At 32.7% G+C, this 72,089-nt stretch overlaps 3 protein-coding genes across 4 annotated transcripts; all 3 read left to right on the top strand.

Moving 5' to 3' along the window:
• The first annotated feature begins 22,874 nt into the window (after window positions 1-22,874).
• Window positions 22,875-58,800, top strand: LOC127717487 (protein PALS2-like). 2 transcript variants are annotated; one of them, XR_007989203.1, is made up of 16 exons: window positions 22,875-22,963; window positions 25,848-25,908; window positions 27,166-27,287; window positions 29,651-29,803; window positions 30,342-30,497; window positions 31,515-31,593; window positions 31,853-32,001; window positions 38,737-38,868; window positions 46,836-46,953; window positions 47,652-47,711; window positions 48,618-48,779; window positions 49,627-49,829; window positions 51,619-51,744; window positions 53,359-53,391; window positions 54,017-57,038; window positions 57,082-58,800. XR_007989203.1 is itself a non-coding variant. In XM_052223154.1 (15 exons), exons 2-15 carry the CDS (start codon window positions 25,869-25,871, stop codon window positions 54,191-54,193), a joined length of 1,710 nt encoding a protein of 569 aa, XP_052079114.1. In that variant the 5' UTR covers window positions 22,875-22,963; window positions 25,848-25,868; the 3' UTR covers window positions 54,194-58,800. The 2 variants fall into 2 exon arrangements, 1 of the variants encoding a protein (XP_052079114.1); XM_052223154.1 differs by having other exon boundaries at window positions 54,017-58,800.
• LOC127717489 (uncharacterized) lies at window positions 39,678-42,430 on the top strand. The gene is made up of 2 exons (XM_052223156.1): window positions 39,678-39,938; window positions 40,509-42,430. Exons 1-2 carry the CDS (start codon window positions 39,854-39,856, stop codon window positions 40,928-40,930), a joined length of 507 nt encoding a protein of 168 aa, XP_052079116.1. The 5' UTR covers window positions 39,678-39,853; the 3' UTR covers window positions 40,931-42,430.
• A 10,254-nt stretch (window positions 58,801-69,054) lies between the features above and the next one.
• On the top strand, window positions 69,055-69,699 carry LOC127718648 (uncharacterized). The gene has a single exon (XM_052224700.1). It carries the CDS (start codon window positions 69,055-69,057, stop codon window positions 69,697-69,699), a length of 645 nt encoding a protein of 214 aa, XP_052080660.1.
• The last annotated feature ends 2,390 nt before the right edge of the window (window positions 69,700-72,089 follow it).

Genomic DNA, 72,089 nt, shown 5'->3' with positions numbered 1-72,089 from the left:
ATTATACAATTTTACAAGAAATCCTTTACAAATAGCAGTGTCAACTTAACTATTAAAAGATATGTCCGATACTTTGTCTTTTCTTTATCCGGAATTCTTCTCCTAACTGCAACGGATTCCAACGGAATATCTATATTTCCAATACTTCACAAACTAGTACAATATTGATAAAGTAAATAAAAGTGTCAATCCAACAACTCCAGAGATCTTCTACGTATACGTATATCTGTCTGTTACGTTAGTCCAATTCACCGTCTATATATATTGTTACCACAGAAACTTCTGGAACACTGTAGAAGGGAAACTTATCGAAAACTTTAGAAGGGAAACTTCTAGAACATTATAGAAGTTTACATTGCGCATCGTAGATTATGATAACTCTTGAATTATTATGTAAGTCAAGTACAAAGTTCTAATCACTCCATCAGTATCTGCGATTGTTCCAGTGATTTCTAAATTACACAATAACATTATTTTGTAAAAACTATAAACAAGCCATGTAAACATCTTATCAGGCCACACAAAACAAATTAGGCCAAGATAAATAATCATAATAATTACAATCTCATAACAGCATGGACTGACTATTCGTTGTTCTATAATGTTGTATTTAGTCATTTTGTTGTCAAAAAACAAATCATTGCAGTAATTGTATGAAATATAAAACCCCCAAGTGTCCATGGTTGTTCAAATAAAGAATTACTTTTTCTATATCTATGAGGAGTTTAATTAGATACATTTTAAAAAAAACCTTGACTCACTTCTTTCTGAACTATCCATCCATTATATACCTGTTGATATAAAAATAAAAAGGTGTGGTATTATTGCCAATGAGACAACTCTCTATCAGAGAACAAATGACGTAGAAGTTAGCAACTGTAGGTCACCGTACGACTTTCAACCATGAGCAAAACCCATACCGCATATCAAGCTATAAAGGCCCCAAATTGCAAATGTTAATCAATTCAAACGAGAAAACTAACGCATCAAATGTACAAAACAATAAACGAAAATTTTCTAATATCAGCATTTCAATAAAAATGTAAATTTAAGGTTTTTGCCGAAGTTTATTTGATATGACGGCTTGAATTGCAAAGTAAAACAGTACTCTATAAATTCTTTTAACTCTACATAACTAAAAGTGCTTAGTCACAAAACTGTCCTAAATATCGTTATCCGTCTGATTATTAACGCAAACCACAACTTTATATATACATTTCCGCCTATTACAACAAAACTAGCATCACAACTTTATAAAAACACTTCCGTCTGTTAACGTAAAATTAGCACCACAACTTTATATCAAATTTCAGTCTATTAAAAAAAAGTAAAATAACAAAAATACCGAACTCTAAGGGAAATTAAAAACGGAAAGTCCTTTATAAAATGGCAATTTTTTTAAATCAAAAGCTCAAACACATCTAAAGAATGGAAAACAACTGTCATATTCCTGACTTGGTACAGGCATTTCAAACGTATCTTCACAACTTTATATATACATTTCTGTCTATTAACGCAATACTAGCTCCACAACTTTATATATTCATTTCCGCCTATCAACTCAAAACTTGCATCACAACTTTAAATATACATGTCCACGTATCAACTTTATATATACAATGTTCTAAAAGCATAAAAAACAAACCATAGGCTTCAGTGTAATATTCGAAATTTATATTATCAGCATACATTCATGAAGAATGCAACAGTTAAATCGCTTTGGTTATACTCTGCATATTCAGCATAGCTATGGAATTTATTTGTTAACGTAAAGTTCTTATTGGTTGGCTATGTCTACAATAGAATCATCAAACATTGTTATAACCGTGACGTTCTAATTGGTTAGCTATGTCTACAATAGAATCATCAAACATTGTTATATTGAATATTTTTGGTGTATCATCTCCCCAGTTTTGTAACCGAGCTCCCCAGTAATGGTTCATTCTTATTTCATTCACATCAGCGTCCATACTTTCCCCTTCCTTCAGTTTATTATGATGAATGCCAACAGATTTTACACTTTTTGTACGACAAATTGGTTTGTCTAGTTCATTTGCAGGTTTTGGAGAACGACGCAAATATCTCTTTAAAATATGTTTTTCGTTTTTAGGTTTTCCTAAAAAGAGAAAGTTTTTCAAAGACCATTCGTTACCATCCGGGTGTTTTTGGGAGTTTTTTTGGAGATAACGAATAAGAAATCCTTGTTTTTTGTCATTTGGCATAAACGGATACTCATCCATATCAAATTGTATTTGCCATGTTGAACTATTACCATACGTCACTATTGCATGTTGATAAGCGGTTATCTGTGTTTCTATTACTGAATAAGGAAAATGATCATGCCAGTTATGATATCCGACAACATAAGGAAAATTTGCAAAGCACCAATCCCTTAAAGATTCACTTTTAACTTTAAAATGATCATATAGATATATTCGCTCAACCCCCGCGTAAAGCATATAATCGATCCATTGCCTCAATTCTAATTTGGTCCATTTTGCTTTGTCCGTGTCATATATTCTAACAAGAATCACTGCAGCTAAGTAAAAATGAGGTTTACTGCCGTGCAAATCTCGAACACTGTCACTTCCTTTGTGGTTTTGTACTATGTCTGCTAACCTCTCGTGAATACAGTTTTGTTTATTATAAAATAACAATCCAGATAAAGATGAATATGTATACACGAGAATATACATACATCCAATGGAGATTAATAAAAGTTTAAAACACTTACACCGTCGAATCATTTTTTTTTCCCTTTTTTCCAAATTGCAAAGTTACATATACACAGATCGTTAGTGGGAAAGTATCATTTTTTGAATGTATGCATACGTATTCTAATTTTCCAAGACAAATCAAAACTTATTATATAATACGAGATTAAGTTCTCACCACTGGTGACAGATAAAATATACAACACAATACAATCATAATATAGATTATCAAAGACTTTAAAACATTGTTACATGCAGATACAATTCGCTATCATGAGTATAAAACATTTTATGTTAACAATAAAGAACCATGTTCAAGATTTTTTGTTATGGATGTGAAGTTAGCGGCCGGTTCGTTATTCGTTATTCGATATTCAATATCCAACCGGCTGCTAGCAGTCGGTTCGAAATTCAAAATTTTTAATAGTTGAAAATAATAAAAATTTAAATATTCTATAACATTAAAAGCATGATAGTCATAATTAAAAGGAGTAAAATATATGTAGGAAATCGTTTTAAGATCCCTTCAATCTGTCGTTAAGTATCGTTGTTCTCAAATATAAACCCTTGTGTAAATCGCAATATTTGTCTAATGAAATATAGAATTTTATCATTAAAATGCAATAAAAAATGTACTTTTGTACATGATATTTCCAGAAACAAAAACAAACGATCGCCCTAGTAACATATAAAAATATCAATAGAAATAATCATGGAAAACCAAAAAAAAGATATTATCAATCTCTAGCTAAAAATCGTCGAAAATTCAGGTAAAAGGGCAAAGGGCGATGGCTAGACCTCCCTGATCTCTCAATCTTCATAATATTATGCAGTTAGTTAGTTTATATACAGATACAAATGGCACCAAAAGGAATTTGAGTAAACTTCTTGTCTTCTATGTTTACGGGGGCTCAAATTGCCAGTTTGATATTCAAAATATATAGTGAAAATCTACCGGAGACCGCTTAAATGACGGTGAGATCCCCCTGGTCTCTCAATGTCCATAAAATTCAATGAACTTTTAGACTATGTATATATACAGATCGTATCAAAAGTATTTCCCAGAATAATGTTATCTTCGATATCTACGGAGGGCTTAAATTGTCACTTTTCAGCTAAAAATCGTCGACAATTCAGGTAAAAGGGCACAGGGCGATGGCTAGACCTCCTTGATCTCTTAATCTTCATAATAGTATGCAGTTTGTTAGTTATAATAAAGAAACAAATGTCACCAAAAGGAATTTGAGTAAACTTCATGTCTTCTATGTTTACGGAGGGCTCAAAGTGCCAGTTTCATATTCAAAATATATAGTAAAAATCTACCGGAGACTGCTTAAATGACAGTGAGATCCCCCTGGTCTCTTAATGTCCATAAAATTCAACGATCTTTTAGACTATGTATATTAACAGATCGTATCAAAAGTATTTCCGAGAATAATGTCATCTTCGATATCTACGGAGGGCTCAAATTGTCACTTTTCAGCTAAAAATCGTCGAAAATTCAGGTAAAAGGGCACAGGGCGATGGCTAGACCTCTCTCATCTTTCAATCTTCATAATATTATGCAGTAAATTAGTTAATATAAAAATAAAAATGGCACCAAAAGAAATTTGAGTAAAATTCTTGTCTTGTAAGTGCCAGTTTGATATTCAAAATATATAGTGAAAATCTACCGTAGACCGCTTAAATGACAGTGAGATCCCCCTAGTCTCTCAATGTCCATAATATTCAACGATCTTTTAGACTATGTACATATACAGATCGTATCAAAAGTATTTCCCAGAATAATGTCATCTTTGATATGTACGGAGGGCTTAAATTGTCACTTTCAGCTAAAAATCGTCGACAATTCAGTTAAAAGGCCACATGGCAATGGCTAGACCTCCCTGATCTCTCAATCTTCATATTATTATCCAGTTAGTTAGTTTATATAAAGATACAAATGGCACCAAAATGAATTTGAGTAAACTTTTTGTCTTCCATGTTTACGGAGGGCTCAAAGTGCCAGTTTCATATTTAAAATATATAGTGAAAATCTACCGAGGACCGCTTAAATGACGCTGAGATCCCCCTGGTCTCTCAATGTCCATAAAATTCAATGATCTTTCAGACTATGTTTATATACAGATCGTATCAAAAGTATTTCCCAGAATAATGTCATCTTCGGTATCTACGGAGGGCTTAAACTGTCACTTTTCAGCTAAAAATCGTCGACAATTCAGGTAAAAGGGCACAGGGCGATGGCTAGACCTCCCTGATCTCTTAATCTTCATAATATTATGCGGTTAGTTAGTTATAATAAAGAAACAAATGTCACCAAAAGGAATTTGAGTAAACTTCATGTCTTCTATGTTTACGGAGGGTTCAAAGTGCCAGTTTCATATTCAAAATATATAGTGAAAATCTACCGGGGACCGCTTAAATGACGCTGAGATCCCCCTGGTCTCTCAATGTCCATAAAATTCTATGATCTTTTAGACTATATATATATATATACAGATCGTATCAAAAGTATTTCCCAGAATAATGTCATCTTTGATATCTACGGAGGGCTTAAACTGTCACTTTTCAGCTAAAATTGTCGAAAATTCAGGTAAAAGGGCACAGGGCGATGGCTAGACCTCTCTCATCTCTCAATCTTCATAATAGTATGCAGTTAGTTAGTAAATATAAAGTTAAAAATGGCACCAAAAGGAATTTGAGTAAAATTCTTGTCTTGTAAGTACCAGTTTGATATTCAAAATATATAGAGAAAATCTTCTGGAGACCGCTAAAATGACAGTGAGATCCCCCTGGTCTCTCAATGTCTATAAAATTCTATGATCTTTTAGACTATATATATATATATACAGATCGTATCAAAAGTATTTCCGAGAATAATGTCATCTTTGATATCTACGGAGGGCTTAAACTGTCACTTTTCAGCTAAAATTGTAGAAAATTCAGGTAAAAGGGCACAGGGCGATGGCTAGACCTCTCTCATCTCTCAATCTTCATAATAGTATGCATTTAGTTAGTAAATATAAAGTTAAAAATGGCACAAAAAGGAATTTGAGTTAACGTCTTGTCTTTTATGTTTACGGAGGGCTCAAAGTGCCAGTTTCATATTCGAAATATATAGTGAAAATCTACCGGGGACCGCTTAAATGACGGTGAGATCCCCCTGGTCTCTCAATGTCCATAAAATTCAATGAACTTTTAGAATATGTATATAAACAGATCGTATCAAAAGTATTTTCCAGAATAATGTCATCTTCGATATCTACGGAGGGCTTAAATTGTCACTTTTCAGCTAAATATCGTCGAAAATTCAGGTAAAAGGGCACAGGGCGATGGCTAGACCTCCCTGATCTCTCAATCTGCATGGTATTATGCAGTTAGTTAGTTAATATAAAGATACAAATGGCACCATAAGGAATTTGAGTAAACTTTTTGTCTTTTGTGTTTACGGAGGGCTCAAAGTGCCAGTTTGATTTTCAAAATGCATAGTGAAAATCTACCGGAGACTGCTTAAATGACAGTGATGAGATCCCCCTGGTCTCTCAATGTCCATTAAATTCAACGATCTTTTAGACTATGTATATATACAGATCGTTTCAAAAGTATTTCCCAGAATAATGTCATCTTCGATATCTACGGAGGGCTTAAATTGTCACTTTTCAGCTTAATATCGTCGAAAATTCAGGTAAAAGGGCACAGGGCGATGGCTAGACCTCTCTCATCTCTCAATCTTCATAATATTATGCAGTAAGTTAGTTAATTAAATGATAAAAATGGCATCAAAAGGAATTTGAGTAAAATTCTTGCCTTGTAAGTGCCAGTTTGATATTCAAAATATATAGAAGGGATGTCAACTCGGTGAAGATTTACTAATCGATTACTCCTTGGATTTACCGAGCGAATTGAGTACTCGCTCGGTAAAATATTTACAAAATGAAAACACAAAATTATACCCATTGTATGTCTTGTGGGTCGTTGTCTTGGGATCGTAAAACCCTCAACATTATTACCTAGGACTAGATAATAGTACAAGGAATTTTATACCATAATTAATAGCTCATTTGTATTTACTACATACCTGTACTAATTATGTAAACTGGTAATAATCTAATCAAGTATAATGAATTAATATCTATACAAAAATTATTACTGAAACAACAATATTTGGGAACCGTAAAAAAACACATTTAGTGATCAACAAAGGAGTGATGATTAGAACTTACTGATGCAATTAATCATTTTCTGAGGGTCCACACAGGGTGTAACGAATTTGTTCTTATCTAAAAATATTATCCTGTCAACTTTTTTTGGGACGTAGCGATTTCTCAAATTTGTTACGTAATTTACAGTCCTGCTGGTGAAAATATATGCTATGACGGTACAGAGGTGGGGGAGTGACTAAGATTAGCCTAAAGTGAATTAAAGCTTTGGAAAAATGCTCTTCCTCATATATCCTACATGTACCTCTGTTTGAAGGAATTCTAAATGACAGTCAAAAGCAAACATTCGAATTTTATTTTAATTTTTATTAATTTTTATTTATATATGATTTCCCTGGCGGTGCTCTCAATAAAAATATTGTTTGTTTAAATATAAGAAAGTAACTACATTCTAACAGGAAACCGATTAGTCGAGTATCATTTTGGTAATCGATACTCGGACCTACCGAGCGATACTCAGAGTACTCGAGTACTGGTTGACACCCCTAATATATAGTGAAAATCTACCGTAGACCGCTTAAATGACAGTGAGATCACCCTGGTCTCTCAATGTCCATAATATTCCATTATCTTTTAGACAATGTACATATACAGATCGTATCAAAAGTATTTCCCAAAATAATGACATCATCGATATCTACGGAGGGCTTAAATTGTCACTTTTCAGCTCAAAATCGTTGACAATTCAGTTAAAAGGGCACAGGACAATGCTAGACCTCCCTGATCTCTCAATCTTCATAATATTATGCAGTTAGTTAGTTTATATAAAGATACAAATGGCACCAAAATGAATTTGAGTAAACTTTTTGTCTTCCATGTTTACGGAGGGCTCTAAGTGCCAGTTTCATATTCAAAATGTATAGTGAAAATCTACCGAGGACCGCTTAAATAACGCTGAGATCCCCCTGGTCTGTCAATGTCCATAAAATTCAATGATCTTTTAGACTATGTATATATACAGATCGTATCAAAAGTATTTCCCAGAATAATGTTATCTTCGATATCTACGGAGGGCTTAAATTGTCACTTTTCAGCTAAAAATCGTCGACAATTCTGGTCAAAGGGCACAAGGCGATGGCTAGACCTCCCTGATCTCTCAATCTTCTTAATATTATCCAGTTTAGCTAATAATATGATACAAATTGCACCAAAATGAATTTGAGTAAACTTCTTATCCTCTATGTTTACGGAGGGCTCAAAGTGACAGTTTGATATTCAAAATATGTAGTAAATCTACCGTAGACCGCTTAAATGACTGTGAGATCCCCCTGGTCTCTCAATGTCCATAAAATTCAATGATCTTTTAGACTATGTATATATACAGATGCTATCAAAAGTATTTTCCAAAATTATGTCATCTTCGATATCTACGGAGGGCTTAAATTGTCACTTTTCAGCTAAAAATCGTCGAAAATTCAGGTAAAATGGCACATAGCGATGGCTAGACCTCCCTGATCTCTCAATCTTCATACTATTGTGCAGTTAGTTAGATAATATAGCGGTTTAAGCACTCCATAACTTAGAAGGCGAAACGTTTACCCAAATTCTTTTTAGAGTCATTTATATTTATATATTATCTAACTATATGCATAATATTATGAAGATTGAGAGATCAGGAAGATCTAGCCAACGCCCTGTGACCTTTCATCTGAATTTTTGACGATTTTTATTTATATCCGTACATATCGAAGATGACATTTTTCTGGGAAATCCTTTTATTATCATCTGTATATATACAAATTCTACAAAAGTGTTCAATTTTGTAGATATTGAAAGACCAGGGGGTCTCACTGTTTTTTCAGCGGTCTCTGGTAGGTTTTCACTATAAATTTTGAATATCAAACTGGAAATTTGAGCCCTCCATAAACTTAGAAGAAGAAAGGTTTACCCAAATTCCTTTTGACGTCATTTTTATCTTTATATAAACTAACTATATGCATAATATTATGAAGATTGAGATCAGGAAGATCTAGCCAACGCCCTGTGCCCTTTCACCTGATTTTTTTACGATTTTTATTTGAAAAGTGACACTTTAAGCCCTCCGTACATATCGAAGATGACATGTTTCTTGGAAATCCTTTTAATAGCATCTGTATATATACAAATTCTACAATAGTATACAATAAAGGTCATAAAGAGAAATATTCGATTTACCTACGGGTTTATATTTGAGGACAACGAGAATTTACGATAACTTGAATTAATTGGTCAATTGAAAAATATGACCCGTGTTTACACCACAGAATCTACAATGAGTACAGACAAACTGATGCACATAGGAAAGTTTTAAGGCATGGCATGACCTAGATATATAAAAGTTATATGTATATATATAGTCTATGTTTCAGAAAACTAAAAACCTACCTGGATTTTGATGTGCATTTTTTTCCAGTCTGTAGAAGATAGCAAAATAAACAAACACATGAGTTTTATTTGATACGGTCCACTCAGGTACACAGTATAAATCACCTATTGTTTGCAGGTGTCTATTGTCCATCTATTGTCCATTTAAATCAATACTACTCACAACATTTATTATATGAGGGATCGCCCTCCCGGCACGCAACGTCATTTCAACGTTGAAATGTGGTTGATATTTTGTCATGACGTTGCTTCAACGTTGTTTCAAAGTTGTAACAGCAACGTCGAAGTTATGTTGCAGAAAGTAAGTTGTTTCAACGTTGAGTGATAATCAAAGTCGCCTTTTAATTTTTATGTACAATATCTAGTAAAATGAGGAATATTCCAAAGAAATATAAGCTCAAATCGACGTCTAACCGGGACGTTTATCAAAAGCATAAAAGTATACAAAAATATAAATTATTATTCATCTAAATATGCTACTAACTAATCTGTTATTATCCGGAAATATTTTAGCATGTGAAAGTTCGGCATCTACACAGCTGATACACGAGGATTAGCACTCCCAATAATCTATTGAAAGAATTATCACGTGACATGATGCTGATTAATGTATGACCGCACGCGTGTGACCGCCTTTTTCAAACGTGTTAGCGATCATCAAGTGTGTGACATACAAACACAGGAGATTGTACAATTTTCCTGGACAATATTAAGAACCGTTTTCAGCAAAGAAAAATTCATAGAAATGTAAGTGTTTCTTTAAATTATTATCCGTTGCTGTATTAATTGTCTTTTAATACTTGTGTGATGTTAACATTGGGAGATTCGTGTAATATTTTGAAAATCTCGCCATATTGCATGTTGTAGAGATATCATTACTGACTGCAGTGTGTCCATCGTCTTTTTTGTTGTACTTTCCAATATGACCGCACCTCTAAATACATATGTACTATAATCTGGAAACAGCATACTCAGCTTACATAAAGTTTATTTTAGCTCTTACTGCTGATTTGTTAAAGAAAAGGAACTTTTGTGAAGTAAGATTATCACCTCCCCCTTTTTAATCTAAAATTATAACCCGTCATCCATAATCACATTATTATAATTATTCTCAACTATGCTCTGAAATTTTTAATGATTTCTTTTTATTCTTAAATCGAATTTTACAAATATAGAATAATGCATGGGGATGATGATCGTAGTCTCGATCATCCATCCGCTTTATTTTTCAAAGTATAGCGTCTGGATGACAAATGATATAAAAATGGTAATTTATGACAATCGGAATAGTATCAGCATTTTTAGCTAGTTTTTAAGGATAATGTCCAAGACGAATAACCAAGAAGTTGGTTATTGACTTCGGAAGAAATGACATTACGATAATATTATTGAAAAGCCCGAGTGTATCGATTGTTGTTTAAAGCTATTTATATTTTTTGTGACGAAATACAAGTCATGGAAAACACCAGACAGCATGGCTTCAATGGCCGCGAAGGAAAATAACAGCACATCCAACCTTGGTAAGATGACATAACAACACAAACTGTAACATAAATTTCCATGCAACCTGATACACCGAGTGGTAATATTCTTTCATGCATGTCCGCGCTATGCAAACGAGTTAATAATTATACAATAAATAGCATTTTTTGTATTGACTGGGACCACTCGAACAGTCGTATACGATATAAATACATTTTGGGGTTGATATGTAGTATCTTTAACTTTATAAATACTTGATGGATAATGCTATGACGCCGAAATATGACCTCCAACCAAGATTAGTTTGTTGTATCTATCTGTATAAAGGAGTTTGCATCTTAATATGTCACTTTATGTGTAAAAAAGGGGGGTGGAGAGATACACAATGATGTACACATGCAAAGGAGAGAACGCAATACAAAACCATAAATATAAGAAAAAAACCAAAGTGTATCTAGAATATGCCATTTTGTACATACACCAAACGGTCAAAATGTTTTATACTCGTTTAAAAAAAAAATGCATTTATCTTATACTATACAGATAAGAAGTGGGACACGTTGTTTTTGAAAAGTAATTTAGTTTAACTCATATTTCACTATCTAAAAATTTACATATATTGTTAGTAAACAAAGTCTGGACCGGTCAACTTAAACTAGAAAAATACATTTTTTGTGCACTTTTATTGCACTAAAAGGCATTTTTTCCACACACAAAAACCTTCATAAATAAATAAAAAATGTTGTCAGGGAAGATACCAAGTGGCTATCTAAACCTGTATTTTTTTTTAATGTTGAACAAAACCATGGCATGAGAAAAACACTGAACATTCGATTTTCTGCAAAACAATAGATTCAGCATCAATGAAAGGAGGTGTCAATGAGGCAGCAACCAGTGACCTCAATGCCATGAATAACCAAAAGTAGACATCAACATGATTAAGAGGTCATCATGTAGACTAAAACAAAAAGTAGAGATAAAAGTACCAAAATGTCAACATTATACAAATAAGGAGATGCGGTATGAATTCCAATGAGACAACTATCCACCCAAGTTCAAATGATGTGGAAGTGAGCAATTATAGGCAACTGTATGTCTTTCAACAATGAGAAAAACCCATGCATGGTTTGGATAGAGAATATAGAAACAGGGAATGTGTCAAAGAGACACCAACCCGACCAAAGAGCAGAAAACAGTCCAATGCCATCAAGGGTCGGGTCGAGAAATTCTCGCACCTGAGGCGGTCTTCAGCTTGGCTCAGGACAATATTAAATGTATACCATATATTTCTATGATGTTGTTTTTTTCGAACAATTTTTTCTTCATATATGCTATGCTGGTGACCAAAAATTAATATGATTTTAATATTTACTTTCTTTTGTAGACAAACAAATGGTGATTTCTGGACACAGATTTTATGCGAAAAATATGAAGAATTAAAAAGATATATATTAAATGTTCAGGATTTTTATTGTATCTTGCTTACTTACACAGCTTCAATTATATAAGAACAAGATTCAAAGAACTTTTTTAAAATTAGTGAAGCATCAATCAGTATAAATAAATCACAGTACCAAAAATGTTGGGTAAACATTATTTTGACAGCAACCACAAAGCGAAAAAAGGTACACAGACGTATATTAAGTAAATAAAACAAAAATCAAGAAACACATTGTTGTCAGATATGTCAGAGAATTAAGATTTGTATTAACAAATTAAAAATCATATAAACAATTAAACATTTAGTTTTCACGTTTGAATTGTATCTCATTTTCATGTCGGGCCCTTTTATAGTTGTATGGAGTTTTTTAATATTGAAGGCCGTGGAATATTAAAAAAAACTCCATACAATATAGTCAGTTGTCAATTGAAGTGACTATATTTGAGTATATCCTCGTCATTTGAACTCTGCTGGGTTGTTGCCTCGTTAGCAATCATACCAATCCCTTTAATTGTATATAAAGGTTCACTGGAGAAGTTATTGTTCTTGTGAAGCTGTCCTTTATTGCATGCCAATTCATGATGGATATTATAATAGTTTGAGAAGTAGAATACATTTTTGAGTTATTGGTTTTCTTTTACAAGTTACCATGCAGTATGGGATAAATCCCATTCTATCTTTTCCATGAGCATGATTCAAACATGCATTCAAATAGTATTGGGTTTCATGAATGACTGGTTAAGTTCTGTATTTCCTCCATAGACAGGTGAAGGTTGGTACCTAAATATTTTCTTCCCAAAAGGATTAGGCGATATAGATTAATGGTGTAACAGCTAAGAAACATTCAGACTATTCTGTCGTTAGCAGTTAAGATCGGTTAATTTTGTAAATGAAAATTGAGTTGGCTCATTGTGTGATCTCACTGATCTGCCAGTAATAGTTGTTAAGGAAGTTTTTCTACATTGCATTCTTAGCATTTGTTTTTCTTTACATAGACGTTACTTGATGTGTGCTTTTTTGTAAGGTAAGTGCATCAGATATCTGAAAGAATATATAAAAAGGACAGCATAAATTATAACAGGAATTTACAGACATGACAATAATGAGAAAAAACTAAGAAAAATAGATAAAAAAATAAAGACTAGAGAATTTCGGGGCCTTTTATAATAGCTGACTATGCGGTATGGGCTTTGCTCATTGCTGAAGGCCATACGGTGACCTATAGTTGTTAAGTTCTGTGTCATTTGGTCTTGTGTAGAGCGTTGTCTCATTGGCAATCATACCACATCTTCTTTTTTTATATATAATATGAAAAATAGAGAGAAATGGGTTTTTTTTATAGTATGAAGATAAGAGAATAACGTGGTGTGCTGTAATGATATACTAGATTGATTGTGGGTTGCTTGTTTATCATCTTGTGGTGAATTATGGTAATGTTCAGGACGGAAAGAAATAAACAATAAATATATAAAGGAGGTCCTGAATTATAGACCGTTCCGGATACAGGTCGGATAAATTATGACTCGCTAGAAAATTATGGTATATTATATTAGGGCATAAATTTAGCTTTAAGTACAACGGTCCACCTACGGACCCTCTCTTAGTGCGCAGAGAGCGTGGTATCCTCTATACACGAGCAGTGGCGGATTCAGGACTGGTTATAAAGGGGGCGCTATAGTCATGCTTATTGTTTCCCTATATGATCAACCAAATTTTTCCTACGAAAAGGGGGGGGGGTATCTGGATCCGCCTATGAAGAGTGCTTTAACATTTAGACAGAGCCGTAACTAGGCCTCCGAATCAAACGAGGCAGGTGTTTGGGTGCCGCCGACTGAGGCACCCAGGTAATGGGGGAACCAGGGGGCAACTCCCCGGCCGAAAGTTTAATATTAGAGGTCGAAATATACATTGTTACATCCGTTTTTTTGTATCCTTTCTTTACCAATTCATTCTTTTTTTTTTTAAATGTACAAAATTAAGGCAAAGGAAATCAACGTTTATAACAGTTTTTAATCCTTTTTTTTAGAAATTTAAGCTAGAAAAGTAGTTAATGATAAAGTCTTAGATAAAAATCATGACAAAGAAAAAAGATAAAAACTTATAAAAAGTACTCTTAATCAACGAAAAAATTGTCCAAAATATTAATAAGTACGACCAAAAGCTTTATTTCGACTATAGATACTTATTAAATGTTTATAAATCACTGATACAAGAACTCTGAGGACAAGAATCATGTGAAATGGTTTTTAAAGCAGTCTTATTTATTTCACATCACGTCTCTATTTAAATTGCCCATCATCAAGTTGGGCAACATAGGGTGAGCTACAGGAATGTCAGTTTTAATAATCACATTTACATATACTAGTACACTGCTTCAAGGATTTTATAGTACTATACAAATCCTTTACTGCTTACTGTTGTTAATTTTATTATTTTGGGGATAACGGAAGTGCTATTTCTAGATATGTTCTATATTTAATTATTTGTTACGCCCCCTATAAATATCTGACCAGACCGGTTAATCACCCCAGACGCTATATTTATATATGCGTCTGGGTAATCGAGACTATGATGATCGATGTTATTCTTATTTTTTGTACAGGTATAAGGGACAGAACAGTATAGAGTAAGTAAGAGTTTTAGGAAAATTTTATTATGAGAAAAAAGAAAAGGAAAGATTTAAGGATAGAGGTAATAGCTGTCAAGGTATGTATTTTTAAATTTTTTTTAACATTTTTAATTGTCAATAATCAGTATGTATGTTAGATTGCATGTTGTGATGTGTGTTGATTTATATGCTCTATATGGGCCCTTTAATTAGGAATAAAGACATTTGATTTGATTTGTATTAATAAGACGGGTGGCATTGTTACAATATATCCTGGTGCTCGAGATGGGTGGTATTTTAACAATAGATCCTGGTGCTCGAGATGGGTGGCATTGTTACAATAGATCCTGGTGCTCGAGATGGGTGGCATTGTTACAATAGATCCTGGTGCTCGAGATGGGTGGCATTGTTACAATAGATCCTGGTGCTCGAGATGGGTGGCATTGTTACAATAGATCCTGGTGCTCGAGATGGGTGGCATTGTTACAATAAATCCTGGTGCTCAAAATAGGTGGCATTTGTACAATAGGTCCTGGTGCTCGAGATAGGTGGTATTGCTACATGTACAGGAGCGAAAATTGGTAACAACGGATCCGCGTTTATGTAAACCAGTAAATTAATTTAAAAAAATGGCCTTATATAACATTTTATTGTTAACTTATGTTTACAAAATATTATTTGTGGTTGGTTTTTTTCAGGAAGAGTAATGGATGCCTACACAAAAATAACAGAAGCTGAATGAAAGAAGGAATGTGCACCAGAAATGGTTGGAGGAGTTTGGAGACCTTAATTCATTTTCACGAAAATATTAAAAATGAATTGAAAGAGATTATTTGTATTCATTTATCAGATCACCTTTTGGCTATATGAGCTTTTGTCATAACTTGATATCTGTTGTACTGGGTTTTTTTTAAAGATCAAATCTTGCTGATGTCCTCTTTAGAGTCATGTGGCTTCAATATCTTTTGTGGTTACTAAGTATTATAGATATATGGAGATGTGGTATGATTGCCAATGAGACAGATATCCACCAGAGTCCAATTGACGTGGACGTCACCAAACGGCCTTCAACAATAAGCAAACACAACACCGTATAGTCCCCAATATAAGACCCGGACACAATTTGTTTTAAACAATTCAAACGAGAAAAACCTTCCGGTTGGAAGGGGGGGGGGCACTTCCCATATACAAGGTGATAGGACAAGCCGCTGAAATAGGTCACCTTTTCAAGCTTGAAAATATGTGAAATATGTGAAAAGGTCGGGAAAACTATCAGAAATATATGATAAGGTCAATAAAGTTCCCATAACTTCTTCATCTGTCATCTTTCTTGGTGTTCCCAGCTGTGTTTTTATCAACCAGACACTTTGGTATTCCACTCTTACATTACACACCACATGACACCCAAACAATATGGGACAGGGTTACATTTTTACCTACGCAATATATGAAAAGGGTGGGGTAACAGAACAGAACCCCAGCGGCACCACCTATCAATTAAGTAGTGAAGTGGACCCCCCGAGGAAAAACCAAACGCCAAAATTTATAACGACAAACAAATATGATAGATAAACCAACAACAAGCAATGCTTATTTCAACATGAAACAATGTTGTTGTAATATTAGGGTGACGTTGTTCAATGTTAAGTTTCAACCTATATTCAATCAAAAATCAATGTCGATACAATGTTGAAAATATAACGTTGTTTTAACGTTAGATATTCAACGTTGTTCTAACCTTTCAAAACCAACAGTTAATTCAACGTCTTTTCAAACGTCTTTCCCATCTTAGTTTATTTTAGCACCTTCTGCAGGAATGAAAAAAAATGAATAGCAAAATCCAGAAAAGTTTATGATTTTCTGAAACATGAAATGGATTTAAAATTTAATTATCTAGTTCCTGCCATGCCTTAAAACTTTTCCAGGTGCACAGGTGTGTCTGTACTCAGAGTAAAATTTGTGGTGTAAATACGGCCATATTAGCCAAAAGGTTATGATGAACCTTAATTTTACAACTATTAACTAATAACTATCATGCTTTGAATGTTATCTAATGTTTAATTTTTTATTATATTCAACTTACAAAATATGAATATCGAACCGGTTAGTAGCCGGTTGGATATTGAATATCGAATAACGAATAACGAACCGGCTGCTAACTTCACATACATTTTTTTGTTGATATGACCACATCTGTGCTTCAATATTACGATTCATTAAATATATGACATATAAAATCAAATAATATTACGACTACTATTTTTTGCAAATATACTACAGTATCATGTAAATACCCCAAACATATAGCCCCGCTGTAGACCTTGCATCGTAAACAATGAACAACTCGGAGAGTTGTTGGCCAAAGACCCGAAATATCGAATTCCTCAGCCCATCAACTTGAAGTAGAAATTCAGGCTACTAATGAATGAAGTTTATATTTTTCGTCATTTATATTTAGTTGTTAAAAATATTAAGATGACCGTTGTTAAAAGTTGAAATGACGATTTCGTGCGAAATTTAGTAAACGCCCTTATGGAAAGTGAAAGAAAAAGTAACATTATTATAGTTCATTTAAGCTTTTTATGGCCAAAGATGTACCAAAATACTTTTGTTGTCTTCTAATGTTTCATTGGAAATTTAATACTTGTTTATTATCATTTGTCAAAAAGTATGAAATTTTACAATTTGTCTTCTTACACTTTTCTAACCAATCTAATCAGTGCAGTATGGAGTGGGCTTACTGTTGCGTCCTAGTTCTTTAGTTTCGTATTTGGTTATACAGGAAAGGGTGCTTTACACGTTAAGTATTTTAAAATCATGTTTAACACATAGTCTGGAGTTATTGGTCATTGTTGCATCATGTCTTAAACCATGGATATACTTTCTTGTTGGGGCCATTGGTGTGGGTTTCATCACTTCACAAGTTCTATGGCCGTCATCATAAGTTGATTGACCGCTATGGGGTGTCTGTGTCCCAAATGTCAACATACCTCTTCTGATGTCTTAGATTCCTTTTAACCGTTTCCGAAATAACCTTCGGGAGAAACACGGTGGTTATCTTGCAAGAAGCAGGACATGCTATTCCTTCCAGAGCACCTGAGGTCACCCCAGTTTTTTCGGGTCCATTTTTTTCATTTGTTTTTAGTTTTCATATTTGAATGTTATTGTGTGTCTTATCTGTTCCCAGGTTTGTGTTTTGTCCATTGATTGCCCTTTTGATTGGCTAAGACTTTGGTTGATGACTCTTCCATTCACAAGTTGAAGACCTTGTGGAGACCTCTGAATGTGTATATATCTACAGTTGGATTTGGTGATAATGCTAGTACATTGATGATCAATTCATATCCATTATTTTGTCATCAACTTATTCGATAAAGTACAGTTGCACTTTGTTTGGACTTTGAGGCTCATTAAAGATGAAATGTACAGTTTTCAGTTTATTGGTAAAGGAATTCAAAGTTAAAAGCATAGCATCAACAAAACAATGACTGCGTCAAATACATAAATCATTTGATTGGAGCAACCATTGCTTAAATAAAAAGGTAAATAATACAACTGTTTATACACTTCAACACCTTCCTACACTAATTTAAAATTCCATGTAATAGGAAACACATATATTTTTTTTGCCTTAGAAAATCACAAATCCTTTCATCTCGTATTTGGTATAAACATCCTTGGTCGTCAAGATGTTCAACTAAACATATTTCATAAGTTTTTATCAGCATTCTTGTTGATAAGCCGCCATCTATTTTTTTTTTGTAACTAAAAATGGCAAATACTTATCTTATTACAGTCATTTTAATTTGATCGGTATATAACTACATCGTCTCTAACTCTAAATAAAGAAAACATTTTAAAACAGCTTCAGACGTACTCATTATTTTACCTTTTTTAACTGAACCAAATCACTACTTCAGAGCGTACTCATTATTTTACCTTTTTTAACTGAACCAAATCACTACTTTGCCTTTATGATTGTAAAAACCCAATTATTTGTGAATCGGAATTTCATCTCCTTCTTTCTATTTTAAGCAAAAAAAATATGAAAAAATAAATTGGAAAGGTGTATAAAAAATGCGATTAATACATTGTTCACTTAAAAACTTAATACAAGGGTGGTAAAGTGTGTTATCAGACATTCTGATATTTTTTTGAAAAAAGCAATACATGGGTAAAAATCGTCAATTGTTCGTGAAATTTAACAAGTTTTTCAAGTGACATTTTACACGAAGGTGAACTAAATTGTGAATTAAAAAGTCATCAAAACCATCAAGAAACTTAATTTTGAAAATTAATTACATCAAAAAGTAAAGTTGTCTTTTTTCATACCTTGAACCCGGGGGTCTTAAAGTACAAATTTGAGTACAGACGTCCCCCTTTTCATATATTGATTTATGCGAAATCCTTACCCATTCATATATTTCACAGAAAAATTACAACCCGTTTATGTGTGTTACACAGCTTTCGTGATATCTTATTTATAGACGTTAACCACATGTGATCATTCATATCTTATGTAGACGTTAACCACATGTGATCATTCATATCTTATGTAGACGTTAACCACATGTGATCATTCATATCTTATTTAGACGTTAACCACATGTGATCATTCATATCTTATTTAGACGTTAACCACATGTGATCATTCATATCTTATTTAGACGTTAACCACATGTGATCATTCATATATTATTTAGACGTTAACCACATGTGATCATTCATATCTTATTTATAGACGTTAACCACATGTGATCATTCATATATTATTTAGACGTTAACCACATGTGATCATTCATATCTTATTTAGACGTTAACCACATGTGATCATTCATATCTTATTTAGACGTTAACCACATGTGATCATTCATATCTTATGTAGACGTTAACCACATGTGATCATTCATATCTTATGTAGACGTTAACCACATGTGATCATTCATATCTTATTTAGACGTTAACCACATGTGATCATTCATATATTATTTAGACGTTAACCACATGTGATCATTCATATCTTATTTATAGACGTTAACCACATGTGATCATTCATATCTTATTTATAGACGTTAACCACATGTGATCATTCATATCTTATGTAGACGTTAACCACATGTGATCATTCATATATTATTTAGACGTTAACCACATGTGATCATTCATATATTATTTAGACGTTAACCACATGTGATCATTCATATCTTATTTAGACGTTAACCACATGTGATCATTCATATATTATTTAGACGTTAACCACATGTGATCATTCATATCTTATTTAGACGTTAACCACATGTGATCATTCATATATTATTTAGACGTTAACCACATGTGATCATTCATATCTTATTTAGACGTTAACCACATGTGATCATTCATATCTTATGTAGACGTTAACCACATGTGATCATTCATATCTTATGTAGACGTTAACCACATGTGATCATTCATATATTATTTAGACGTTAACCACATGTGATCATTCATATATTATTAGGAAAATAGATCACAGTTTTAACAGACATGTTAACAGAAGATGAAAATGACCCATTGACACATAAATTTCTACCCATTGGTATATTACCTCCGTGAAATTGCACCCCATTGATATACATTTGTATTTCACATTCCAAAAAAGTGACCCATACTGGTGACATGTCTGTGTATACCTTTATATAGGAAGAGCCTCCCGTGACCTTGAAGCTAAACATTTTTCAGAAAGTTTACTCGCTCTCCTATAGATTTTCACTGTTGGAAACAACAAAGATTTATGAATTAATCTACTATACAAACCCTTGGCGAAAAAATAGAAACTTTTTTCAAAATGGAAATAGTCAACTTGGAAATAAATTTTGACGAGAAAAAAATTTATCCATATCTAAAATTAAAACCATCAATAAAAAACATTTCTGTGTAGTAAGAAAAAAACTCATGAAATATACCAGGTTTATAATTGTGTACGCTAGACGCGCGGTTCGTTTACAGAAGACGTATCAGATCAGTGACGTTCGAATCAGAAAAAAATAAAAGGCCAAATCATTGAAAGTACGAAGTTGAATAGCAGTATATTTAGAATTAGGTACTGTACGGGTTTGTTTGAACCTGCTCGAATACGTGGTTGTCTAGTTGAAGTGTAATCTCATTATGAGAGAATTTAGCTAGCTATAAAACCAGGTTTTAACCACCATTTTCTACACTGAAGGAAATGCCTGTACTAATTCAGGAATATATGACAGTTGTCAAGTTTCCATTCTAAGTCTTTCAGTTTGATGTGTTTGAGCTTTTGATTTTGCCATTTGATAAAGGACTTTCCGTTTTAAATTTTCCTTGGAGTTCGGTATTTTTGTTATATTACTTTTAATGTATCATTTATTAACGTTAAATTTCATTCCCATATATGGGCGTTTTTCAATAAAAGTTTGAATTTCAGACCTAAAAAAAATGGAAAATCAACTTGTCTAAAATTTTATTTCAAGAGTTATTTTGAATACCTCTATTACAGACCTGTTTGTAAATAAATGTGCAATCTTAAATACTCTTCAAAATGATATTTTTTTCATAATTTATGTACTGTTTCGTAGGGGACATTTGTCCACTACGAAACTGCTTCTAAACGCACATCGTATGGCATTTTAATGTCTCCTATTGACATTCCAGTTTGTTTTCCTTTATATACTAGAAAGATCTCATTTTTCTGAATTGGAGAACCATTTTTTTTTTATCGATAAAGATTAGACAGTACTTCACATATGAAGGTACAACTCATGTTACGTAGTGGACATTTTGATGAGTTTCGTAGTTGACAAAACCGTTTCGTAGTTGACAAAAAGTTTCGTAGTTGACATCAACCCTATTCTATGTTGATAAAAACATACTGAAAATTACATGAAATTAACCATTGGTATTTGTTTTGCACGAATATAATTGAAAAAACAGTAAAAAACGACTGCATGGTAGTGGTAGTGTCCACTACGAAACGTTTTTCTCTCATACTTGTTTCGTAGTTGACCATTACGTAGTGAACATATTCACATGTTTGATTTTTTCCCCACAATCCCTATATTGTAATAGTAACAAAAATGATTCTGTTCATCAAAGCACATAAAAAGCTGTACACTGATATTTTTTTCATGATTTTAAAACCAGATACTGAAGGAGATTTGACCCGTTTCGTAGTGGACATTAAAAAATACGGTATCACTCTGGTCCATTTGATGTGCTCAATTTTTTTTGCCAACAATTTAACTGTCGTTATAAAAGCATCACTTCTATTGTGAGACCCTAATGTTTATACATCTTGCAAACATTAATTTTATAAAACTGTTTATTAGCAAAATGTAATGACTTCGTTTCGTAGTGGACATTTTGTCAGGAATTTCAGGGACACACCTTCTAAAATAAAAAATCCTTTGTCAAAAACTGTTTATTAAAATATGTTGGCTCTAAACATACTTTTGAATAATTAAAGAACTTATATTAAGTAAAAATAACATTTATTTCTACCTTTTATTACAATATTTGAGTATGAATGTTGAATAGGAGGTCTATAGACATGCCATTTTGATTATTTTGAACCATTCAGGAATCAATATCTTATTAATCCCTCTAAAAAAAGTATGTTTCTTTGCTTAAAAATGTTATATCTAATTAAATGTACTGACTGCACAAAAAATTACTTGTAAAGATCAAACACATTTTTTTAAAAAGTGGCTGGGACAAGAAATCACGTTTTTATTGAAAAACGCCCATATACTTCAAGAGCTTTCAGATCTTCTTGGATAATTTGGTGGTCTTTCATGTGTTGATTTCTCGTTATGATAAAAATAAAAACTGCGAAAGACAAACAACAGTAAAAAAAAACATAACACGGACAGCAAAACCATGTTAGCGACTGCCTGCAACCAAATTATTTTTTACTTAATAAATATTGTGTTTTCAAAACACCCGCGGGTGTTTTTTTTACTTTGCTAGTTGGAACATCTCTGATTTTAACATCGGAAGATACAAAAATTCGCGAAATTATTATCAGCCAATCATAGATGGGGTTACAAACGACTTTGGTCGGATAAATGTCACAAATATTTCACAGGTGAAAACCGCGTCATTTTACTCTAGACAAGTATTCAAACAGGTAAATAAGTAAATTAACACAGATATGCATATGTCAACTATTGTTTCTTTTGCACTTTAAGTACATTTGAACGAAAAAAATGTTGAAATTATGATTAAATTCTTGTAAATATGACACACCGGCGACAGGTAAGGCAAAATTGGAAAATGGCTGTTAAATGTAAACATTATAACCCGGAAGTGCCCGATTGAACACATGTTTTGCTTTCAAAAAAGGATAAATTGACTGAAAAAGAGGACATGACAATAAACTTTATCCTAACTTTTTGAATTTGTACATATGCAGCTGGTAATTTGGCGAACGATATCCGTTTTTATTTTGTGTTTGTCCTAGATTTATTTACCATATTTGTTTTAGGGTGGTTCCTGTTCTATTTGTTTCATGCAACATTGATTGTATGATTTTGGTTCAAGTACAACTTTCTGTTCTTGTTCATCTCATATGTGCACGAAATGATATAAAAATCTGTTTCACTTTTACAGTTTTAACTGACACATTTGTTGAACAAATCAGGGTTGGCAAGGTATGCAGTCTTCACGTTTAGCTCAGGCCAGTCTGCCGGGCTCTGCCCAGGCTTGTAAATTTATTATCAGGTTTCTAATATTTCTACTACAGGCCAATAGAATCTTGATAAAGTTTATCACAAAAATTGGTGTATGGTTTTTGAAAGGTTGGGCACTACCTTCAGAAATAGGTTATACTTGGCAATATAATTTTGTAAGCTTATTATTAAACAAAGTAGTTTTAGACACACTTTGGGTATAGAATATTATTTCTAAATCAGCATATGAATACAGATAAACAACTTGAAAATCAAGAGAAATTTTCAGTGGATCAAAATCTTAACAGTCATGACAGGTCACCATTTAATTTCTTCCTAATTTTACCAACATGTACCTAACCTATCTTCTCCAGGTATTAGACAGAAAACAAGTATATTTGTAAGTTTAAACCAAATTTAAGGGTCGAAAAATAAGTTTGATCTTCAAGTAGCTGTTCATTGACCCACCATGTTTTCAATGTTGCATTTTCTGTCAAAGAATTATACATGAACACATCATAGGTTCTTAAATGTCATGTTTTTATACGACAGCAAAAAATTTTGCAGTCGTATATTGGTATGACGTTGTCATCGTCCGAAGACACATTGGTTTTCACACTCTAACTTTAGTTTAAGTGAATGGATCTCTATGAAATTTTACCATAAGGTTCAATACCACAAAAGGAAGGTTGGGATTGATTTTGGGGGTTATAGTACCAACAGTTAAGGAAAAAGGGGCCAAAAATAAGCATTTTTGTAACTTCCAGACATAACTTGTGTGTTAGTGTATGGATCTCTCTGACATTGTACCACAAGGTTCCATATCACAAAGGGAATGCTGGGATTGATTTTGGGGGTAATAGCCTCAAAATTTTAAGAATAAGGGGCCAAAAAAGGGGCAAAAAACAAGCATTTTTCTAGTTTCATGATAATAACTTGTGTGCAAGTGTATGGATCTTTCTGAAATTGTACTACAAGGTTCCATATCACAAAGGGAAAGCTAGAATTGAGTTTAGGGGTAATTGCCCAAAATTTTAAGGAATAAGGGGCAAAAAACAAGCATTTTTCTAGTTTCATGATATGATGATAATAACTTGTGTGTAAGTGTATGGATCTTTTTGAAATTGTACTACAAGGTTCCATATCACAAAGGGAAAGCTGGAATTGAGTTTGGGGGTAATTGCCCAAAACATTTAGGAATAAGGGGCCAAAAATAAGCATTTTTCTAGTTTCCAGACAATAACATGTGTTCAAGTGTATGGATCTCTCTGAAATTGTACTGCAAGGTACCATACCACAAAGGGAAGGCTGGGATTGATTTTGGGGGTAATTGCCTCAAAATTTTAGGAATTAAGGGCCAAAAATGGCGAAAAAAAACAAGCATTTCTAGTTTCAGGACAATAACTTGTGTGTAAGTGTATGGATCTTTATGAAATTGTACTGCAAGGTTCCATATCACAAAGGGAAAGCTGGGTTTGAGTTTGGGGGTAATTGCCCTAAACAATTAGGAATTTGGGGCCTAAAAACAAGCATTTTTCTAGTTTCCAGACAATAACTTGTGTTCAAGTGTATGGATCTCTCTGAAATTGTACTGCAAGGTACCATACCACAAAGGGAAGGCTGGGATTGAGTTTGGATGTGATGAATCATAAGGGGGTTCAAAAAATTTGGGGGAGAGATTTTTTTTTTTCTTTAAAATTTTCCATTTTAAATTGGTTATTTCTGATTTATATATAAAAGCAAACAATAATGAAATGGTTTGAATAGGTAAATTAAAATTTTTAAAGTTCTTAGACCACATTCATTCTGTGTCAGAAACCTATGCTGTGTCAAATATTTAATCACAATCCAAATTCAGTGCTGTATCAAGCTTGAATGTTGTGTCCATAATTGCCCCAACTGTTCAGGGTTCGACCTCTGCGGTCATATCAAGCTGTGCCCAGCGAAGAATTTTCTTCAAATTAAATTAAAAGTTGTTCCAAAATTTCATTCTGTTTAACTGCGAGGTATCAAATGTGGATTTACAACTTTCACAAAATTAAGAGAAAAAATCTGAAGTTTAACAATGTTTAAGCGATCTACATGTATTTGAATATACAATGTACTTTTTCTCCAGCACAGGCACACTTTTTTCAGTCATAACAGTGACATGAGGAGTAAATACTGTACAATCAAACACTAATCTTGGCTCAATTGATACAACATTGTACACACTGAAGCATCTTTGGACTCATCAGTTAAGAAAATGACGAGTCCAGGACTTGAGGACTGTCCTTAGTGTAAACCCTGGTTTTAATTTTTATGTTTATTTATTCTCTAATAATTTCAGTTTTGTACTTTCAGATGTGAATTTAAAGTGTAACAATGCCAGCTGCAACGACTGACAGTCAAGAGACTGCACTTGGTAATGTTCCTTATCTAATACTGTTAACTGGTTTTCATGGTACCAAACAATTTTTAGCATTTAAAAATAGTAGTCATTTCTTGCCTGTTTGGCAATGATATATTTTTGCATTTTTCTAGCATTGTTGTTATTGTTTTGACTTGTGTACAGATAAAATATCTAAATTTGACGTATTCCAGTGATTTATGTTCATGTAATGATTTTATATGTAATGTATAATACTAATTATAGTGTCATATAGACTAGTTGAATTCAGATCAATTTTCTCTCGAAATTTAGTGCCAGCATGGCCGAGGTACACAGTTCCTATCAGAAATAAATTTTTAGGAAGTTTTATTACACTGTTTGGTTTACACTGAAGCTGTGAATTTGGATAAGCCTCTTGTTGACGAGTTTCACACCTTAAGTGTTTACTTTACACTGATGTTGTGAATTGGGATTAGCTTCTTATTGATGAAGACTTCATCATGAAGTTCACACCCTCAGTGTTAACTTTACACTATATATGTGTCAACTTCATCAACAAGAATAGATGCTAATAGAACATTTCCTCTTTAGTATTTTGATATTTTAAATTGTTTTGGAGGACACATTAAAAACATGTATTGCACAATATTGTTTTGGAAAAATGACACAGAGTGTGATTTATCTAGTTAAGAAATAAAGAAGTAAAAGTAGATTCAGATTCAATATATATTAGATTCTCACCACATAAAAATATTTCCAATGTATGCACCAATGGTAAAAAGATTTATGAGAGACTATTGAGTCTCAAACTCTCAATAGATATACACATTTGTACACATCTACCATTTAAAATTTACAGTGAACTTATAATACGAGTAAATAAATGTTTGAATGTGTAAAACTTTGTTATAAAAATAAGGAGAAGTGGTATAATTGCCAATGAGGCAACTATCCACCAGAGTTCAAAAGAAGTGTTGTAAGCAATTATAGGCAACTGTCATGACCGTACAGCCTTCATCTTCAACAATAAGAAAAACCCATACCGTAAAGTCGACTATAAAAGGCTGCATTCTTTTAAAACTAGTGAAATAAAATATTGTTTCTCCTCAATAAATGTTGTTGCAGGTTTTGGCAAAGTCTACAGTACCTACTTATTCGTAATTAAATAAAAATATTAAAAAAAAGATTGATAATTTCAAAAATCTTCAAACAATGATGATAGTTAATTTTTTCATTGTTTCAACAATGAAAGGATTTTTTCACTTAATTTTACCAATGTGTATGTTCTAGATTGTCTCCATGACCTACGATCACAGCTTGATGACATTGGTGATAGAACAGGTGCACGTGACGCTGACCTTGACTTTCTGAAAAGTTTTTTAACAGATCCTGTTGTTCAAAAAATTGCACAGGTAAAAGTCTCTATACGTCAATGGGCATAGTGCATGTAGTGTTTCCTGCAGCTTTTGAAAAGGGCAGGGTAATTTTTTTCTCAGAGGGCACTCAGCGTGATTGGCTACACTTTAAGGGCACCCTTGCGCGGAGGACTACACTTTTAGGGCACTCTTTACATAGATATAAAGGCACTGTAATGGATAGGGATTTAATAGAATATACCATTGTTTCATATTTATTGGTAAGGAATAAAGGTTGTTAATTTTATTCCTGTTTGTAATAAAATTATCACTTCTAGACTCAGCTAATAGAATCTTGATCATGTTCAGTGTTCAACTGCATCATTTCAATCAATAACTCCAGTTATAAACTTTAATACTGGATCACTGAGACTGATTGTCTAAGGATATGTTGTGAAAGTGGACTTTGTATGACCAAGTGCATGTGCAATGCATTGCTTTTTAGATGCACAAAAGAAGTGCCAAATACCTTTTGGATCTCGCATGTTTATACCAATCAAAGCTACCTTGGCTCATAACTGTACAAATAGTTTAAGGATATTCAAAGATTTGTATAGCAAGGCTCACTATACATATTCTTCTGCTTTGCATCTTTTTTCCAACTGGGTTTTTTTTTTTTTTTTTTATTGAAACGTCGTTGATTTTTTGTTTTATTCTAAACTATATCAGCTATATTCTTTACTTTAATTTTATTAAGATAACAACATTATGAAAGCCGTCGTAAATTCACACCCAATCTGACCGAATAGTATAAATAGAAAATATAAACAAACATAATATTGACTTATTGTTTTAGTAATTAGTAGTAATGTTCATCCCATGCATCGTAAAATTATAACTCAAATGATCGTCTGGTTCCCTTTTAAATTTTCTACATTTTAAATTCGTAGAGGTACAAATCGATGTTGTCCCTATTAGATTTAATCATGAATTGTATTTGTACTCTGTCGCTTCAAAACTGTTCAAACATAATTACGAAATTCAATAAAATGTCGGTCATTAAAATTTTGATTTCGTTCCAATGGAAATAACTTGAAATGATCTAGCTAAAAGATGAATTACAGAACCAATATTAAACTACGGCGGGATGTTCTAAAATACAACAGAAAGGGGCATGGCACCAAATTTTTTTCCTAAAAAGGGCAGGGTGTCAAGAAAATATGGCAGGGCGCCATACCACGCCAAAACCTCCTGTAGGAAACACTAAGGCGGTTCTCTTTTGAAAAAATTATTTTGAACGAATAATCTTATTTCATAAATACCATGAATACATGTATGTATTAATTTCTGTCTGGTTGACTGGAGGTGCTTGTGTTATATTGTGGCAACACCGACTTTTGAGGTCACCTGGTCCATATAGGGCCATATGAAGTATTGTCATCACTTTACTTCAGTCATTAGACAATTCATCATCTCATCTGAAACCACTTGGTCAAATTGTACCAAATTCTGTAACAATTATGTTTGGAATAGTGTCCTTTAAAAGACCTCATTTAGTTTCGTTCAGATCACAAGCATGAAGAGATGAGAAAATTCTTGATTCTGATTGGTCAAATTTTTGTATTTCTTCTCAAAATTTATAGGATTAATGATTGGGAGACCCTATACAAAAATCCTCCTTTAATGGTGATTAAAGGAATCTGATGTTCAGTAGTTGTCGTTTGTTGATGTGGTTCATAAGTGTTTCTCGTTTCTCGTTTTTTATATAGATTAGACCGTTGGTTTTCCCGTTTGAATGGTTTTATACTAGTAATTTTTTGGGGCCCTTTATAGCTTACTGTTCGGTGTGAGCCAAGGCTCCGTGTTGAAGACCGTACTGTGACCTATAATGGTTTACTTTTATAAATTTTGACTTGGATGGAGAGATGTCTCATTGGCACTCATACCACATCTTCTTATATCTAATTACATGGCATACCTGTTGGCTACAGTAGTAAATAGGTTTCCATTGAAGCCCATGGGAAATCCCATTTCCTTCATCTCCTCTGAAACAACTGGGCAAAATTGATCCAAACTTGGCAGGAATAATTTTTTGAAAGGTGTCTATCAAAGTTACTCATATTTCTTTTGATCAGATTATTAAAAAACATGGGCACCAGAGGCAATTTTTTATTCTGATTTGTCAAGTTTTTAAATTTCTTCTCCTCTGAAACTACAGTGCAAAATTTTTCAAAAATTATAAAATTGCTGATGGGGAAACTATCTACAAAAAAATCATCATTTCGTGTTGTGTGGCACGAATGGTTGCAAATTATACTGATCTCCAGGTGAACAATTCAGACTCCTTTGAGCCTCTAGTTTTTTTTAATTCTTTTACACAAATGTTTATAAAAGACTAAAATATATTTTTTGTGTTATAGGCCGATGATGAGCTGCAGCTTCCGTTATCCAATCCTCCCAGTGATGTTAGAGGAGAGAAGTTATTAGCAGATGTTGCCAATGTCATACAGAAAGTTGTAGGAACCGCCAATGGAAGAGACTTAGACGAGATATTGTCAGATCCTCATATTGGGGTAGGTTTATACAACAAAAAGATGTTGAGGAAATATTGCCATCCTGCTCCAACAATGATCTTGTCTTCAACGTTTTCTTTCAAACCAGAGCTCAAAAGCAGCTATCACAATTCAATTAAAATGCCTTTAACCATCACTGTAGATTCATTATTATTAGTAGAGTACTAATTTTTGTGGTACGGGTAAATCACAAATTTAGATGTTCAAAACAAAGAATCAGTTTTCTAGGCTTATATTAAGACTTTAGCAAATCCACAAAAATAAATATCCACGAAAAAACTTTTCCTCAATCCACGAAATATGGTACCCACTTAAATAAATGATTCCACATGTACAGTAGATATTTTCAAGGTAATGCAGAATTTTGACAATTTAATGACAATCTAAATAAAAATTAAGTGTGTTCTGTAATGCATAGATTATTGCAAAAAAGTTATCACAATCACACAAAAAGAGTGTTTTAACTTTGATAAAGGTTAATTGTTGTAATGTGAAGAAATCCAAAATGAAGACTGAAAATAATCTTTGTTTTTATTAGGCTTTGATGAAAGCCTATGATGATGTAGCAGACAAAAACTATGAAGAAGAATTATACGAAACTAACAAGCTAGCTCAGCCTCCTCCACCAGTTTTCAGTGCTGTAGCAGACCATGTTAGACTTGTCAGTATCAAGAAGGATAAAACAACATCTTTGGTGAGTTATTTCCATTGAAATTATCTTTGGCAAGTTATTTCCCTTGAAATTATTTTTGGTGAGATATCTCCCTTGAAATCATCTTTGGTGAGATATTTGACTTGAAATCATCTTTCATGAGTTATTTATCTTGAAATTATCTTTTGTGAGTTATTTCCCTCGAAATTTTCTTTTTGAGTTATTTCCCTTGAAATTTTCTTTGTGAGTTATTTCCCTTGAAATCAGTGATAGTTTTGTATATACTATTTTCATGATCGTGTTTGCTATTTTTCATTATGATATTGATGCTATCCATTTTTGACTGAAATATTTTATTTAAGAAAAGTATGCTATGGACAGGGCAATATATTAAAAAAAAGATGAAAATTGATAAAAAATGGCTTATGTTTTAAATTCTTACAGATATAACAGGATTATGCAATTAGCAGGCATGTTATTAAGTTTTCCACGGTCATGTATAGTGTAAAGAAAATAACGAATATAAATTTGAATTAAAAGGATATTTGAATTAACTTCTATGAAAAAGGTACACAAAACAGAAAAACTAACGAAAAACAAACAATGACACAAATAACCATATGTGTAGATTGCAGAATAAAAAAGAAACATCCAAAGTGTTGTAAATTAAGTTAACATTGTAGGTGACTCTGGTAATCTGAGGACTTTGAACATGTTTGTATTGATGTCGTCAGAGAGGTATTTCAAAATTGATTGTTAATTTCACAAAGTTTTTGTTACTCAACTATATACCATTGAACACAGTTCCCATATTGCATAGGCATTTTTAGAAACACACAAAATATGAGTACAGGGAAAGCATCTCATACAGTGTTTAATTACTTAACTTTGTGTTTTGTTTAGTTCATGTACATGATGTAGGGATTTTGTGTCATGAATAATCATTAATACACTATATCTTTTCTCTTCCATTTCATATCAACCTTTATTTTACATTAAACACAACATATAGGATCTTAAATCAAAACCATTATTGTAGAATTCTTTATTATTTTACAGGGTATTACAGTGAAAATAGATGAGAATTTTAATTTGAGAATTGCCAGAGTTTTAGCTGGTAGTGTCATTGATAAACAAGGTTAGTAGGAATACCCTTTATATGTACAATTTTGTGTGTTTCTAATATTCAAAAGGAAATCAATATAATGTTAAGTTCACTGCATGCATAATACAACTTAGAATAATGTTTGCTAGTACATGTAGTTCACTCAATTGCATTGTACAAGGTAGTGAATTGTGTCCAGTGAGCATGTGCAAAAAATTTTGACTTTCAGTACTTCTCAACTAATTTTATATCATATTTGAAAATCTCACCTGCTTCAATATGTTTTATACAGGTATGTTACATGTTAACGACATCATAAAAGAAGTGAATGGGATACCTGTAGCCACGCCAGAACAGTTGATGGATATTATCAGAGTGGCGGAGAGTGAAATCACATTTAAAATTGTACCAACAATGCAGGATATTAATTTTAAGACACAGGTAGTAATAATTTAACTTAATGTAAATACCCATTTGTGACATGATATTAGCATAAATCCATACATAGGGCTTAAAAGGGTTTATTTTAGAACAATGAATATACATGTACAGTACGGGTAGAGACTTATTATTATGGATGTCTTAATCCGTCTAGATGTCAGACTGGCCGGACAGTTGTCTGAGTGTAATTAACACCTGCTGTGATATCAACCTGTACAATATCCGAGTGGAAGGTCGTAAATCAATCTGTACCAGCTTGATTAGAATTAAATTTTACCTGTACAGATATTTTAGTATTTATGGAGGATAGATAATAAATGTAAAATATTGTTTTATATTCAAAAAGAAAAAATTACAATAAAAATTAAAATTTAATATCATGAATATGGGATCAACTTTTTTTTAACTTGAAAATGAAAGAAAGACGATTTTTAACAATGTACTGTAAAAATGTGTTGCCAATTATAATAATTGTGTTTGTGCCAATAAACTATTCGTATTTGTATTTGTAAACCGTAAATATTTCATTTTATTCAAAATTATAACAACCAGGACTGTTTTCAATCGAAGTTTTAATCAAAATGTTGAGACATCAATCCCGTAAATTATACGGGTTTTCGTTGATGGTTACAATATTTCCCCCTTTTAACGTCCTGTTCCTTAAAGTTATTAATAGAAACACAATTCTAAGTATAAGGCCAACATATCATATTTATAAAGTATATAAACAAATTGAATATAGGCATTGTGAATAAACTGTTATTTTCCTTTCGAGACCACGTTCCCCGTCGGAGCCTCTACGTCTATTCATACCTGTCAAACATTTCTCGCAAGTAAAACAATTTGGTCAGCCAGATCATCCCTGCTTTCTATTTTGACATATATTTTCCGTTAATCTCTTTGAAACAATTGTTTTTTTTACAATATTTATAACGCAGTGATCATCTTTCGATTCCTAGTTTTTATATAAAAAAAACTTTTCACGTCAATATTCTATGACCCAGCACTATTTTAAATTTTGTTTGTTAATAAATTTACATATAATAGAAATAACAGATTTGTTGACACTCGTTGTATCATAACAAAGATATTGCCTTTCTATTTCCATGTTTGAAATTTTAATGAAAATCGTGTTTTTATAAACATATTTTACGAATTGTGTCAATCAATACATGAAGATCAAAGTTTTACACTATTCATGATTAGCCGTCTTTACTTTTGCGTCGTATTTCTAGCCATTCTCTAAAGCTTGTGCAGTCAGTAAGATTTTGTAAATCGATGTGGCAGTTTAAATTGTATAATTCCCGAACTTTAAAGGAGGTGTCCGAATAAATTATTTAAATAGGAATCTGGGTGTTGACTAATAAATATAATAAATAAAATAGTTAAAGAAGACTAAAGCTTGTTTTTTTTATAATAACAAGGATTAAATTTTCTATTCTGGTAAATCAATTATTAATGGATCTCGGTCAAGAGCCTCAAAACTAACGCACAATACTGCCAATCATTACGTATCATTTTAAATCATGAATGGATTTTCCCACGGTCGGTCAGTAAGGTCACCTGTGTTTACTGTTACGATATTTCCCGCCATATGAAAATCACGTGCATTTGACAAAATTAATCCCAGCTATTTTTAGCATTCAACATTGTATTGAGAGTGAAGTCAAGTTCAAAGTTCAACCATATGCTGTTGATCACTGATATGTGTATCATGGAATTGTCTTTTTACGGCAAATATTTTTTTAGATTGGTGTCAAAAATACAACATACAAGTTAACATGCATTGTGCGTAAATTAATATTATGCAATTAAGAGTCAATGCAGCACCATAAGATTATTTAAATAGGAGTAATTGCATTTCTTTAGACTACAAATCATAGTAAATATTTAATTAACTGGTCATCAAACGATTGAATGCTTCTAGTTTTAATGTCCATTCATGTCAGTGGCAATTATTTCATGCATATTTAACAAACACAGAAATATCAAAATAAATCAATTCCCGAGAAGAATCGTTATCTTCTTCTAGTGTTATTAATTGCGTACTACTTAAGTTATATATCACCAACTTTCGGACAATATTTGTTTACAGTAAAAACTGAATTCACAATTATAAAGAATCACCAAACTACTAGTATACAAGTATTGCTCACTGTAATTATTTTTATTTCAGAACTGACCCAACGCAGACTGAAAATTAAATACAAATGTAGTGTTGTCAAACTAAAACGTATGCAGCAGCACTTTGCACATCATTCTGCTAATCAATGGGTTTACGTGGAAAATAAATCAGTAAAACAAAAATAACCTTCCAGAAATAAAAAAGAAAATATTTCAAAAACTGTATGCCAACAAATACGAAAAAAATACATAACAAAAAAAAACCAGGGAACATAGAAAATAATATTTTGAGGAATATAAACAGCATTTGAAATATAAAAAGCCATAATTAAAAAAATAGGCTATTTTTATTAAAACAAAGTTGTCTCCAGTACTTCACCTGTAAAAATATTTTATGTCAAATACGATGTAGAACTAATCAATAAAGTAACTGAGAGGTTTAAATCACAGGTAACCTGATTCTGAAATCAGTGAAGCGTAATAATCTAGTAGCACGGATTGAGATGAAAGGACAATTATATTACCGTTCACACCTGGATCTGTTGATTAATGACCATACTACCTACCATAAAAAAGTCGGATTATTCATTTCCGACATGTCCCAGTCCGTTATTTATAGTAATAAGTCTCTACCCGTACTGTATTTGCATACATTTTTGAACAACACTCTTGTTTCTCTTAGGTAAATGTTCCATTTATCATGCCTTAAGCTTGTCTCAGGTAAAAGTTGCACTTGCCTTTTTTTGTCTCAGATTAATGTTGTCTTTGACTTGTCATGTCTCTGGTAAATGTTGAATTTGTCTTGCCATGTCTGTGGTTAATATTGCATTTGTCTTGCCTTGTCTTAGGTAAATGTTGCATTTGTCTTTCTTGTCTCGTGTAAACCTTGTATTTGTCTTGTCTTGTCTCAGGTACATGTTGCATTTGTCATGTTTGTCTCGTGTAAACCTTGCATTTGTCTTGTGTTGCCTTAGGTAAAATGTTGCATAATTTGGGTCTTGCCTCAGGTAAATTTTGCATTTGTCTTTTCTTGTCTCAGGTAAATGTTGCATTTGTTTTGTCTAGTCTTGTATTGTATAAATACTGCATTTCTCATGTCTAGTCTCAGAAAAATATTTCATTTGTCTTGTCTTGTTTTAGGTAAATGTTTCATTTGAATTTTTTTGTCTAAGGTCAATGTTGCATTTATCTTGTCATGTTTTGTCTCAGATAAATGTTGTCCTCTGTTGTCTCAGATGAATGTTGTCCTCTGTTGTCTCAGGTAAACGTGGCATTTGTCTTGTCTGGCCCCAGGTAAATGTTGCATTTCTTTTGTATTTCTGGGCACATTTTTCTGCCCCCACCATCCGTCTGTCCATACGTCCGAAATTGGTTTCCGTTCTCTTACTTTAGTTTGGCTCAACCAAATGTATGAAACTTATACACAATGCTTATTACCACAAAACACAGATCAAATTTGAATTTTGGTGGCGTCACTTTTACTGTTCTTGAGTTATGTCCCTTTATAACGTTATATGCAAGTGGGGGCATCATCTGTGTCCCATGGGCGCATTCCCCATTTTTTGTTGTTTTTTTTTGTTTCAAAGTAGGGACAAAATTTGTGAAACAAACGTTTTCTTCAGTTGGCAATTTGCTGCCTTTTAATTTGTTCTCGCCTACAACAACATCCAATCATCCTGCTACAGTTTTTATTAATTTGATGCTAGTTCTAAGGGAACACAATTATTTCTCAATCTACAAAAATGTTACCCACAGAAACAAATGAATCAATAGTTTTGAGAATACTACAGAATATGATCATGATTGTTAATTATATAGATTTCCATGACATTTGTATTCCTGAATATGCATGAAATAATGGCCTCTTGATGTTAACCAAGCAAAAAATCGATTGTCCATGACATTTGTCATACTAACATTAGTTAGTCTATAGACTAAAGTTTTGACCTCTTCAATTCTTTACAGCTAGAACTAAGCTATGTATCACAGGTTTGTAGGATAAGTGTTATGTTAACGTTACTCTGTTGTTATGTGTATCACAGTTGTTCTCAAGTTGTAATTTATTTTTACGATTTTCTATCTTTCCTAGAGTATTTAAAGGGGTGCAGAACACCTAAGGGAGTTAACTCTTTAAAAATCAGCTGAATGCTTTAATCATATACTTTTAGTAAGGAGGAATCAAGCTTCTCAATGATCAAAATAAGTGTTTGTCAAACTGCTATATATCCAATGAAATTATTCCTGTTAATTGTGTGGTACAAATTTCTTGAAATTTTTATATTTTTGTCAACAGGTCAAGGTAAATATTTTGTGATAATTTTATTAATTTAGATAGGCCAAAGCAAGGCTTCCAAAACGGTCATATATTCCGGACATTTGTATAATGTCCGGTAAAAGTCCGGCTGGGCAAAGCATGAAACGGTCATCTACTTTTTAGTTTTCAAGGCTTTCTTAAGAGACGGTCATTTTAACATAATTCTCGATCTTTTGACCCAACCTTTTGCCTTTAACAGCCACACATTTCCGGTCATAAAAGTGACATGATCATTAAGTACTATCAAAACAACCCCTACTTTAATACCTTCTCATTTTAATCAAGGCTAATTAGTTGTCGAACAGCTGAAATTTACCTGTTCGGGTGACAGGTAAACTATTTTGAACCGGACATTGATTGGTCTATTCAAAGTTATTTTCTTACATTTCAGCGGTTTGCATCTAATTAATTTAGTCAAAAAGATTTAAATTATCAGAAATACGTTTACAAATATGATTTGATGAAAAAATTAAAAAGGTGAAATTGAATAATCGTTATAACCACGTTGTTTGAACCAGAGACATGTCTCTGTTTGAACTAGTACACCTGTGCGCATGTGCGCAGGTGTGAAATTTAATTATGCATCCTAATTTCTTTCAAAAAATGCTTAAATTGTCATTGATACCTTTATCTCACGTTTATTTCGAATATTTTCTTTGAAGAAATAACGTAGAAAGAGCTACGTACACTCATTCATGCTTTGCAAACGTACACGGAATTTACGTATCCGTCTCTGGTCCATGTTTTACCATTGTCAAGATAACATCCGGTATAAGATTTTAACGAATGTAAAGTTTTTGACAACGTTATTTTGCACAAATAAAGAGTCTTAAGGCAGATATAAGTACGCTGATGTTGCACACTTCGAATGATGCACTGCCAATTTAACAGTTTATGTCAGAACTTCGAATTTGAATCAAAGAAAGTTTAATATCGTTTTTTTTTTAATGTCAATCATTGGGATGGCCAACTCAGCAACTGAATACCATAATTGCCTTTTGTTTATTTAGTCATAAGGGATTAAAATCAGGATAAAATATAAAATGTCCGGCTGGCTAAAAATAATTTTGGAAGCCCTGGGCCAAAGTATTGGGTATCCACTTAATTGAGGGAAGATTCATGTTTGACATAATTATTGGCATGGATTTGTATTCCAAATATATTTCCACTCTCGAAAAATAAATCGTTTAAAAAATTAGTTGGTTAAGGTTTCTGGAAACATAAGAACAATTGATGCTCATATAATGCAATTACATATTCACACAATATCCATGTATTTTGTTTTCTTTCACAGTATGCATCCTGGTGTATGTTGATGTAGTCAAAGTTTGGTTTCGTTTTTTTTGTAGGCTTTCATATTTTCATATTTTCAGGTTGTCATATGTTCCTTAGTTAAGATGGTACATAACACTACAGGGAGATAACTCTGTAAAAATCACATTCTATTGTTGAGGAAGTATTAAGCTTCTCAATGATCAAAATTAGTGTTTGTCAAACTGCTATATATCCAATGAAATTTTTCCGCTAAAGAGTGTGGTTCAAGTTTTTTTTAAATTTTTATATTTTTGTCAAAGGGTCAAAGTAAATATTTTGTCAAAATTTTATGAAAATCAAACGAGCCAAATTAATTTTAGTCAAGGTGTTTTATACCACCTTAAACCTCCACCCTACAAGGTCATGTATATAGAAATCTTATTTTTTCTAATTGTCTACATGTAAACCATAATCTTTTTTATCAACCACACATTGAGTCATTGTTTAAATTGTTGTCTTGTTATTTTTCCCAATTCAATTTGAAATACTATACCAGTACATGTACTTGAAATTTTTATTTTTCATTTATTAGTTAGAGATATGTTTGAAAAACAGGTTTATTTTTGAAGTACAGACTTTGACCTTCACATATTTATTTTTTTGTTTTGTTTGCTTGCTTTTACATTAATGTACACACAATATTTCCTTTTATTTAGAAACATTAAAGATTATAAAAAATGATAGAATCTTAAAGTACAAAAACCTGTTTGGGAAATGGGGTATTCTCCAAATGATAATTTAATGATGTGTTGATCTTCATTGGTGGAACTATAGTATAGCATAAGCTTGTTGTTACAGAAAAGTTAGACCCCGCCCCCCTTTTTCCACTTATACACCCTCTTTTTCCATTGGCAGTCAAAGTTTTTTGTTCATTATTTCATTCTGCATCTTCTTTTAACCTCAGAATTTATTGTTAGATATTTTTTTCTTCAGTTACAAATGTATATTTATCTTAACTTGACCTTTGACCCTTTTCATTTCAGATGTTTATGAAGGCCCACTTTAACTATGACCCTCTGAAGGACAGATTGATTCCCAGTAAAGATGCAGGCCTGACTTTCAGTGATGGGGATATTCTACATATCCTTACTTCTGAAGACCCAAACTGGTGGCAGGTGAGTTAAACTCTCAGTATTTTAACCAATTAAATCAACATCAACAATAAGAGAACTACATGTAGGTTTAGGCATTCCAACAAGATAAAAAAAGATATTTAATAGCAAAATACTATTTTCTTAAATTTTTCTTGATATTTTTCTTTGATAATTTTCCATATCAAGCTACTCCACTGAGAATGGTTTTACTCTGTGGAGTCAAGTGAGAATATGGTGACTTCACATTGTTTTCCTCAGAAATTTCTTTTATCATCCTGGTAAACATGAATTTATGAAATACCATCTTGTTTTTAAAGGCAGTGCTTTAATGCCTTTCTAGTTGCCGGGTTAATCCTTCCTTCCGCGATATCCAACTTATCTACGTGGGGGGTCATTAGACTCCAAGTAGATCCGGAAATGTTGAATTCTCTCCTCTTCTTATTGCGATATAAAATGTTTTTTGTTTCATTTCATTTACATTGGGAAATAGAGAAACGATCATTGTGTTTAGTTAGTTTTAAAAACTTTTGATATATTAGTATTTTGCATTATAAGCAGTCAACCGATTGACAAACTAGAATTATTTGAATTCCGTGTGGAAAGAGCTCGGGTTAATTTCGAGTGTTATCTGCAATCTAGATGTTTATAAATCATTTCAGTCGTTGATATAATAATTAAAGGTCGACTGAACATGAATTGTATTATACAACTTAAAGCGCATATCTGTTTATGCACGTGAACCCGTCTAACGTTATTTTCGCAGTTATATAATGTAGCAAATTATCGTTCCTGAATAGGTGGCGCCGTGGTAGCGGATCCTGTTCCTCTACTTCCGGTTTCTGCACTGCGCAACTATTTCAGTTATATTTTTAATTAACGATGCCAAGTACTTGTTGTTGTGTACCTGGATGTCATTTAAGAGGAGGACATGCATTTCCAAATGACTTAAAAAGAAGGAAAAGTTGGATCAACGCCATGGCCCATACACAGATTGGACGAGAACACGATGATATCGTGGAGTCCATCTCAATCAGCTGTTGTTTGCAAGGCACGTTTTACTGAAAAAGACTACGTGCAGGAAACTATTCATGGTAAAACTCTATTTTCTTTGTGAAATATATAGTTATATATGTAATCGCCATGCGAATAAACCAAAGTCTGTTTACAACCGCAATTATCGTTTTAGAATAAAAGGGGGTGGGTAATTCAAGACGTCATAATTTTTTGGATTACGATTCAATGTGATCTGTTTGAGATTTTTTGGTGATTGCTACAATTATAATGATTTCTTACAAGAGGTATATCATACTGAGAATTATTTTAGCAGTAATTATGCTAATGTAGTAATGACAGGAATGCATAAGCTATGCCTCATAGACTTTCTTGAAAAATATCAATGACAATGTTAACAGGAACAAAACAATGACATGCTCTCATCTATATTATAGTTATTTAGGTACAAACAATGTACGTTTGTTGCATAAGTCTCTCATTGTTTGTCCTTTGGATTTACATAACATACATTGAATCAGGCAAACATAGTTTTATCCAGATTGTAATGAATAAATCTAGTTAATATTTCGCCAGGTAGTACAAAGTATACATTGCTAATGGAAGTTCATTTAATTATAAAAAAACTAATGTTTTATAACCTTTTTCAGGGCGCAAACCCACCATACAGAGACTTAAGTCTACTGCAATTCCCAGCCTATTTTCCTGGACCAAGCAAGAGACTGAATCGTCTGCAAAAAGAAAAATCAGGGCAGTTTCCTGTGAAAACAAAAGAACTAAACTTGATGAATATTGTAGTAGAAATCTAGAGGAAAGTTTTGATTGTAAAGTTGGTTTTCCTGAAGAAGTCATTCATACTGCAGAAAGGATTTATGACTGTCCACCACCAACTGCCGAGCTAATGTTGAGCTTCACAGATGGAATTACGCAAACACCATCAATGCCTATGTTTTCAGCAGAGAATTTTGAAATGAAGACACGTGACACAGCCATGCATTTTTATACCGGTTTAGAGTTGTATACTAAATTTTTATTTGTTTTGACCACACTTGGTCCAGCAGCACATTGTTAGAGATACATATATTTTCAAATTTATAAGGTGTCAGTTGAAAATCAGTTTTTTTATGACTTTGATGAAATTGAGGCATCATACAACCAACTTTGAACTGTCTAGATTCTAGATTGAATCTAGTGTTAAGAATATTGTGTATACATGGATTGTTTTTATGTCTAAACAGTGGTGTGAGGCTAACACTTGGCCATCTAGTGGTTTAGTCAGGTATTTTTCACCGTCCAACTTCAAATTAAAGTTTCCTACGACTTGGATTATTATTGACAGCACAGAATATCCCGTGATAAAACCTAAAGCTCCTAGAGCTCAGGCAACCTTTTCATCAAATAAAAACAGAAAAACTGAAAATTCTTGAATGATCGACACCTGGTGGTTTAGTCAACTATGTCTCTATGTCACATAGAGCGAATTATTGGACTTGGCAAAACATACAAAATTCTAATAAATCCTATGAATGGAACTGAAACAAAACTTTCATCTGAAATAACATTTAGTTGTTTTATGTTCTGTAATTTTAGAACTTGTATTGTGCCAAAGGATGCATAAATAAAAGTGACGCAATGAATTTTGTTCTGATATATATATATTTACAATTACATGCACATGTAAATTGTAATGCATATAAAAATAAGGAGATGTGGTATGATATTCAGTGAGTTTATCAAACTAAAGTGCATAAGAAATGGGTTTAAGCAGTTACAGGTGTTACTGTCACCGTACAATCTCCAACAATGAGAAAAACTCGTACCCTGTAAAAAATTTCAGAGATCTTACAACTAAGTTTTGTTGTCTCACCTTGACTTTGGTGAATTTTTTATATCTGTTGATGTAAATATAAAAAAGAAGATGTGGTATGATTGCCAATGAGACAACTCTCCACACATGCACAAGAGACCAAATGACACAGAAATTAACAGCTATAGGTCACAGTACGGCCTTCAACAATGAGCAAAGCCCATACCGCACAGTCAGCTATAAAAGGCCCAGAAATGACAATGTAAAACAATTCAAACAAGAAAACTAACGGCCTATTTTATGTAAAAAAATGAACAAATATAACAAATATGCAACACATAAACAAACGACAACCACTGAATTACACTTTTATAGGCTCCTGACTTGGGACAGGCACATACATGTACATACAGAATGTGGCGGGCTTAAACATGTTAGCGGGATCCCAACCCTCCCCCTAACCTGGGACAGTGGTGTAACAGTACAATATAAGAAAGAACTATAAAAATCTGTTGAAAGAAGCTAAACTCATCAGATGGATAAATACAAATACAAGTGGACGTGGTCGGGTAGTTGTACATCCAAACAACAAAAAGACACTAAGTACAAATCTGAGAGTACTCGCAGTTACTGACAGCTAGTTCAAAGCCACTAACAACTGATAAAAAAATCTTGCATCTAAGACTAAATTATCAATCCGTAAGCTCCCTTTAGAATTTTATAAATTTTAGATTTTACATTTCTGAGTTATGGGGTTTTATTCATTAAAAATTCGTAAGGGTTCCGTGGAACCCAGTGTCTTGCCTACTTTTGCTGTTAATCGCAGGCTCAACAAAAATGAGGAAAAAAATTAATAAAAATATTCCTCTCTATATTATCTTTTGATTGTAAGTAGCTTCTGTCCAAGTTTGGTAAAAATCCAGGATAGTTTATGAATCTAATAAATGTTTTAAAAACTTAAAGTGCAGACTGTATGTAATGCTAACTGGAAGAAAAACTAAGTCCATTTATAAGTAAAATACGGAAAAAATGGAATTTTTTTTTTAACTTTTTTACAAAATTTACTACTGGATACTATCTTTTGATCATAAACAAGCTTCTTTCCAAGTTTGGTAGAATTCCAGGATAGTTTAAGAAAGTTATTAAAATTTCAAAAACTTTAACCACAGAGTGAATGTAATGTTTCATGGCAGAAAAACTAAGTCCATTTATAAGTAAAATACGGAAAAAATGGAATTTTTTTTTAACAAAATTTACTTCTGGATACTATCTTTTGATCATAAACAAGCTTCTTTCCAAGTTTGGTAGAAATCCAGGATAGTTTAAGAAAGTTATTAAAATTTCAAAAACTTTAACCACAGAGTGAATGTAATGTTTCTTGGCAGAAAAACTAAGTCCATTTATAAGTAAAATACGGAAAAAATGGATTTTTTTTTTTACAAAATTTACTTTTGAATATTATCTTATGATCATAAACAAGCTTCTGTCCAAGTTTGGTAGAAATCCAGGATAGTTTAAGAAAGTTATTAAAATTTCAAAAACTTTAACCACAGAGTGAATATTTGTGGACGCCGCCGACGACAACGACGACGACGACGACGCCGATGGAATGTAGGATCGCTATGTCTCGCTTTTTCGACAAAAGTCGAAGGCTCGACAAAAAAGGGTGGATTTTCCAGTTTTTGGACAACAACTCAAAAATGCTTTAAGCAGTTCACATGAAACTTTGGTGAATTATTTATAGCTATTGATGTAATCTCCCTATTGATTTTCATAAATTTCAAATATGACATTGAGAAGAAATTGAACTTTATTTGTTTATAGTCTGGCAACAGATTTATTAAGTATTGCACAACAGCACAGTGTATTGCACAACAGCAAGAAATCTTTAATTGAATATAAATTCAATTCATATAACCGATTTCAAGTTCATTGACTACATTTATTCAGAAACTATAATATGTCAAATATTTAATTACAATCCAAATTCAGACCTGTATCAAGCTTGAATATTGTGTCCATTTTTGCCCCAGCTGTTCAGGGTAGTACCTCTGCGGGTGTATCCAGCTGCGCTCAGCGAATCAGTTTATTTCTTAATTAAGAACTCCTTTTTATACGACCGCAAAAAAATTTTTGTGGTCGTATATTGGTATGACGTTGGCGTCGTCGGTGTCGTCGTCGTCCGAAGACACATTAGTTTTCGCACTCTAACTTTAGTTTAAGTGAATGGATCTCAATGAAATTTTAAAATAAGGTTCAATACCACAAAAGGAAAGTGGGGATTGATTTTGGGGGTTATGGTACCAACAGTTAAGGAATTAGGGGCCAAAAATAAGCATTTTTGTAACTTCCAGACATAACTTGTGTGTAAGTGTATGGATCTCTCTGATATTGTACCACAAGGTTCCATATCACAAAGGGAATGCTGGGATTGATTTTTGGGGGTAATTGTCTCCAAATTTTAGGAATTAGGGGCCAAAAAGGGGAAAAAAACAAGCATTTTTCTAGTTTCATGACAATAACTTGTGTGCAAGTCTATGGATCTCTCTGACATTGTATCACAAGGTTCCATATCACAAAGGGAATGCTGGGATTGAATTTGGGGGTAATTTCCTCCAAATTTTAGGAATTAGGGGCCAAAAAGGGACAAAAAACAAGCATTTTTCTAGTTTCATGGCAATAACTTGTGTGTAAGTGTATGGATCTTTATGAAATTGTACTACAAGGTTCCATATCACAAAGGGAAAGCTGGAATTGAGTTTGGGGGTAATTGCCCAAAAAGTTTAGGAATAAGGGGCCAAAAATAAGCATTTTTCTAGTTTCCAGACAATAACTTGTGTTCAAGTGTATGGATCTCTCTGAAATTGTACTGCAAGGTACCATACCACAAAGGGAATGCTGGGATTGATTTTGGGGGTAATTGCCTCCAAATTTTAGGAATTAGGGGCCAAAAAGGGGCAAAAAGCAAGCATTTTTCTAGTTTCATGACAATAACTTGTGTGTAAGTCTATGGATCTCTCTGACATTGTATCACATGGTTCCATATCACAAAGGGAATGCTGGGATTGATTTTGGGGGTAATTGCCTTCAAATTTTAGGAATTAGGGGCCAAAAAGGGGCAAAAAACAAGCATTTTTCTAGTTTCATGGCAATAACTTGTGTGTAAGTGTATGGATCTTTATGAAATTGTACTACAAGGTTCCATATCACAAAGGGAAAGCTGGGTTTGAGTTTGGGGGTAATTGCCCTAAACATTTAGGAATTTGGGACCAAAAAGGGGCAAAAAAACAAGCATTTTTCTAGTTTCCAGACAATAACATGTGTTCAAGTGTATGGATCTCTCTGAAATTGTACTGCAAGGTACCATACCACAAAGGGAAGGCTGGGATTGAGTTTTGGGGTGATGAATCATAAGGGGGTTCAAAAAATTTGGGGGGGGGATTCTTTTTCCTTTTTTTTCTTTAAAATTTTCCATTTTAAATTGGTTATTTCTGATTTATATATAAAAGCAAATAATAATGATATGGTTTGAATAGGTAAATTAAATTTTTTTAAGTATCTTAGACCACTTTCATTCTGTGTCAGAAACCTATGCTGTGTCAAATATTTAATTACAATCCAAATTCAGTGCTGAATCAAGCTTGAATGTTGTGTTCATACTTACCCCAACTGTTCAGGGTTCGACCTCTGCGGTCGTATCAAGCTGCGCCCCAGCGGAGCATTTTGTTTCATTCATAAATTACTTTATGCTTGGAAATATAATTTTGCTTGGAGTTGAAAGAGTTGACATGTTGCAATGTACATTTACTCTACATAGTTCTATGGTACCAAATCAAAAGTTTATATAAAGAAAGAAGTCAAAGGTTTCCCATCATAGTTTAGTTACATACATTTTTTTCGTACCTGAGGTCGTTGAATATAGATCATTATATAAATAAGGAGATGTGTTATGATTGCCAATGAAAAAACTAAGGATTTTCTTATCCAAGGAATAGATTACCTTAGCCGTATTTGGCACAACATTTTGGAATTTTGGGTCCTCAATGCTCTTCAACTTTGTACTTGTTTGGCTTTGTTACTATTTTGATCTGAACGTCACTGATGAGTCTTATGTAGACGAAACACACGTCTGGCGTATTAAATTATAATCCTGGTACCTTTGATAACTAATTTGACTATAAACATAGATAAAAAAGGTACAAACTAGACATAATGCACTAGTTCATAAACAAGTGAGTACAATCGCCTTCATATAGTGCTCAGAATATGACATTCATAAAACTTATTCAATATCATTAGAGAACTCTAAATCTTAAATACTGAAAGCCACCTCTGATAAGTACACTGTACTATGCAAGATAATGATATAACTGGACTTAAAATACACACAACCTGTAATTAACTGCCTTTACAGCGCTTTCGTGCTTTGATTAGAAATTATAGCATCACATCCATAACACTATCTACAAGAAAATCACTTCAGACAGCATCACGTTCTAGCAATATAGTATCACATTACCATGATGCTAAAGGGCCCTGGGGAGAACACTGCTTCATAAGCCTTAGTCATTAAGGTTCCCTAGGAAAATAGCAATAGACAGATTATCTATGGTCTTTCAACTTGCCCTTTGATATGATTGTAGCCGAGAAATTTCATCTTATTTTCAGAACCATTGATAATCTATAAATAACAACTCTTTATATTTAATTTAAATTTTGATAAAAACTTACCAAAGGATGGTTTATCAATGAATTAAAAGATGAATGACTTGGAGTTGATATCAAAGATAATCACATTTCACTTGTTATGAAACCTATAAAAGAGAGGACGGGGGTACCCAGGGCTATTCTAACTCACAAGTCCATGAAAAACTGACAAAGCTATGGCAAATATCTTTCATTGAATGTTCTATAAACCCCATCATTTTCACTAAAGAGATGAAAAAAAATGTTTATTGACAATCCCAAACAAGCATTTGCAAATGACTGCATTTGCCGTTCAAGATGAACAAAATGTTTAAGTATCCGTTGAGATTATTCAGAATTTAGATATAAATAGTTAATGGCATATAAAAGTTAACACATGGGCATTAAATATGATCAAACAAATCTTTGAGACAACAAATTTTAAAATCAAAAGTTATTATAAATGTTTGATGATAATTTTCAGGCCAGAAGGGTAGTGAAGGATGGAGAAGGACCGACAGGACTGATTCCATCACAGCAATTAGAGGAGAAAAGAAAGGCATTCGTTCAACCAGACTATGATTACTCTAAAAGCAGTTTATGTAAGTTATACAAATCATCTTAAAGTGAGGGAATATAATGGCATTCAAAAATCTTTGTTTAGGTCTTTAAATGAAAAGTTAACTTAGAATTTGTCTTAATGTTAGTTTAATCGTCATGATGTAGGTGATAAGTCTTGGACAGAAATATTAAGGTACATTCGAAAATAAGTTTTCATTCTCTAACTTTAGTTTCCCTCATCCAAATGTTATGAAACTTATACACAATGCTTATTACCACCAAACGCGGATAAAGTTTGAGCATGAGTGGTGTCACCTTTGCTGCTCTGGAGTTATGTCCCTTTATAAATGGAAAACTAGGCAAATTTGCAGTTACCCCACTTTAATTTTACATTGTCACAACCAAATGTTCTGAAACATATACAAATTCTTATTACCACCAATCACAGATCAAATTCAAATTTGGGTGGCGTCACTTTTATCATTCTTGTGTTATGCCCCTTTATAAATAAAAATTGCCAAATTTGATGTTTGGCGCACTCAACATACAGAAATAAATGTCATTAATTTTCAAAGAAAACAAAATGTTTGTAGGTTTGAATCAGAACATTGACTCTTGCATATTTACAAGCGAGGATCTGTGTCCTATGGACATATTCTTCTTGAATTTTACTATTATATTTCTCATGTTTATGGGAAATTGAATTTTGATTTCAGTGTGTGTTGAATTTTGATTTCAGTGTGTGGTCTGAAAAGGAGAAAGAAGAAGAAAATAAATTACACAAGCAGTAAACATAAAGGTAAATTACAGTACAGGTAGAGTCATAAATTACACAAGCAGTAAACATAAAGGTAAATTACAGTACAGGTAGAGTCATAAATTACACAAGCAGTAAACATAAAGGTAAATTACAGTACAGATAGAGTCATAAATTACACAAGCAGTAAACATAAAGGTAAATTACAGTACAGGTAGAGTCATAATTTACACAAGCAGTAAACATAAAGGTAAATTACAGTACAGGTAGAGTCATAATTTACACAAGCAGTAAACATAAAGGTAAATTACAGTACAGGTAGAGTCATAATTTACACAAGCAGTAAACATAAAGGTAAATTACAGTACAGGTAGAGTCATAATTATATACAATTTGTACAGACATATCAATATTGTTGATACCATATCTTGACCTCTAGTTGTCATTTTTTGAATCCCCCAACAGCAGCAGAGGGAGCAATAAGTGATACCCTTGTCCGTCTGTACATTTGTCCTGAAATTGGTTTCCATTCTCTTACTTAAGTTAGCCTCAACCAAATGTTATGAAACTTGTATACAATGTTTATTACCACAAAACACAGATCTAGTTTGAATTTGGGTGCCGTCACTTTTACCATTCTAGAGTTATGCACCTTTACAAATGGAAAAATTGCTGAATTTTTTGTTTCTGTTCTGTTACTGAAGTTTGTCTCAACCAAATGTTATGAAACTTATACACAATGCTTATTATCACAAAACTCAGATCTGGATCGAAGTTGGGTGTTGTCACTTATACCCTTCCTAAGGTATGTCCCTTCATTTAATTATATGCAAGCAGGGGCGTCATCTGTGTCCCATGGACACATTATCCATTTATTTGTATTGTCATGTTGCTGTCTATATTGATGTATTATTCATATCTACATTAATTCACATATTTTCTTTTAAGAGTTTGATAAATGTGAAATAACCATTTATGAAGAGGTGACCAAAATGCCGCCATTCCAGAGAAAGACGTTAGTCTTGGTAGGGGCTAGTGGAGTGGGCAGGAGAGCACTCAAACAAAAACTACTGAAAGACGATCCAAGGAGATTTGGAGCTGTTATGCCACGTAATTATTACTCTTTTACCTCTAGATGCATATATGGTATGAGGTACTGCTGAGTGGATAAAGGTCAAATTAAATATTCATTAAAACATTTGTTTTCAAGAATAACTCTTACAAAGGAAGGATGTATTAAATGTTTAAAATTCGTACATTAAAACAGACTTTTGTTAGGATTTTATGCCCCCGCCAGAGGCAACGGGGGCATTAAGTGTTACCCTTGACTGTTTTTCTGTCCGTCCGTCCCATTTTGGTTTCTGCACTCTGATTTAAGTTTGCTTCATCCAAATTTTTATGAAACTAGTATACAATGCTAAGAACCACAATATGCAGACAGAGTTCGAATTTGGGTAGTGAGTCATTTACCATTCTAGAGTTATGCCCCTTTTTAACTTGGAAAATTGCAAAGCTGGAGCAGCTGGCATTCATGTCCTCAGACACATTCTTGTTTTATTATATAAGTCCTTTCTTATACTGCTGCTTAACTGATAAGGGATATAAAGTGATCTTTGTGGTGGTTAAAATATAGTTTTCATTTGTGATTTTCAATGAAAGCAAAATGTTTGTTTCTATTTAGTTAAAAGGTTTCTTGTATAACATAGGTTTACACCCATTAAGCTATATAGAATATTGTCATATTTTTACATTTTGAAGACAAATTGTAGATATTGATATTTAGTATGCAATTGTGAAGCTATAGCTATATAACTTCTTTTAAAATTCTGAAATCCTTTAGTTGTCTCCCTTTGACCAGTGAGAAATCTACAAATTATTGTTTTGATGCAATTATACTGAAGATAAGGATAAAAGAAACAGCTGTGTGCTAAAATTGTGAGTATTTTGATTATTATAGATACTTCAAGAGCACCAAGAGAAGGAGAAGTCCATGGCAAGGGGTACTATTTTACAGATAGAGAAGGCATGGATGAAGAAATTAGGGAAGGAAAATACATTGAATGGGGAGAATTTAATGGTAATCTTTATGGAACTAAACTGGACTCTATTCATAATGTTACCATGGATGGAAAAATGTGTGTTCTGGATGTTAGTCCCACTGTAAGTTCTATAGAATGCGCTGTAGTTACATTATGTTTAAGGTGTATAAATACCACCATTGATTTTCCCCTATTAGTCTTTGTTAAATTTGCACTTTTCAAAAAATTGTGCAGAATTTATCTTTGTTTCAAATAAAGAAATACTTGGCATGAATAAAGTGTTATCCTGTCCAGTACTGTAGACAAAATTTCACATCACATTTCATTACATATAAGAAAATAACCATCACTGGAACCAATCAAATTTTCACCTCTTTTTTTCCTGTGTACTAGCTTTCGTAACCATGTAACCTCAAGTTTCTGAAATATTCTATAGAAACACCATATAAAAAAATAATGGTACTTTGAAACACCCAAGATATATGTTTATAACTCAGAATTTTTTTACTGCAATGAAACATAGTATTAATTTCCTACAACTGTCAAATTCAAGGGAATATTTTTTTTCAACACTTTTTTGTATGCAACCGGATGTGACGTTCTATGATTTGGTGGTATTACACCTCAATAGAAATGCACTGTTTTTACATTTAATTTTTATTATAAGTCAGTTGTTTAATATTAAGCATGCTTTTGCCATATAGCAATTTATAACTGGATATATATGCAATATATTTTGATTGATAAAAAGAACAATTTGATCTCAAGCTATACTGTCTTTGATTTGCATACTGATACTTTGAATGCTCTTTCAACTAAACAAAACACTTTTGCTTTTTTTGCTCCTACTACAACAGGGAGTAGTAGACATAGAATACTGGGGGTTCATCTATCCCTCCAGTCTTGCAAGCACTCTTATATAAAAATAAGGAGATGTGGTATGAATGCCAATGAGACAACTATCCACCAATGTTCAAATGAAGTTGATGTAAGCAATATAGGCAACCATCTAATATAAAAATAAGGAGATGTGGTATGATTGCCAATGAGACAACTATCCACCAAAGTTCAAAAGAAGTGGATGTAAGTAATTATAGGCTAACGTAAGGCTTTCAACAATGAGAAAAACCCATACCGTATAGTCTGCTTCAAAAGGCCCCAATATGAAACAATTCAATTGAGAAAACTAACGGCCTAATATATACAAAACAAATATGACAGATATGAACCAAGGACAATGCCTACATTTCATGTCAGATTTGTATAACATTTATATCAAAGATTTATACCAGTAATGTCTTGGATGAGTTTGAACATCAGTAACAATTAACTATTTTTACTAAAGTTATGCCCCTGGGAAATGTAAATTATGTTTAAAAGTGCTTAAGTGCTCTCAGCAATGTCTTGAACAATTTCTTAAATCATCACAGATCATCTAGGCCCCTTGGAAATGTAGAGTATATCTCAGTCCGACATATTTCATGTCAAATATTTATGAAAATTATATTAAAGTTTTATATGAACAATGTCTTTTTATAACCTGAATGTTTTTTGTGCTTGAAATAGAAAATAATTTGAGTTATCGCACATGAACAGATATGGGTCACTAGAGTGCTGTTCTTTTACTTGAACAGATAAAATATGAAATGGGTCACTATAGTGCTGTTCTTTTATTTGAATCGTTGGGGGGGGGGGGGGGGGGGGGGGATTAGTCAACATTAATTATAGACTAATTTCAAACTACATTGTTATTGTTTACTGTTGCATGATGTAGTAACATTTTAGTTTGATATTCCAAATGCATGATATCACAAAAATGCACTATATGCACCATTATCCAACTTATTATTGGGAAATAAGTATGATTATCTTATTTACTTCTAATTCCCATTTATTTTTTATTTTTTCAGTCTTTAAAAGTTTTGAAGACAGCCGAATATATGCCATTTGTAGTATTTATTGCTGCACCTGGTATTGAGGCATTAAAAAGAATGTATGAGGAAGGCAGGCGGAGAGGTTTGGTAGGACGTAAGGGGGTGAGTACAGCTGCATTAATGAGGGTCGTAAAGGGGGTGTATTTACAAAAAAAAGGGAATTAAAATGTCTATTTCACAATGAATGAAAAACTGGTAATTTTACCAATTTGCAAGAAACATGTGAATAATTAACTTCAAGAACGTAAAACCTCAAATAAAAATGCAAACAGTAAACCTTAACTTCCCGCATATTTACAAGAATATATATAAGTTAGATGAAGAGATGAATAAGAAAACAAAATTACTCAGCTTTTAAAACTTTTTCACATGTTTAAGACATATGAAGTGATTTATATTGAAACCTTACTATTGGTGTAGTAATAATTGTATTGCCATGCTACACATTTGTGATTAATATTCACTGACTTCCTAAAACCTTGCTTTATATAGAAATGTTAATGCTTTCATAGTATTTTCTTTATGACGTTATGCATGATCAATTTCATTGAGCTTATGTATAGATATTTCACTGTTGGTTGATTGTTGCTGACTTAGCTTTCTACAAACTGATTAAAATACAGGTCCTGTGTGTCCATGAGGATCTGCTCTCCATTCTTCCAGACCTTTCTGGGTCCTCGAGATTCATACACACCTTCAAAAAATTGCAGGTTGAAATTTCATTGGCTGATGTAACAATTACCAGATCAGAAATTAAAGTGAGAGTTGTCAAATCCTTGTAAGCAAAGCTTGGACACAATATCTGTATTTCAATCAGATTAAGTCAACAGCATTTATTCTGGGAACAAATGATATAAAATTGGTATTTTCTCCAGATTTACTGGTTGTCTTTGATTTGTTAAAATGGCATTGAATTCTATGTTATATTGTAGTTTATTTCCATTTAATTCTTGATACTTTGGATTATCCAATTAGATTAGTTTAGAGTACCAAATAAAGATTTTTATGCCCCCACTGTAGCAGAGGGGCATTAAGGTTTACCCTTGTCTGTCCATACATCCCGAAATTTGTTTCCGTTCTCTAACTTTAGTTTCCCTTGACCGAATGTTATGAAACTTATACACAAAGCTTATTAAAACAAAACGCAGATTAAGTTGGAATTTGGGTGGCGTAACTTTTACCGTTCCTGAGTTAAACCGCTTTATAAATGGAAAAATTGTTTAGTTTGCCTCAACCAAATGTTATGAAACTTGTACGCAAAGCTTATTACCATAAAACACAGATCTCTAGTTATGTCCCCTTATAACATTTTGTGCAAGCAGGGGCATCATCTTTGACCCATGGACACATTCTCCATTTATTTAAAATTTTTATCAAGGTACTGTAATTATGTATCAGAAATAAATGAGTGGTTAATTAAAATGTCTAGAAAATTTGTTGACACTAGAAATATAGATGTAGGTACTTCTATTAAACAGACAAGAAATTATGTCTTAAAACAGTCCATCTTTAGATCCCTAATTAGTTTATAAAAGTTTAATCGGCACTGTCATAATAGTGGGATTAAGATTTTACATACCTATTTTGATAGGGCATATGTTTGAGAGTTTCTAATGATTTATACATTTCATCAGTATTAATTAATTAGTTTTTCATTACATAAATTATGTATTCTTAAATTGCTGTATAATCACTTATGTATGTCTCTTATTTTAGGCAAGTGGTCATGGCACAATTGAAGTTAAAACTGTGAGTATTATTTATTGGACAACAATCTCTTTGTTTGTTCGTCTGACTGTCTGTCCTTCCAATGAAATTTCCCTCGCACATATATCTAAGAAACTACAAATCAGAACTTCCTGATATTTTGTGAGCATGCTATACTGTGGAATGTGTTTTTAGGCCTCACTTGTGTTCAGTCTTAATATTTAAATATATGCTGTATTTAATGTTAATACATTACACATATAAATGTTGAGACTGTCAACACGAATGCGGCCACTTCCATTTTAGACAAAAAGCATCTGAAAAGTGACATTTCATGGCATATTTGATAGATTTTTCATTTTTAAGCTTGAATTTGAGCGTCTTTAATGACCAAATGAGTTTCATATTTTCAACATAAACTAATTGAATCGACTGAAGTAGACACTTAAGTGTTTAAAAAATGTCAAAAATCTTTCATCAGATGTACTTTGAGTTTTAGGCCGAAACTAGCCCTTACTAGACCTTCTCCTTTTGTATCAGGCGTTACGTGAGCATGCTTCACTGTGGAATGTGTTTTCAGATTCATCACTTATCCATTTCCTGTTAACAGAATACTTATATATATATATATTGTAACAGTAACACGCAATTCAACCTTTTTTTTCAGGAACATGATTTTTATGAGACCATACAGGAAAGTCAGAACATAGAAAGAGTATACAAAGGGATGTTTGATTTTACAATCGTCAACGATAATTTTGATGAAACATATAGAACTTTGAGACGAGAATTAGACAATTTAAGTTCTGAGCAGCAATGGGTGCCCATTAATTGGGTTTATTAACCTGTATATTTGTACATTCTTTATATCATATCATATCAAGGGGTTGGTTATGCATCAGTAGAGTGCTTAAAGATTCGTATATTGTCAAGTAGTGTGGATTAGAGGACATTCAAGATAATGTAAATTTAGAAATTATCGTGAGGCTTCTATTAATGCGAATAATGCAACTGAATGAGTATCACAATAATAAGAACTTGCATTATTATATGTGATACATATAACTGCATGCAGAATTTCCTGAAATTGCAATAATTAATCTCGCATTTTAGTCCATTCAAAAAAATTCGCAATAATAATTGCTCACAATAGTTTCTGAATTTACAGTATTACATGCTTTGTAAATACAAAAGTATATTGAATTCTGTATATTGTACTGAATCTGTTGGAAGTAAAGTTTACTTTGAATAACCCAATTTAAAGATTTTCCACATTGATATTGCTATGTCTGCAATACTATTAAATGTTTATCTATGAAAAAAAGATAAAACAGTAAGAACAGGGAAGTGATGTTAACTCTTTATTTATAGATTATTGACTTTTTTCAAATGAGAGGGTGATTTTGGCTGCAATCTCATCGGAGGTAGATAGACTTGAGATGAGATGTAGCCAAGAAACATCCTTGAGATTGAAAGATTATTGATAATCTGTTTATCACTGTATTCCTAGGCAATGTCAAAGACATAATAGGCTTATGATATTATCATATTTTCTCTGTTCAACTTAAAAAAGCCATTCTCAGTCCAGTAGCATGATATGAAAAAATATCACACAAAAAAAGATAAAAGCAAAATTTATGAAAATAGCAATATTTCCTTTTACACATATGACAGAAAATCAATGGGTTCAATATTACATAACTTCCAATATATATTGTTCGTTTTATCATCAAAAGACCCTAGGTGTACATAAATTTTATAAAAAATGACTGGAATGGATTATCACTAAAAACTTTGTACGTGTCATGAAGTTATATGGGGCTTAAAAATTTACGGTTAGTGTAAATCAAGTGCATTGGAATGTTTCACTTTATCCTGTTTTCTTGTGCAGTGTAATTATTCTGAATGATTTAGATGTAAGTATCATGTTTTAGCAGTATTCTTAATTTGGACAATTTTAATACTGTAAACCAACTTATTTTCGCAGATACTTTGTTTGGCATTTACCCCTTTCTAACCAACTTCACAGCTATTTATTTTCTCAATTTTCTGATTTTCATGATGTATTTATATAGGGAAAGGTCCAATAGATACATATTGGCAACAATTTTTTCACATAATTTTTCTACTCGCAAAAAATAAATAGCTTGCGAAAATTAAATGGTTTACAGTATTTCGATTATTTAATAGACTAAATCAAGGCTGTGCATTAGCATTGTAGTAACTATTTGCAGAAATTTAGATTTTACAATAAGATATACATTTTGTATTTGTAAATGTATTGGTGAAATTCAAAATACAGCAGAAAAAACACAATACATCTGCAAATATTCAAATACTATATAGATAATTGTTTATATATCATAATCAAAACCAATATCAAGTGTCAAAGAGAAAGTCTTTTAACCAAGAATATATCTATTTGGCCTTGATCATTACAATAGACATAAATATCACATTATGATGTTGTTAGTCAGTGTTACATATTCTATATATAGATTTACTTGATAATGGAAAGATTTATGTTTATTCAGTATAGACCACATCAAATTGATTTTTCAAATTTGGATTTCCCATAATAAATTTTTTTACTACAAGGTTATTGTTCTGCATTCTGCAAAAATACAAAATTTATGCATATTTTATGATATTATAGAGAAATGAAATAAGGTAACAATAGCCCACTATAACAAGTTTTTTAAAGTTAAAATTGCAGTTAATCAGTTAAATTTAAGATTACTGCAAAATACTGATTGTCTTATGATACTGACCTGTTGATTTTAAAATGTTTATCAGGATTAGTTTTTTGACGGATTTTTAGGCTTCTTAATCTTTTTTCAAGGAAAAATAATTTGATGTGTCTTAATTGTAATCTTTAGGCAGCATATATATATATATATTAAGTGTCTTACTTATCAGTGTTTATGTATGTATAAAGGATGATAAGAGATCCTCTGTTTCTTTATTATTATTTCTCTAAATTAGAAAGATGTTCTATACAATATTTTACAATTTTTTAAGTTCTCAGATATTATATTCACATCAAAATAAACAAGGCAAATCACTAAAACCGTTAACTTTGCAATGTTAATTCCGGGAATGTCAACTGTATTGGCAGAATATACTTTCAACATTATTAAACCTCAAGATAAATTATGCAGACAGTTCACCAAGACAATTCTGTTGTAATTTTACAGAAGACCTACACTGTATTTGTATTTCTCACTGTTGTAGGCCGTATGGTAACCTATAATTAATTATATCCACTAACATGTATTTGAACTCTGGTGTGGTGGATAGTTGTCGCAATCATACCACATCTCCTTATTTTTACATTACAAGAACTTTATATTTCTCTTTGTATTATTATGTCTGAGAATGTCAACTGTGGCAGAGTACACTTTTAACATTATTTAACCTCAAGATTACTTATGCACAATTTCTACTGTCATTTTACACAAGACTTGCATATAGATATAGGAAGATGTGGTATGAGTGCCAATGAGACAACTCTCCATCCAAGTTACAATTTATAAAAGTAAACCATTATAGGTCAAGGTACGGCCTTCAAATTTTTATATTTTCTTTGCTTGATCGATCATATTTTATAATAGCAACATAATAAAAGGACAATCTTTTATATCAAGGATATTTTATTTATAAAAAAGATAATTCTATTTATAAAAAAGGTAATTCTTTTTATAAAAAAAGGTAATTCTATTTATAAAAAAGGTCATTCTATTTATAAAAAAATGTCATTCTAATTATAGAACAGTATTTTGATTAATTGTATTAAGTGGTTAATAAGTGGATAATCTGTCCGAAGTTTAAAACATTTTTGGTTAAATATATAATTAGATGCTTTTCTTATTTCGAATTTCGAATTATATTGCACAAACAAGAGTCTTTTCATTATTTAGTAATAGGGCAACACACATTTAGTCAATCACACACAAGTTCCATTAGGATTTGTTTCATTGCATATGCATCTGTATTTTGTCTTATTTGAATAAGTAAACCATTTTATGTAAATTATGCAGATATTCATCACCAGATGTCATGTTATAATGGGTTGTTACTACTTTTGTACATATCTTGTTTTATGATTGGTTGTAGAGAAAGAAAACATCTTAAGATACACCTTATGGCTATTTGTCTGCCTTTATTTGGTTACCACACATGTTTTTCGTAAAAATTTCGATGACACAAGAGTAAAGGTCTGACTGCAAAGAGCAAAATGATTGCATATAATGTCAATAGGTCAAGTGTCAGGGTATCCAAAAACAGCAATAAGGTCTACTATAATGTATCCTAAGTAAAAAATTGTAGTGTCAAATTTCAATTTTGTAACATATCATAGGTCATGGGTTGTATATAAGTTTTTTGTATATTGAGAAAAATATTCTGGTGACCTTGTTCAGAAATAATGTTATGTTAAAGAAAAAAAACATAGCATTTATCTGAATTTTTCAATTATTTCCAGAATTTCCCCTTTAAGTTACTGGAATTTACTGTGAATCATTAGTTATATACATATAGTGCGTGATTTTGAGATTTTTTCCATATATTTTTTTTTTTCAGAAATTTAGTATACATTTTTTTTTAATATTTAAAATTTTATCTTTTATGTATATTATACTTTGTTAACCATTTTCTGCAGAGCAGTCTGGCTGTGAAAGTACAAAAATACCACAACAACAAATGCGAGTAATATATAATTAATTGAGGATTGCAGTTCCAGAAACAGCAATATGTTTATATTTTTTTTAAATATTTCGAGAAATTATTTTGTTGAATTGATGGTGAATTAGCAATATATTAATTTTTTTTTATATAGGCTGATTGATAAAACATGAGGGGCCTGATGGGTTATTTTCGTTCTTCGTGATCGGCGCATTTTCGCTATTGTGATCCGTTTTTCTACAGATTTTTTTTTTTTATATTTTCGTGATCTGTGATCATGGAAATTTATTTTCTGTGAATCGTGATTGACAAAAAAATCAAATCATGATGAGACACCCCCCCACATCAGGCCCCTCAAACATAAGTATAAGTTGTTACATTTGAGTAGACTCTTGTATTGTAAAACACTTACATAATAATTTGATGTGGACTATGAGGGTCTAGAAGGGGTTTACAGAATTAGAGAATAATGGGGGGGGATAAAGAATAGAGAAAAATAGTAAAGAATAGAGAATAATTGGCAAAGTGAATAAAGAATAGTGAAAAATGGCCTGAAATTAAAGAGCAAAAAAAATAAAGGCCCCCCTCTAGACCCTCAACTATTATGAAACATTGTAGTAATACTAATCCCTCCATTGATTGTTTTGTGATATATATTTTCTTGTATGCAAAATAACCTTTCAGAGATGTAAAATAGATGTAAATTATTCAAATTATATTTTTTGATTATGCAAACCCTATTACAATAAAAATAATGATGGTAAACTTTTTTTGTGTTTTATTCTTAATTTCTGTAATCTGTGTTGAATTCATTCATATCTTATGTAAACTTGGGGCAATAAAGGGCTATTCTGGTTTCTCGTTTTTATACGTCCGTCAAATTTTTGACGGGACGTATTATGTTATACAAATGTCTGGCGTCCGTCCGTCTGTCTGTCCGTCTGTCTGTCCGGCGTAAACATGTCGCACCGTAACTTGAGAATGACTTATCCAAATTTCATGAAACTTAACATAGTTGTTTCTTATGATGGTCAAACGATCTGTATACTTTTTGGTGAAAATAAGATTAAAACTTTTTGAGTTACGGGACTTAGTAACTAAAACAGGTGTGTGTTTTTTTTCACATGTCGCGCCGTATCTCAAAAACAATTTATGATTATTGCTTAAAACTTTACACACTTCTTAGTTATATTAATCTTAAGATCTGTATACTTTTTGGTGATGATTCAAAATTTTATTTTAGAGATATTGAGTATTTTGTTAAAAAAAGGGGGAGGGGTTTTTCACATGTCGCGCCGTATCTCAAAAACAGTTTATGATTATTGCTTAAAACTTTACACACTTCTTAGTTATATTAACCTTAAGATCTGTATCCTTTTTGGTGATGATTCAAAATTTTATTATTGAGTTATTGAGTATTTTGTAAAAAAAAGGGGGAGTGGTTTTTCACATGTCGCGCCGTATCTCTAAAACGATTTATGATTATTGCTCAAAATTTTACACACTTCTTAGTTATATTAATCTAAAGATCTGTATACTTTTTGGTTTTGATTCAAAATTTTATTTTTGAGATATTGATTTTTTTTTTTTAAAAGGGGGGGTTTTCACATGTCGTGCCGTATCTCAAAAACGATTTATGATTATTGCTTTAAATTTTACACACTTCTTAGTTATATTAATCTAAAGATCTGTATACATTTTGGTTTTGATTCAAAGTTTTATTTTAGAGATATTGAGTTTTTTGTAAAAAAAAAAGGGAGTTTTCGCATGTCACGCCGTATGTCAGAAACTATTTATGCTTATTGCATAAAAATTCACACACAAGACAACGGGCATATCATGCGCTCATGGCGCAGCTGTTTATTTATATAAATTAGACCATTGGTTTCCCCATTTGAATGGTTTTACACTAGTAATTTTTGGGGCCCTTTATAGCTTGCTGTGTGGTGTGAGCAAAGGCTGCGTGTTGACGACTGTACTTTGACCTATAATGGTTTACTTTTATATAATGACTTGGATGGAGAGTTGTCTCATTGGCACTCATACCACATCTTCTTGTATCTATACCTATTGACTGGAACTGGTCTATGATAAAGTCCATGTGTTGATCTTGTTTACTGTGTTGTATCTTATGTAGACTTTGGGCGATATAGGGCTATACCTATTGACTGGAGCTGGTCTATGATAAAGTCCATGTGTTGATCTTGTTTACTGTGTTGTATCTTATGTAGACTTGGGGCGATATAGGGCTATACCTATTGCCTGGAACTGGTCTATGATAAAGTCCATGTGTTGATCTTGTTTACTGTGTTGTATCTTATGTAGACTTGGGGCGATATGGGGCTATACCTATTGCCTGGAACTGGTCTATGATAAAGTCCATGTTTTGATCTTGTTTACTGTGATGTATCTTATGTAGACTTGGGGCGATATAGGGCTATACCTATTGACTGGAGCTGGTCTATGATAAAGTCCATGTGTTGATCTTGTTTACTGTGATGCATCTTATGTAGACTTTGGACGATATAGGGCTATACCTATTGCCTGGAACTGTTGATCTTGTTTACTGTGTTATTGTGCTGCTTTCTCATTGTCATATACTCCACACATGGAGTGCATTTTGGTCCTTAGGTGCGTTTTGGACGCAAGAAGTTTTTACAGTGTTGATTCCATTTTGTTTACCCTTGTATTTATATTTTACTTAATTTGTACTTTATCGAGAAAGTGTATACTATATATGGTATGTTCTATCAACTACGACAACTTTTTAGTTGGCATCTTTGATAGATTTATTTGTATGTTTGTTTGAATTTTTGAGTCAGTTGTGTTGTATGTCTGTGATATATGTTTTCACAGTTTTTGGCTTCTGGATCCCAATTATTGTCAAATTGACCTTTTATGACTGTTTGAGTTGCTCACCCAATTTTGTCAATATAACGGAATTATAAACAACTGTCATACAAATTCAAGGTTTAGCTAGCTATAAAACCAAGTTTAATACTTTGTACTTGTTTGGCTTTCTATATATTTTGAATTGAGCGTGACTGATAAGTCTTATGTAGACGAAACGCGTGTCTAGTGTATTAAATTATAAGTCTGGCTCCTTTGATAACCAATTCAGCCACCATTTTGTTTTCATAAAATGTCTGTATTAAGTCAGGAATATGACAATTGTATTTCACTTCCTTGGGTTGTTAACGTTTCATTTTGCCGGTTTTTATGGGCTTCCCCTTTTTGAACTTACCTAAGAGCTTGGTATTTTCGTTTTACTTTTCCACAACTTAAAATGCAGAGGTTATGGTACAAGAATTCACAGCTTTGCTATAAATACTCATTTCATTTTACAAGTTTACTTGACAAGGAATGGGAGACTTATCACTTAAGAAATGGTAAACATGGGCTTCTCAATTATGTGATATAGTGAAAGGAGTAAGTATCTGGCGCTGAAAAAAAAACCCCAAAGTTGCTGGTTCTCAAGGAACACGTCTCAGAAATGTCAAACATATGGTTAGAAATAACATATATTTGTATATCTTAAATAAAACGTAAGCCCACTTGTATTTACATAACACAAACATTCATCTATTAAATAAAAAATACACTTTTACTGAGGAAATTCACAAAGAACAAGTTTTAACAATATAAAAAGTGCTCCCAGTGTTAATTGAGTGGAACCGCCACAGCCAAAAACAATGAAGTTGGTTCCATTTTCAAGATAAGTCGATCTTATATGTACCATACTTCTTTCCTGTGAAAACGTCTGTCAACTTGTATCCCATTTGATTTGTAAGGCCAAAATCGCTCAGTGTCTTATTGAAGTATTGTAACCATCCAAATGTGTTGGAATTCAATATTCCTACAGCATACTTTCCTGTTGGAGACAGTGGTCTTAACCAAACTTCCACGTAACCTTGCTGTAAAAATTCATAACTGTATTTATATCCAGAAAACATAAATCCATTCACGATTTGCTTGCTTTTGCTCAGTAAAGTTTTTCCTTTACAATGTACTATTCTGAGGATCAAAGTCATATAATTTTTGTAACTTTGGTGTTGCTTTTTCTTCGCCTTACAATTTTATATTTGGCCTTTTGTATTTCTCCTTTTTGTCAACCCTGCAATATTTTGACATAGAGATTCTACATTCCGTTGTTAGCGATGTCGGCATCATTTAAGGCCTGTCTGTGGTCAAAGTGTTTGAGACATCAATAACTTGGTCAAAACTTCATGGAGTATTTCGAAACGTGGACAGAAGCTTTCTGATGATCAACAGAAAGTATTCAGAGCAAAGTTTTGAAAATATATTTGTTCTCATTTCCTGTATTTTACTGATAAAAGGACTTAGGTTGTTTTCGTAGTTAATATTAAGATACAGTTACGGTTAAAGTTTTTCAAAAAACAATAACTTTGTCAACCTTTCATGGAATTTTTTATGAAATTTGGAAAGAAGCTTTTGAATTTTTTATATTCTTTATGTATGTAAAAGTTCAGATAAAAAGATCAGATACTTCATTTATATGATTTTAAGTTTAAAGAAAACTATATGCACAGGATATGTTTGTTTATACTCAGTTTTGATTTAGAAGAAAAACCGACGTGGTTAAAAAATACAAATAATAACACCATTTTAAACACAATTTCATTTTAATTTTCTTGTCATGGTTAGAATATACATAAAATACCACCATTACAAACTCAATCCCAATTTAACATTCTTGTACGTGTCTATAAACAAAACACATCTAATTTATTTTTAGAAATTTACCTGTGATAATATAAACGTCTCAAATAATACGTCACTTTTTGTGACGTTGATCCATTCATGTGACGAGTAGTTTATATTTCGTTTGTGGTGTCCTGGTGTGCTGTTGTAAATTCATGGGAGGTGTCCGTTGTTATTCTGTGGTTTACATGTATACTAATGTACTATAATATTATTTGTTTATGTATTTCTCTGTGCTGAGTGTTCTTGCGTATGTGTGTAATGTATTCCTGTCACGTAGTGTTGTCATTTTAGCGGTATTTTAAACATTGCCATATAAGCGGTAGGTTTGGCTCGCTATACAACCAGGTTCAACCCACAATGTTTTCTTAAAATGTCCTGTACCAAGTCAGGAATATGGCAGTTGTTATCTACAGTCCGTTTCTGTGTATGTTGGCGTTTGCTTTTGTTGTAGTTCAGTGTTTCTGTTGTTCCGTTGTTTTCCTCTTATAGTTGATGTGTTTCCTCGGTTTAGTTTGTTACCCGGATTTGTTTTGGCTTAATCGAATTATTGCAGTTTACATTAAAATACATTCCGTGGTTTAAGTTAAAACGACATAAGGATAAGATGACTAATAAAGAACGTCTAAAATCAAAAAATAAATACAAATTCAAGGAATACATAAAGCAAGAAAAAATAGCCTGTCTCATTCGGTATTCAAGAGCTTGCAGCTGCTACTCAGACTTTATAAAACGTCACCAGTGTCTGAGCTGAAATTTGATAAACCAGGGTTAGTCAAAGAACGTCTCGTCCTTTTTCTAAAAAAATTCATCGGATGATACCAATTAAGACCTTGTTGATCAATATTCTGTATCAACTTCACAAATAATACATGATGGTCTTGAAGTTTAGAATCTAAGTACTGGCGTTGTTTCTCATCTTATTAATAATTGCGTGTTATAGTGTTCTTTTTAAATTTTCAACCTTTACTGTTTAGTCCATTTTTGGTAATATCCATTTGGCGTGGATTGCGGTATTTGTACATCCCGCCGTTGTGTTATTGTGCTATGTTCATTTTTAGCTCACTTAACTCAAAAGGGTCAAGTGAGCTTTTCTCATCACTCGGCGTCCGTCGTCCGTCGTCGGCCCTCGTCATCGTCGTCCGTTAACTTTTACAATAATCTTCTCCTCTGAAACCACTGGACCAAATTAAACTAAACTTGGCCTAAATCATTCTATGGGTATCTAGTTTAAAAAATGTATCCGATGACCCTGCCCACCAATAAAGATGGCCGCCATGGGGGTAAAATGCAGTTTTTGGCTTATATCTGAAACTAAAGCATTTAGAGCAAATCTAACATAGAGGAAAAGTTCATCAGGTCAAGATCTATCTGCCCTGAAATTTCAGACGAATCAGACAACCCGTTGTTGGGTTGCTGCCCGTGAATTGGTAATTTTAAGGAAATTTTACAGTTTTTTGTTATTATCTTGAATATTATAATAGATAGAGATAAACTGTAAACAGCAAAAATGTTCAGCAAAGTAAGATCTACAAATAAGTAAAATGACCAAAATTGTTAATTGACCCCTTAAGGAGGTATTGCCCTTTAAAGTAAATTTTTTTTACAATTTTTAGTAAATTTTTGTAATCTTTTACAAAAAATCTTCTCCTGAAATTACTGGGCCAAGTTAACATACTTGGCCTAAATCATCCTTAGGGTATCTAGTTTTAAAAATGTATCCGTTGACCGCGCACACCTACCAAGATGGCCGCCATGGCTAAAAATTGAACATAGAGGTAAAATGCAGTTTTTGGCTTATATCTCTGAAGCTAAAACATTAAGAGGAAATCATCTAACGGGGTTAAAATGTTCATCAGGTCAATTTTTTTAATCTTTACAAAAATCTTCTCTTCTTAATCTACTTGGCCAAATGGAATTAAACTTAGCCACAGTTATTATTAGAGTATTTTGATTGAAAAGTGTATCCGATGACCCTGCCTTCAACCAACATGGTCCCCATTGGTAAAAATAGAACATAGGGGTTGACTATAGAATAGAATAGAATAGAATAGAATATTTTATTTCCCAAATTACAGGGCCCATAAAGGGCATAAAATCAGATACAATTGATTTACATAATTGGTAACAACAATAATAATAGTCACTTGAAAATATATATTTAGTATATTAGCATTCGTCAGAATCAGAGCCAAAAACCACATATATATTGTGAATAAAAGAATAAAATTACATTATATGCATTCATTCTCAAATCATTTACTTGACTTAGTGTCAATATGCATACCTGATCTCCTTAATTCAAAACAGTCACAAATATAACAGCCCAGTTTTTCCATAAGAGTTACATTTTCTTGAGTCAAGAGCCATAAAAATTTAGAAGATTTATTTAAATTTTTAAAATTATAACAATTGTCAGATATGTATTGAAAAAAGTCTTCCCTTTGAGTATCATAAAGAGGACATTCTAACAAAAAATGAAGCTCATCTTCAACTTTACCAAGTGAGCAATTTGAACAAAGACGCTCAGATCTTTCTATATATTTTTTTGAATATCTGTCTGTTTCAATTTTTAAAGAGTGAGCACTTATTCTTAATTTACAAATTGACTGTCTTTTTTATAAAATCCTGTAGTTCTAAATATTTTTCTTTTTTAAAACAATTTTTTATAGAAAAATAAGTACCAAGCTTCCCTTTTTCAGAGTTAATTGTTTAATACTTCAGTCTATTCCAAAATGTTAAATAACTTTCACATAGTTTATTTTTAACATACTGACATAAAGAACCAATTGATTGGTCAAAATTTGGTAAATCAATCTCTCTCTGAATATAATCTATACTAGAGTACCATGTATTTACATTAGAAATATGTAATTGTTTACAACATATGAATGCATCAAATAATAATCCTTCTTTCAAACCTTCCAGTCTATGACAATATTTTAACATTGATAAAATTATAGTAAAATAAATAGGAAATCTACCAAGCTCTGACATCACCGCTATGTTACTGGACTTTCTGTTTACACCAAGAATATATTTCATAAATTTGTTATGAGCTTTTTCAGAGGAATCCTGACCAAAAACTTTTTCCAATATATAATCATTATCTTTTTTACATGCAGCTGAATCAGTACGCAACATTCCCCATATTTCACTGCCATATAATAGTATGGGTTTAATTGTATGATCATAAAGATGTAAAAAAGTGGCAATACTAGGGTTAGATGATGACAAGCATCTCTGTAGCTTAAAACATGCTTTTAAAGATTTGTTGTATAATTCACCTTTACACTGCTTGAATATACCACTAGATGTAAATGTGATTCCAAGATATCTATATAATTTTGCACATTCTATCTCTTTACCTCCAAAATGTAAACAGCATATATTTTAAGAATTTTCCTGGCTTGTTAAAAATTATACTTTTTGTCTTTTTTAGATTAACATCAAAACACCATTCTAAACAATATTCATGTAACATATTAATTCTCTTTTGCAAACCTTCCTGTGTTTCTGAAAAAATTACGACATCATCAGCATACATAAGACAATCTACTCTACGGTTATTAATAGAAGTCTATGGGAAAATGTAAAAAAACAATTTCAAATGGTCACAACTTGAAAACTAATTTAAATAATGATAAGGGGTCTTCATTAACTATTGTAAGACTACAATGGGATGACTTGATTTTTTTCCAGGGGGTGCAATATTTTCAGGGGTGTGCTAATAATTTCTCCTTGATATGTTCCATTTTCAGAATTATTCAGTGTTACTTTTTCTATAAACTATTATTATATCTTTTCTTTCAGCATACTTATACTGGGTGAATGCCCCCCAGATCCGGGGGGTTAGTTTGGGTCAAAGAAACCCCTGCCCAAATTTATTTGGAAGGGTGTTCCATAAAAACATTTAAAGGCATTTTCAACATTATGCAGGCCCTGGGTGAAATAAATTTTGGAGCGGAGGAAAGGAATTTTTTTTATTTTTTGTTAATTATCTTGAATATCATTTTAGATTGAGATATACTGTAAACAGCAAAAATATCAAGCAAAGAAAGATCTACAAATAAGTTAGCATGACAAATTAGCAATTGACATCTTATTGGAGTAATTGTCCTCTAAAGTTAATTTCTGCAATTTATTGGTAATTTTTGTAAATCTTTTCAAAAATCTTCTGCTTTTGATTTAACTACTTAACCAAATTAAACCAAACTTGGCCTCAATCATTATTAGGGTATCTATATGATTTTAACCTTTTTTTACATGATTTCCAAAACCACAGAAGATACAGGTGAGCGACACAGGCTCTTGAGAGTCTCTAGTTTTGTATTTTGTCTTTCATTTTTGCTTATGTGCTTTGTCTATAGGAGTGTCTATATGCCATATTGTTTTTCTTTGTTAACATAGTTGTTTGTTTTATGGTGATTAAGATTATAAAAAGTAAAACAATTTTAACAAAAATACCGAACTCCAAGGAAAATTCAAAACGGAAAGTCCCTTAACAAATGGCAAAATCAAAAGCTCAAACACATCAAATGAATGGAAAACAACTGCCATATTCCAGACTTGGTACAGGCATTTTCTTATGTAGAAAATAACACAATGTTGACTGCTGTACCCCATTTTTGACATTTTTACCTATTATGTCTGTTTGTTTTGCTTACACATTGTTGTCAACATGATGGAGTTCTATGCGACTGTCAAACAAGTGAGAGATTTAGCTAGCTATAAAACCAGGGTTAATCCACCATTTTCTACATAAGGATATGTCTGTACCAAGTACGGATTATAACAGTTGTTTCCATTCGTTTGATGTGTTTGAGCTTTTGATTTGCCATTTGATAAGGGACTTTCCGATTTGTATTTTCCTTGGAGTTCGGTATTTTTGTCATTTTACTTTTTTCAAATTTGATGTGAAGAATCAGGATTCTCATATTGCTTGATTTTCTCCATTAAAACCGCAATGGTATGCTGAAAGTTACTATATACACTGTACATAAACGTAAACCCATACTTACACCGACCGAATATTTGAACATTCTTCTTCCTTGAATACCAAGTGGATCTTGGCTAATTGCAATCACTTCTTTGTTCAATAAAATCATCTTCAACTCGTTATCAATATTCCTTAAATCTACAGACATAAATAGAGGTGACGCCATCAGAGCCCACATTCCCATCTGGATCTTCTGTTGATTTAGACTTAAACCATAGTCTCCAACCACTAACTGCACATGCAGCTAAAAAAAAACAAACATATACTAGTAAACAAACATATACTAGTAAACAAACATATACTAGTATACATCCTTAAAGGCTTATAAAAAGAACATTATTTAGAGCTGTGTCTTTGCTCCACTGCTGTATTTTCTGAAAGGTTTGGAAACAATTGAGGACATTAAAGTTCTTATACTTCAGAAATTGAATTCTACTAATAATAACTCCGTTTCCAAGGAAAAAATAGGTTGATATGGTGATAAAATTAAAGAGAGTCCCGCGCATTTTTCTATTTAATTTTAAACAAGTGTACTTCTTTTATTTTATTCATTGACTTGTAAAGAACGACAAATGGAGTCCAGTGCCATGTACTACAGACAGTATATAAAAAGTAGACCAAAATGTATACTGTGTTATAAAAATAAGAAGATTTGGTATGATTGACAATGAGACAACGCTCCACAAGAGACCAAATGACACAGAAATTAACAACTATAGGTCACCGTACGGCCTTCAACAATGAGTAAAACCCATACAGCATAGTCAGCTACAAAAGGCTACAAAAGGCCCCGAAACGACAAATGTAAAACAATTCAAACGAGAAAACTAACGGCCTGATTTATGTACAAAACAATGAACGAAAAACAATTATGATATATACAGCAAAAAACGAGAACCACTGAATGTAAGGCTCCTGACTTGGGGTACATAGAGAGAATGTGGCGGGGGGGGGGGTTAAACTAGTTTGAAGGCGCGCCAACCCTCCCCTAACCTGGGACAGTGGTTAAACAGTACACCATAAGAACAATTTCAGGAATAGTGAGTTAAGCAGAGTTTAATGATGTAGGAAAACTACCAAGAGTTTTGGTTACTGTACCATACATCTTACAGTCCACTAAAGAGTCATCTGAAAATATTCGAGTTTTTTTTTAAAATTCCTTGTCAAGAAACTTGCTATATGAATCTGGAATGTTATAATTTTTGATACATGAACAACAGGCATTGCGCATTGTATCATTCCATGAATTGCGAATGGTATCATTCCAGGCATTGCACCTGGTATCATTCCCGGCATTACGCATGGTATCATTCCAGGCATTGTGTATGGTATCATTCCAGGCATTGCGTGTGGTATCATTCCAGGCATTGCGCATGGTATCATTCCATGAATTGCGCATGGTATCATTCCATGAATTGCGCATGGTATTATTCCATGAATTGCGCATGGTATCATTCCATGAATTGCGAATGGTATCATTCCAGGCATTGCACCTGGTATCATTCCAGGCATTACGCATGCTATCATTCCAGGCATTGCGTATGGTATCATTCCAGGCATTGCGTGTGGTATCATTCCAGGCATTGCGCATGGTATCATTCCATGAATTGCGCATGGTATCATTCCATGAATTACGCATAGTATCATTCCATGAATTGCGCATGGTATCATTCCATGAATTGCGAATGGTATCATTCCAGGCATTGCACCTGGTATCATTCCAGGCATTACGCATGCTATCATTCCAGGCATTGCGTATGGTATCATTCCAGGCATTGCGTGTGGTATCATTCCAGGCATTGCGCATGGTATCATTCCATGAATTGCGCATGGTATCATTCCATGAATTGCGCATGGTATTATTCCAGGCATTGCGCATGGTATCATTCCAGGCATTGCGCATGGTATCATTCCATGAATTGCGCATGATATCATTCCATGAATAGCGCATGGTATCATTCCAGGAATTGGATAATTTTCATACACATGTTTGTTTTCTTAGAACATAAAGTTAAATTTATAAATTGACTTAAGAATTTAAAAACCAATGGCATCTATTTGTATATGTGTACATACGTAGTCTATAACAGGTTTCATACCACAAGGGAATCTTTGTGGGTCTGCCACCAATCTTCCATCACTGATATTTCTCTGAGGTGCCATCCAGCAATCGTCAACCGCCAAGTACTCATAACCAGCATCGCGATACCCGCCCTCTACCATCTTTTCTGCCGTTTGCTTCAACAGTCTGGCGTTGAAACAGGCATATAAAATGATTTTCGCGTCAGAGCAGCAGCTTTTAACTGCTATTGTCAATCTTATTTCAGATGCATAACTGTAATATCTATAATCTGTTTTCTATGTGAAATGTCTGGACTTATGTTTTGAGTGCTTTTCAAAATTTTAAATTGATTTTGCCTTCTAAGTGCTTTGATTCGAGCACAAGTGATGGATCTTGTGTAGAATAAACGCAAGTCTGACGTACTTCATTAGGAGCCTAGTATCTTTGGTGTGTTTACCAATTGAGATACGTGTACAATGAACTGACCATTACACCATATTTTTCATGTAGGGGCCTTTTATAGCCGACTATACGGTATGGGTTTTTAAAGGCAGTGCTTTAATGCCTTTCTAGTTGCCGTGTTAATCTTTCTTTCCGCGATATCCAACTTATCTACGTGGGGGGTCATTAGGCTCCAAGTAGATCCGGAAAATGTTGATTCTCTCCTCTTCTTATTGTGATATAAAATGTTTTTTGTTTCATTTCTTTTACATTGGGAAATAGAGAAACGATCATTGTGTTTTGTTAGTTTTAAAAACTTTTGATATATTTGTTTTTTACAATATAAGCAGTCAACCGATTGACAAACTAGAATTATTTGAATTCCGTGTGGAAAGAGGACGGGTTAATTTCGAATGTTATCTGCAATCTAGATGTTTATAAATCATTTCAGTCGTTGATATAATAATTAAAGGTCGACTGAACATGAATTATATTATACAATTTAAAGCGCATTTCTGTTTATGCACGCGAACCCGTCTAACGTTATTGTTATTTCGCAGTTATATAAAGTAGCAAATTATCGTTCCTGAATAGGTGGCGCCGTGGTAGCCGATCCTGTTCTTCAACTTCCGGTTTCTGCACTGTGGAACTATTACAGTTGCATTTTTAATTAACGATGCCAAGTACTTGTTGTTGTGTACCTGGATGTCATTTAAGAGGAGGACATGCATTTCCAAATGACTTAAAAAGAAGGAAAAGTTGGATCAACGCCATGGCCCATACGCAGATTGGACGAGAACACGATGAAATCGTGGAGTCCATCTCAATCAGCTGTTGTTTCAAAGGCACATTTTACTGAAAAAGAGACTTTAAGACTACGTGCAGGAAACTATTCATGGTAAAACTCTATTTTCTTTTTAATATAGTTATATATGTAATCGCCATGCGAAATAACCAAAGTCTGTTTACAACCGCAATTTTCGTTTTAGAATAAAAGGGGGTGGTTAGAATTTTTTGGATTACGATTCAATGTGATCTGTTTGAGATTTTTTGGTGCTTGCTACAATTATAATGATTTCTTACAAGAGGTATATCATACTGAGAATTATTTTAGCAGTAATTATGCTAATGTAGTAATGACAGGAATGCATAAGCTATGCCTCATAGACTTTCTTGAAAAATGTCAATGACAATGTTAACAGGAACAAAACAATGACATGCTCTCATCTATATTATAGTTATTTAGGTACAAACAATGTATGTTTGTTGCATACATCTCTCATTGTTTGTCCTTTGGATTTACATAACATACATTTTGATGTACATTGAATCAGGCTAACATATTTTTATCCAGATTGTAATGAATAAATCTAGTTAATATTTTGCCAGGTAGTATAAAGTATGCATTGCTAATGAAAGTTCATTTAATTATCAAAAAACTAATGTTTTATAACCTTTTTCAGGGTGCAAACCCACCATACAGAGACTTAAGTTTACTGCCATTCCCAGCCTATTTTCCTGGACCAAGCAAGAGACTGAATCGTCCGCAAAAAGAAAAATCAGGGCAGTTTCCTGTGAAAACAAAAGAACTAAACTTGATGAATATTGTAGTAGAAATCTAGAGGAAAGTTTTGATTGTAAAGTTGGTTTTCCTGAAGAAGTCATTCATACTGCAGACATGATTTATGACTGTCCACCACCAACTGCCGAGCTAATGTTGAGCTTCACAGATTACGCAAACACCATCAATGCCTATATTTTCAGCAGAGAATTTTGAAATGAAGACACGTGACACAGCCATGCATTTATATACCGGTTTAGAGTTGTAACTTG

The sequence above is a fragment of the Mytilus californianus genome, unplaced genomic scaffold (genome assembly GCF_021869535.1).
Source record: "Mytilus californianus isolate M0D057914Y unplaced genomic scaffold, xbMytCali1.0.p SCAF_10, whole genome shotgun sequence".
NCBI classification, from domain to species: Eukaryota; Metazoa; Mollusca; class Bivalvia; order Mytilida; family Mytilidae; genus Mytilus; species Mytilus californianus.
This window is presented reverse-complemented; position numbering and strand designations above follow the sequence as displayed.

Coding starts and splice junctions, on each gene's coding strand:
- LOC127717487 (XM_052223154.1), top strand. CDS start 25,869: ATGCCAGCTGCAACGACTGACAGTCAAGAGACTGCACTTG. Junction 46,954..47,651: donor TTACTCTAAAAGCAGTTTAT/GTAAGTTATACA, acceptor TTTTGATTTCAG/TGTGTGGTCTGAAAAGGAGA. Junction 47,712..48,617: donor CACAAGCAGTAAACATAAAG/GTAAATTACAGT, acceptor TTTTCTTTTAAG/AGTTTGATAAATGTGAAATA.
- LOC127717489 (XM_052223156.1), top strand. CDS start 39,854: ATGATATCGTGGAGTCCATCTCAATCAGCTGTTGTTTGCAAGGCACGT. Junction 39,939..40,508: donor CGTGCAGGAAACTATTCATG/GTAAAACTCTAT, acceptor AACCTTTTTCAG/GGCGCAAACCCACCATACAG.
- LOC127718648 (XM_052224700.1), top strand. CDS start 69,055: ATGGTATCATTCCAGGCATTGTGTATGGTATCATTCCAGGCATTGCGT.